The sequence below is a fragment of the Oncorhynchus clarkii genome, chromosome 20 (assembly GCF_045791955.1).
Source record: "Oncorhynchus clarkii lewisi isolate Uvic-CL-2024 chromosome 20, UVic_Ocla_1.0, whole genome shotgun sequence".
Classification (NCBI taxonomy): Eukaryota; Metazoa; Chordata; class Actinopteri; order Salmoniformes; family Salmonidae; genus Oncorhynchus; species Oncorhynchus clarkii.
The window spans coordinates 74,977,340-75,049,428 of NC_092166.1; the positions used below are offsets into that span (position 1 = coordinate 74,977,340).

Here is a 72,089-nt window from a genome sequence, read left to right on the forward strand (position 1 = left end):
TAGGCCGTCATTGTAAATAATAATTTGTTCTTAAACTGACGTGCCTAGTTAAAGAAAGGTTCATCCCACTGGGATTCTCTGCCTCTAACCCTATTACAGGGGCTGAGTCACTGGCTTACTGGTGCTCTTCCATGCCGTCCCTAGGAGGGGTGCGTCACTTGAGTGGCGCCAACCCTTCCTGTCGGGGTTGGCGCCACCCCTTGGGTTGTGCCGTGGCGGAGATCTTTGTGGGCTATACTCTGCCTTGTCTCAGAATGGTAAGTTGGTGGTTGAAGATAGCCTTCTAGTGGTGTGGGGGCTGTGCTTTGGCAAAGTGGGTGGGGTTATATCCTACCTGTTTGGCCCTGTCCGGGGGTATCATCAGATGGGGCCACAGTGTCTCCTGACCCCTCCTGTCTCAGCCTCCAGTATTTATGCTGCAGTAGTTTATGTGTCGGGGGGCTAGGGTCAGTCTGTTATATCTGGAGTACTTCTCCTGTCTTATCCGGTGTCCTGTGTGAATTTAAGTATGCTCTCTCTAATTCTCTCTCTTTCTTTCTTTCTTTCTTTCTTTCTTTCTTTCTTTCTTTCTTTCTTTCTCTCTCTCTCTCTCTCTCTCTGAGAACCTGAGCCATAGGACCGTGCCTCAGGACTACCTGACATGATGACTCCTTGCTTTCCCCAGTCCACCTGGCCGTGCTGCTGCTCCAGTTTCAAGTGTTCTGCCTGCGGCCATGGAACCCTGACCTGTTCACCGGACGTGCTACCTGTCCCAGACCTGCTGTTTTCAACTCCCTAGAGACAGCAGGAGCCGTAGAGATTCTCTTAATGATCGGCTATGAAAAGCCAACTGACATTTACTCCTGAGGTGCTGACTTGTTGCACCCTTGACAACTACTGTGATTATTATTATTTGACCCTGCTGGTCATTTATGAACATTGGAACATCTTGGCCATGTTCTGTTATAATCTCCACCCAGCACAGCCAGAAGAGGACTGGCCACCCCTCATAGCCTGGTCCCTCTCTAGGTTTCTTCCAGGTTTTGGCCTTTCTAGGGAGTTTTTCCTAGTCACTGTGATTCTACACCTGCATTTCTTTCTGTTTGGGGTTTTAGGCTGGGTTTCTTTACAGCACTTTGAGATATCAGTTGATGTAAGAAGGGCTATATAAATACATTTGATTTGCTTTGATTTTAATATATCAATTCCAGTCATACTTTATCAGAAGCCATTCAAAGTCAGCTTTGAATACCAGGCCAGGTTTGACAGATTTTTCATAGTGTCCTATTGTTTCATAGGATGAATAATATCCGACAATACCCTTTAAATTCTAGACGCTAGGCACTTTGCTAGTATTTTGCATCACAACACTGAAGTGTAAGGGGCCTTTTTAATGGACTGGATCTTTATATTTACCACTTGGGTCCTGTTTCAGTAATAATGAAATCAGACCTTCTCGTTGAGTATCTGTTAATCTACCATTTTTATAGGAGTGGTTAAAACATGCTAATAACAGTCCTCTGAGTACATCACAAAAGGTTTGGTATACCTCAACAGGTATACCATCCAGCCCTGGAGTTTTCACGAACTTAAAGTCTTTAATTGCAACAAGAAGTTCCTCCTCTGTAATTTGGCCTTCACATGAGTCTTTCTGTACAGCTGTTAATTTAACAGTATTAATAGGAAACAAATCCTTACAATTAACTTCGGTTAGTGGAGATTGAGGAGACCTAAATTAAATCATATGCTTAAAGTACTTTGCTTCCTCTTTCAAAATATATTTTGGTGAATTATGGGTGACTGGTCATTTGTAACACGTTTCAATACATTTTCTTTGGTAGCATTTCTATGTTTTTTTAATTGTGATTTTTCCCCCATATTCCATCCAGTTTGCTTTATTTTTAAAATCATATATCACTCTTTGTCTTTCTTGAATAAGTTCCTCCATTTATTTTACCTCTGACGTATTCTGTGCCTCTATGGTTCAGTTTTTATTGCTATCTATCAGTAGTGTTAGTTCCTCTATTTTCTTTCTTAAAATGGATTCTCTTGATTTGAATTGCTTCTGCTTTAAAGATGAGGCTTGAATTGCATGGGCTCTAAAGGCACATTTAAGTGTCCCATACAAGAAGGGGATCTGCTGTACCTACTGTATGTTATGTTGGAATAAGTCAGTTATAAATACTTCTGTCCTTGTTAAAAACAAGTTGTCATCTAGTAGGCTTTGATTACGTTTCCAATATCCTCGCCCATGTGGAAATTCCGTAAGAGTAAAGTATATGCCAATTATGTGATGGTCCGATCGCATTCTGTCCCCTATCAACACTTATTCATTTTTTTAAACTTTTGGTGCCAGCGAGAATTACATAAGAAAGTATTCAAGACGACTAGCTTGATTGAGCCTCCACCATGTATATCTCACTAGGTCAGGATATTGAAGCCTCCACCATGTATATCTCACTAGGTCAGGATATTTAAGCCTCCACCATGTATATCTCACTAGGTCAGGATATTTAAGCCTCCACCATGTATATCTCACTAGGTCAGGATATTTAAGCCTCCACCATGTATATCTCACTAGGTCAGGGTATTTAAGCCTCCACCATGTATATCTCACTAGGTCAGAATATTTAAGCCTCCAAATATCCACTAGCTTCATTATATATCCACCATATCCATGATCTTCGTTATTTGCATAATTTTTAGTTTGATTTCGTTTACCATCCATTGAGGTATATAAAACCATATTATAATCTCCCACCATAATAATATCAAATCAAATTTTATTTGTCACATGCACATGGTTAGCAGATGTTAATGCGAGTGTAGCGAAATGCTTGTGTCTGGTATTGCTTGTAGGCTTGATAAATTATTCTATATATTTTCAAAGAAGCGTGGATCATCATTATTTGGACTGTATGGATTAATGATCCTAATATGTTTATGGTCCAATAACATATTTAAAACAGCTCTGGTGTTCCTAGTGCAATCCTCTTATGAACTGAGCTACATACAGGACCGCTTAAACATGTACAGTGCCTTCGAGAAGTATTCAGACCACTTGTCATTTTCCACATTTAGTTATGTTACATCCTTATTCTAAAATCTAAGATTACATTTGAAAAAAGTCCTCATCACATTACACACAATACCCCAAAACGACAAAGCGAAAAATTCTCTGCCAAGCATCATGTCTAGAGGAAATCTGGCACCATCCCTACGGTGAAGCATGGTGGTGGCAGCATCATGCTGTGTTTTTTTTCAGTGGTAGGAACTGGGAGACTAGTCAGGATTGAGGGAAAGATGAACGGAGAAAAGTACAGAGAGATCCTTGATGAAAACCTGCTCCAGAGCGCTCAGGACCTCAGACAGGGGCGAAGGTTTACCTTCCAACAGAACACCGACCATAAGCACACAGCCAAGACAATGCAGGAGTGGCTTCAGGACAAGTCTCTGAATGTCCTTGAGTGGCCCAGCCAGAACCCTGACTTGAACCCGATCTAACATCTCTGGAGAGACCTGAAAATAGCTGTGCAACAACACTACAGTTGTAAGTACAGGTGTGCCAAGTTTGTAGCGTCATACCCAAGAAGACTAGAGGCTGTAATCGCTGCCAAAGGTGCTTCAACCAAGTACTGAGTAAAGGGTCTGAATACTTATGTAAATGGGATATTTCAGTTTTTTATTTGTAATAAATTTAATCAATTTTAGAATAAGGCTGTAACTTGACAAAACGTGGAATAAGTCAAGACCCCTTGTCTGAATACTTTCTGAAGGCAATGTATATTCTACATTGAGAATATATAATTATGTTGTGTTTTGGTGATTAAATCAATGTACTACTTTTATTTCATAGTCACATTTTTGATCAATGATTGTGTGGTGAAAGATGTCTAGAAACAAAATGAATGCACAATGAAAGGTTTTGAAGGTAAGACTGGCTGTGTAACAAGTGTTGCCAGTTTGGATTTTTGTGCTAAGAGCTTTTAAAATTCACCACATAATTGTGAAAATAGTACCAAAGCGATAAAAAAAAACTGTAAGATGAATACAAGTCGCTCTGGATAAGAGGGTCTGCTAAATGACTCAAATGTAAATGTAAAAATGTGTTCATAGGATGTGTGGACAGAGGTTCCCAGTCTTTGGCCTGCTGCTGCTGTGTTTCTGTATCAATAAAACATCTGTCTGGTCTGGACAGCCATGTTGGAACAAAATCGAAAGGTTGACTTGAGTTCATCTGGCCACAGGCATGTAGGACAGTTTATAGCAATGGTTGCACTCAAACATGGTTGTTATGAATCACACACACACACACACACACACACACACACACACACACACACACACACACACACACACACACACACACACACACACACACAGACACATACACACACACACACACACACACACACACACACACAAGGTAAACATCTTGCTGAGAAAATGCTTGTGTTGCTCCATTACTATGACAGCTTATTTACTTTAAGTCATGATGTCCCATTCTTAAGTATTTAACTCTGTAAATAAATACCGGACTGGAAGAGAAGCACGCAGTGCTCTCTCTCTCTCTCTCTGTAAATTTCAAAACAGCAACGATGAGGCATTAACATCATTGTTCATGGTTTAAAATCGATCAGGTTGAATTATGAGCTGTTTGGAGTGAAAGGATGAATTGAAGACCATGGTTAAAGGTCAAATATAATATCATTCATAGAGACGTACAGTCAAAGGATGGATGTAGAAACGCAGTCATGATCCTACCACTTCCTCCTATTGTTACAGCAGTGCATAGCTACACTGATCTCAGGTCTGGTCAGTCAGAGTCAGCTAAACTAAACACTACATCAATCAATTACTGTCTAAGTAAATTTAGTAGGAATCCACGCCTACTACTTTCCCACTTGTGGAGGTCAGGGCTAGTGTGACCGACTGGGTTCAAATCCAGGTTTCCTGCGTTCCACAAGACTATGTTCACTTGGGGACCTGAAGCCTAGGCAATAGTTCAGGTAAAAAAACATTTTTACAAATGGTATTTGTTGGAGAGGGAGAAAAAGAGAGACAGTTATAGAAGTAGTGAGGGAGAGAAAGAGAGGCTTGCAGGCCAACATTACTGTATGCTACATTGAATATCCCTCTCAAAGCCATCCCAACCTTTCAAAAGTATTACAACATACATGTAAACATCCTATGTAAACCATTGTCATCTAATGTGGTTTGAAGCTATTGCAACAATGTGGTAAGTTTGTCAGAGTCACTTCCATATATTCTAATATACAAGCATCCCCTGGTCTATATTTGCATTGCAAATCATGTTAAATGGTGTGTTGTAAATGCGTGAGGTGATGTCTGGGATTTCTCAGGTGTGACGGAATGTGTAGACAACTAGGTTTGCATACCTTTGATCAATGGGCCCTGGAAGGGAAGACATGTCTAGCTACTGCATGGATGCAACATCCGTCACTGAACACACACACACACCCACACACACTGAGGCATGTCTGACTACTGCATGGATGCACCATTATTCAGGATCGCTGCATACAAGGGAGGTCCCCGTGTCTCTGTTGTTGGTGTGTCTGATCCCTTGTTGCAGAATTGATGACACTGTCTCAGGAAAACAAACAGTGCGGGAAGCTGAAAGACAGTCACTCAACACAGATCACTGACCCACAGACACACAGGGCAACACAACATGTGAGCCACGCCAAAAGGTCCCCGCGAGAATTCAGCAGTGTGTGTGTGTGTGTATTCTCGTGGTTGTATTCTATACCTCCCGTGGAATGTGGTTGTGGCTGTGTGTGTTTGGGCACACGTTTGTGTGTGTGAGTGTTTGGTGTCATTGTCTGACATCCGACACAGTCCCTGATAACCTGAAACCCAAATAAAATCACTATGAAACAAACAATATTTTCTTCATAATTCTTTCTCTAAATGTTATTGGACTAAATAGAAACGAAAACTCACTCACTCACTCACTCACTCACTCACTCACTCACACCCACCCACCCACTTCCACACCCACACACCCACCCACCCGCACCCGCCCACACCCGCACCCGCCCATGCCCACAAGCAGACACACACACACACCCAGTGACTGACAAGGGAGGGACTGACAGCCCAGACCTTGGCCCCCCTTGTCTTCTCTGTCGTTTCCAGGCTCTTCTTGGCCCCAGGCCTGAAGCCTGCTCTGCTCAGGGAGCTCAAATCCTATAATTGCTGGCCTGACAGTGACAGGTAACACACACACTGATACCTGGTCTCACCTGGTCGGAAATAATGAAAACATCTATTGTCTCAGGAGGGTGGGGGGGGGGGGGGGGTGGGGGGGGGGGGTGGGGGGGGTTCACCATGGCCTTCAAAAAGCCAGACCCTCTTCTGGCAGGAAGGCCCACTGGGGTTACCCTGCACCTGGCCCGGGAAGTGAGGTGAAAACCATAGAAATCCCCAAACCTAGAAGCCTTTTTGGGTCAGATGTTGCCTTTGACTAGTGGCCCCAACCAAATGTAATCCAGTATGCTAAGTAAGCTACAGTAAATTACCTTATACAGTACCGTGAGTTGGTTAGTATGCCATCAGACCAGCCTTCCAGATACCAATAATAAAAGTACTGTCAATAAAATGTTATTTTAAGTAACCCACTAACAACACAGAGAGAGTATTGAAGCGTTGACACATGACACATGGTGACTCTTCTACTGAGACCTGAGAAATGTTCCGTTCTAGTCCAGGAGACCCGAGGGATGACAGAGCAGAATAAAGTGGCCTTCATTTATCAACCACTTCACCTCAGACGGACAGCTGAGGGAGAGAGTACACACGCACCCACACACACACACACACACACACACAACCACACACACACACACACACACACACACACACACACACACACACACACACACACACACACACTCACACACACACACACACACACACTCACACACACACACACACACACGCACACACGCACACGCACACACACACACACCCACACACGTGCGCGCACACACATGAACAAATACTGCTCTGGAATCAACACGGTTTGGGTTGGATTCAAATCTGCATTGGCATGTTTGCATTCAAACAGAGTTGACACAGGGATTTTAAACCTGTCAATGGAGCCATGCTGGAAATGTGTCATCATTATTAAGGTGTACTACAGTAGTCTACCTGCACCTAAAGCTTATAGTTCAGTGAAGGTGGTACTTGGTGGAATGAGGAAGAAACAACATTTTTTATTATGTTTCTCTGTTGAAGAAGTTGCCATAAACACTGATCTATGGTTAATGTTGTGTTCCTTGACCAAAGTCTGATGTCCCTTGGACAACATATAGTAAGTACAAAGAGAGGCTGATCTGTGGCCCAGGGCAGAAATCATGGTGGATCACGAATAACAAGCTTAGGGTGCTACCTTGTGGATAGATAGAGAAGTGATTTCAAAAGGTTGGGGTGTGTGACGTTACATTTTGACATAGCGTAGCAGAGGTCGTGTTCCCCTGCTCAGATCTCACAACGCCTAGACAGCAATTTTACGTGTGAGTTTACCACATGATATGTTATAGCAATCTGGTGCGCAAAGGCGTCGTCGATTACGTGGCACGCAACCACTGATTGATGCATGCAACGCCTGAGCAGAGGAATACGAGACAAATATTTTTGATTAAAATGCGAATTAACAAGTTCATTCGGATGCCTGTTTGTGAAGTGAACACCTTTATCTACAGTGGATGTTATGAGGCGTTGTATTTCCCTGCAAAAATGTAGAAACCTCTTAGAAATAAATGTTATTACATAACTATGCAATAACATTGTAGTTATTTCCTAGAGCTTTGTACATTGAAGGGAATCGATTAAACTGCGCCGGGTTGAACTAGTTTATGGCCCGTCATGTGACCGGGCGATGCCAGCATCAAGGCATTTTTGTCAGAAAGTAAAGGACTTTTACATATGAAAACACAGAATCCTATTAATTACTTTGCTTTTAATTGGCCAGAACTGGGTACCTTGCTCACGGTTCCAAATCAAACGCAATCAACGCTAACACGGTCACTGGGTCATGCCCGGGGTATTCATCGAATCCCCTCCTTTTTGAAGGAAAAAACCAAAACATCGTTAAACCTGTTTATTCATATTCATATTCAGCGACCGATATTTGCATATGAATGTGTCAATCTCCAATAATGTTTAGTCATTGGCACAAACTGTCAACCACGTCACATTATTTCCGCCTTTTCAATCGTCGCTAAAATTGGCAGATTTTTTTATCTGCTGGTTGCTTTCAATTTCTATTGGTCAAATCTCTCACACCCATTTTCCACTGACCAAATCCATCCAAGTTGAAGGTGAAATTATTTTCCTACTTCGTCCATTAGACTGAACAGCGGTTTGTCCCCTGTTGTTTTTCCGTTTTAGCTAACAATTCCGCCTCGGTAATATTCATCATCATGTCATTATTCGGTGAGGTTCCCCAAGCCACTCCAGTGGCGGTCTTCAAACTGTCGAATGATTTCAAAGAGGACCCGAACCCCATGAAGGTGAACCTCGGTGTTGGAGGTAAGAAATGTGATAATATTCTAAGTCCCCCCTCTTTCTAATTTCCTTAATTTTGTCACTAGAGTCAAATACTTTCTGTTGAAAGAACTTCACGTAGACAACCGAAATTAATAATGAATGTATGTGTGTTATATTAAAACATAGAGTAGGTAGTAAAATGTAGGCAAGCAATACACATTTCAGAACAACTACTAGTCGAATAAGACATGGGAGAGATTACACATTTTGGCAAAGAGTTTTATTTATAGACAAATACACTTCAAACAAATAGCCAAACCGAAAACTGCAGACATTACTATTGCCTACCCCGCGATCAAACCGCCATAATAACATTTCATTTATTTCACCTTTATTTAACCAGGTAGGCTAGTTGAGGACAAGTTCTCATTTACAACTGCGACCTGGCCAAGATAAAGCAAAGCAGTTTGACACATACAACAACACAGTTACACATGGAGTAAAACAAACATACAGTCAATAATACAGTAGAAAAATAAGTCTATATACAATGTGAGCAAATGAGGTGAGATAAGGGGGGTAAAGGCAAAAAAATGGCCATGGTGGCGAAGTAAATACAATATAGCAAGTAAAACACTGGAATGGTAGATTTGCAGTGGAAGAATGTGGAAAGTAGAAATAATGGGGTGCAAAGGAGCTAAATAAATAAATACAGTAGGGGAAGAGGTAGTTGTTTCGGCTAAATTATAGATGGGCTATGTACAGGTGCAGTAATCTGTGAGCTGTTCTGACAGCTGGTGCTTAAAGCTAGTGAGGGAGATAAGTGTTTCCAGTTTCAGAGATTTTTGTAGTTCCTTCCAGTCATTGGCAGCAGAGAACTGGAAGGAGAGGCGGCCAAAGGAGGAATTGGCTTTGGGGGTGACCAGAGAGATATACCTGCTGGAGCGCATGCTACAGGTGGGTGCTGCTATGGTGACCAGTGAGCTACGATAAGGGGGGATTTTACCTAGCAGGGTCTTGTAGATGACCTGGAGCCAGTGGTTTTGGCGACGAGTATGAAGCGAGGGCCAGCCAACGAGAGCGTACAGGTCGCAGTGGTGGGTAGTATATGGGGCTTTGGTGACAAAACGGATGGCACTGTGATAGACTGCATCCAATTTATTGAGTAGGGTATTGGAGGCTATTTTTTTAAATGACATCGCCGAAGTTGCGGATGGGTAGGATGGTCAGTTTTACAAGGGTATGTTTGGCAGCATGAGTGAAGGATGCTTTGTAGCGAAATAGGAAGCCAATTCTAGATTTAACTTTGGATTGGAGATGTTTGATGTGAGTCTGGAAGGAGAGTTTACAGTCTAACCAGACACCTAGGTATTTGTAGTTGTCCACATATTCTAAGTCAGAACCGTCCAGAGTAGTGATGCTGGACGGGCGGGCAGGTGCAGGCAGCGATCGGTTGAAGAGCATGCATTTCATTTTACTTGTATTTAAGAGCAATTGGAGGCCATGGAAGGAGAGTTGTATGGCATTGAAGCTCATCTGGAAGTTAGTTAACACAGTGTCCAAAGAAGGGCCAGAAGTATACAGAATGGTGTCGTCTGCGTAGAGGTGAATCGGAGAATCACCAGCAGCAAGAGCAACATCATTGATGTATACAGAGAAGAGAGTCGGCCCAAGAATTTAACCCCGTGGCACCCCCATAGAGACTGCCAGAGGCCCGGACAACAGGCCCTCCGATTTGACACACTGAACTCTATCAGAGAAGTAGTTGGTGAAGCAATCATTTGAGAAACCAAGGCTAACGTTTTTTTATAAAAAAAATGAAACGGAGCCTAACGTGATCATTGATAGCTGCCTTGAAGGACACAAAAAATGCTCTCTGCTACTAAGATCAGTGAATGTAGGCTAAACTGACAACGGAGTGAAGAGTAGAAATCTCAACTAGCAAGCAACTCATAGCGGTGAAAAATGTAGTGCGTTCACGCGATGGGGGGGGGGGGGCGTATTCTGGCGGGGAAGATTTTCAGCACAACAGTTATCAAGTAAACAGATGCTAAACAGTAACTAGCCATCTAACGCTACTAGTTAACAGTTAGCTAGCTTATCCTGTATGACTAACCATTAACTACAATATCTGCAAGGCCTCCCGAGTTGTCCAGCGGTCTAAGACACTGCATCTCAGTGCTAGAGGCGTCACAACAGACGGGTTCGAAACCAGGCTGTATAACAACCGGCTGTGATTGGGAGTCCCATAGGGCGGCGCGCAATTGGCCCAGTGCCGTCCGGGTTTGGCCGGTGTAGGCCTTCATTGTAAATAAGATTTTTTTCTTAACTGACTTGCCTAGTTAAATGAAAGTGAATAAAATGTTGCTGTGGTGCTGCTCCCTGTTTGAAAAAATGTGACCGACTGCATCATCCCTCATCCCTCCCTGTGACATGACTGGATCTGTTCTATGTGGTAAAACCTTTTCACCTCTCCAATCAATCATGTTATCCAGATCAGTGATTAGGCTAGCATATTTCTTCAAAGTAGGGAGAAGGTAAGGATGGACTCAGGCTGGACATGACATGCATGATGTCCTTGCTTGCTCTTCTGATTGATTGTGCAGAATTTACTGTCAAATTTCAATCACATTTATTTTATAAAGCCCTTTTTACATCAGCAGTAGTCACAAAGTACTTGAAACACCAAATAGCAACCAATGCAGATGTACAAGCACAGTTGCTAGGAAAAACTCTCGAGACAGCTAGGATCCTAGGAAGAAACCTAGAGAAACCAGGCTATTAGAGGTGGCTTGTCCTCATCTGGCTGTGCCAGTTGTAGATTATAAGAGTACATGGCCATTAAGGCCATGTCGTTCTTCAAGAAGTTCAAACGTCCATTGTTGACCAGCAGTGTCAAATAATAGTCCGTGGTTATAGAGGGTGCAACAGGTCAGCACCTCAGGAGTAAATGTCAGTTGACCTTTCATAGCTGAACATTCAGTGGTCGAAATAGCAGGTCCAGGACAAGGTAGCACGTCCGGTGAACAAGTCAGGGTTCCATAGCTGCAGGCAGAACAGCAGAAACTGGATCAGCAGCACGACCAGGTGGACAGGGGATGGGGACAGCCAAAGTTCATCAGGCCAGGTAGTCCTGAGGCAGGGTCCTATCTCTCAGGTCCTCCGAGAAGGGGAGAAAGCGAGAGAGAGATTGGAGAATTAGAGGGAGCATACTTAAGATCACACAGGACACCAGATAAGACAGGAGAATTACACTAGATAGGACAGACTGACCTGAGCCCCCTGGTACATAGACTATTGCAGCATAGATACTGGAGACTGAGACAGGAGGGGTCGGCACAGATAGCATAGCAAGGTCTATAACCTGTAGTTGGCAGTCATCCAAGGAAGTAGCTCTGTCACTGGCGTAGGAACAGACTGGAACAGGCCGGTAGTTGTTGATGTAGATAAATGCGTCATGGTCATATCAGTATTAGTTGTAGCTAGATCAATGGACCGTGGTCATAGAGCAATTCGCTCCCGTTCACGCTCTCTACGCGGATCCTATGAGAACACTAGCCAGAATACACCCCAGTAGTGCACTTTGGGGTGGAACGGAGCCACTTCACACCTTGTGACTGATCTTCTTACTGGATGTTTGTGTGGAGTGCTGTTAATGTATAACACTGCAGCGCAGAGGCCAAAAGGCTGAAGTCCTGGTGTGTGTGCTGCCTGTGACTGCTTGCTTGGCCTCTCAGGACTACAGGGTTAGCATTGTGCTACACTAGAGAAATACCATGACATATTCATCTCATAATTCCACTGTCCCGCAGCTCAGGCAGGAAATTCATAAACTTAATCTCCCTCAGGCCTCAGAACAACCAGGAGTTCCTGGGTTCTCAGACATTATTGCTTAAGTAATCCCTTCCTGTAGTAGGCTAACACTGTGGCTGAAAATAGCCTAGATAACCTAGCTACACCATGTGTTTGCATGCTCGGATATCTTTTTATTTTACTAGGCAAGTCAGTTAAGAACAAATTATTTTTTTAATTGACGGCCTAGGAACAGTGGGTTAAGTACCTTGTTCAGGGGCAGAACGACAGATTGCACCTTGTCAGCTCGGCTTGATCTTACAACCTTTCGGTTACTAGTCCAACGCTCTAACCACTAGGCTACCTGCCGCCCCAATAGAGGAGATGGACCCATGTCCACTTAGGAAAATATCTGTTTTCTCTTGAACTTCAGTCACAACTGATACAGTTAGGCCTCGTGCTCTGTTAGAAAGTGGATGTGAATGGAAGTATGTCTCCAGACTATTGCAGTCAGTAAGTGAACAGATAAAAGCCTGTTAGACAGGAGTGCCCTGTCCTCATTAGCTCAACACTGTTCACTCAGAGTAAGTTACTAGTGTTGCTGTCTTATCAGTGGTGGCTGGCTGGAGTTTAGGACCACAGGGGAAAGTGCAAGGCTGTAGTTTGACATTTGTATCCGGTTGTATCCGGATCTGATAAAACCACTAAAACAAACCTTTGCAAAGTTGGAATTTTATTTCACTTTTATTTATACAGGTAAGTCAATTAGGAAACAAATTGTTATTTACAATGTGGACCTGTCAGGTAGCGAGTGCAGCACGTATAACACACACAGGTTAAACAATATCATACAATTAACAGTCAAAAATACACATGAAGTTGCCCGCCAGAGACCGAAGGTAGGGAGAGACCGAAGGTAGGGAGAGACCGAAGGTAGGGAGAGACCGTAGGTAGGGAGAGACCGTAGGTAGGGAGAGACCGTAGGTAGGGAGAGACCGAAGGTAGGGAGAGACCGAAGGTAGGGAGAGACCGAAGGTAGGGAAGGTAGGCCTAATTACCAATCAGTCTACTTGGATATTGCAGAGCAATAATACTTATAGTGTATTTATGACATCTCCATCTGTGTTCAAACTCAACAGGGCAGTAATTCGCAGTAATTCTCCTCCTGAGTGGGTTTCTCAACAGGGCAGTAATTCTCCTCCTGGGTGGGTTTCTCAACAGGGCAGTAATTCTCCTCCTGGGTGGGTTTCTCAACCGGGCAGTACATTCTCCTGGGTGGGTTTCTCAACAGGGCAGTAATTCTCCTCCTGGGTGGGTTTCTCACCAGGCAGTAATGCTCCTCCTGAGTGGGTTTCTCACCAGGGCAGTAATTCTCCTCCTGAGTGGGTTGCTCACCAGGGCAGTAATTCTCCTCCTGGGTGGGTTGCTCACCAGGGCAGTAATGCTCCTCCTGAGTGTAGGGCGGTAATGCCAGCTGCAGAGAAAGCCAGAGTTGGGCTACTGCAAAATGTACTACATAAAGTAAACACAACTCTAGTAAAAACACTTAGCTTGTAGGCTATATTAGGCCCATGTATGGGAAACACTGTATCCCTCCTCAGCCGCTATAGCTAGCCTGTCTCTCCCCTCCAGCCTACAGGACAGATGAGGGCCAGCCCTGGGTGCTGCCCGTGGTTAAGAAGGTGGAGAAGCTCATCGTAGCAGACAACCGTCTGAACCATGAGTACCTCCCCATCCTGGGTCTGCCTGAGTTTAGGTCCTCTGCATCCAAGATCGCCCTGGGAGAAGACAGCCCTGCCATCCAGGAGAACAGGGTAGGGTAGGGTAGTTTATGAGTTTGTGTTGGTGGGTTGTGTTGTGTGTGTGCTCGATCGTACATATATTGAGTTGAATTTGCATTTAAATTAGTACTGGTGAGCTACATTGCTCTTAAGCAGTTAAGTCACTTATCTAGTGTCTCTCCTCCACCCCCTCGGTCTCTGTCGCTCTTTCTCTCACCTCTCCCTATCGCTCTCTCACTCTTTCCCGCTCTTCTCTCCCTATCCTCCTCTCTCTCTCTCTCGCTCACTTTCATTCTGTATGTCTGTCTGTCTCTCTCTCTCTGTCAGGTGGGAGCGGTGCAATGTCTGGGGGGTACAGGTGCTCTGAAGATGGGGGCTGAGTTTCTCAGACGCTGGTACAACGGGAACGACAACATGAAAACACCCGTCTACGTCTCAGCGCCAACCTGGGGTAGGCACACACTGGAACGACAAAACTTAAACAGCTGTCTACATCTCTGCTCGTACGGTTGATCCGGAGCTGTATAATCAGACAGATATGACGTGGCAGGGCGTGCAAACTATCACAGATTACAAAGGGAAACCCAGCCACCAACTGGAGCCCAGTGACTGGAGCCTACCAAACGAGCTAAATTCCAACACTGAACCATGCATGAGAGCACCAGCTGTTCCGAACAACTGTGTGATCTTTCTCTTCGTAGCTGACGTGAGTAAGACCTTAAAATAGGTTAATATTCACAAGACCGCAGGGCCAGGATGTGTATTCAGAACATGCGCTGACCAACTGGAAAACGTCTTCACTGACATTTTCAACCTCTTTCTGACCCAGCCTGTAATACCTACATGGTTCAAGCAGGCCACCATAGTTCCTGTGTCCAAGAATGCCAAAGTAACCTGTCTAAATGACTATTGTCCCGTAGCACTCACATCTGTAGCCATGAAATGCTTTGAAAGGCTGGTCATGGCTCACATCAACACCATCATCCCAGACATCCTGGCAACAACATATCTGCCACTCTGACCCTTAACCTCTTATGGCTGCATCCCTTTGTTCTCAATTTCCGCCTGAAGACATACCCTAATCTAACTGCCTGTAGCTCAGCCCCAGAGGCAAGGATATGCATATTCTTGGTATCATTTGAATGGAAACATTCTGAAGTTTGTGGAAATGTTCATTGAATGTAGGAGAATATAACACAGTAGATCTGGTGGAAGAAAAGAGAAAGAAAGAGCATATGTTTTCAGTTTTTTATTGTTGTAGCATCATCTTTCACATGTACTAGAATAGCCACACAGTCAGATAGGATGCTGGAGATCATTTTTGATGGATAACACAAGAGGGCAACTGTAGGTGTGCAAAGTTTCAGACTGATAACTTCAGGAATGGGTGAGCTACATGACATTTAGCATGAAGTCCCCCAGGTGTCCCACCCAAATGTACCCAACTGGCCGAATTGGTGATATTACCTAGGGGTGTGTGCTTAGTCCCCTCCTATACTCCGTGTTCACCCTCAACTGTGTGACTCCAACACCATCATTAAGTTTGCTGATGAGACAGCTTACAGGGAGGAGGTCAGTGACTAGCCAAGTTATTGTTACTCATTGTGTATTTATTCTTTGTTTTATTCTATTATTATTTATATTTTTGTCGAGAGCCGTGTGTCCTCTGAAAAACAACCCTGCCAAGCCACACTGCTTATAGACACGCTGCTCACTTAACCTGGAAGAAAAACAACCCCGACAAGCCACACTGCTTATAGACACGCTGCTCACTTAACCTGGAAGAAAAACAACCCCGCCAAGCCACACTGCTTATTGACACGCTGCTCACTTAACCTGGAAGAAAAACAACCCTGCCAAGCCACACTGCTTATAGACACGCTGCTCACTTAACCTGGAAGAAAAACAACCCTGCCAAGCCACACTGCTTATAGACACGCTGCTCACTTAACCTGGAAGAAAAACAACCCCGCCAAGCCACACTGCTTATAGACACGCTGCTCACTTAACCTGGAAGAAAAACAACCCTGACAAGCCACACTGCTTATAGACACGCTGCTCACTTAACCTGGAAGAAAAACAACCCTGCCAAGCCACACTGCTTATAGACACGCTGCTCACTTAACCTGGAAGAAAAACAACCCTGACAAGCCACACTGCTTATAGACACGCTGCTCACTTAACCTGGAAGAAAAACAACCCCGACAAGCCACACTGCTTATAGACACGCTGCTCACTTAACCTGGAAGAAAAACAGCCCCGCCAAGCCACACTGCTTATTGACACGCTGCTCACTTAACCTGGAAGAAAAACAACCCTGCCAAGCCACACTGCTTATTGACACGCTGCTCACTTAACCTGGAAGAAAAACAGTGGACCACTGCTGCACCACTCGAGAAGCCTTGATATGTTATGTTATCTGGAACTTCTACTGCTGAGTTGTCCTCTTAATATTTAATTATTAGGTGATTTACAAATACAGCATGTTACTTTTTATTTTGGTTCATAGCTCTGCAATAGAGCCATCAAATAATTTCAGCTAATGTTACAAAGGAGGACTCAAAAAACATGATTTGGAAAATAATTCTCTATTAGGGAAAAGGCAGAGTGTTGTAAAACCTGCTCTACTGTTTGTTTCTAGAAAACCACAACTCTGTGTTTGCCAACGCTGGGTTCGAGGACGTCCGTCCCTATAAGTACTGGGACGCAGAGAAGCGGGGACTGGATCTGGACGGTTTCCTAGGTGACCTGGAGGTGAGCCGCTGACCTCTGAACAGGTGGTGTTGACATGGAGACCAGACCGGCTCCCGAACTCTGAGTTGACCTCACAATAGTGAATATTTCATATCAGAAATGGTCATGTCTACCTTGAAAGTAAATTAGCTTTTTACACACTGTTAAAAATATATGTTTAGCTTTAACGATACCAACTTCCTGTATCAGCTCCCAGTACTCTGTCATTTGGCTGTCCTGTAGTCTAACACTGACCTTTGACCCCGGTCCCAGACTGCACCAAAGCATTCCATCTTCGTTTTGCACGCTTGTGCCCACAACCCCACCGGCACAGACCCTACACACGTGGAGTGGATGCAGGTGGCTGAGGTCATGAAGGTAAGACTGTGTGTTTGTGTGTACACGTTATTATAAGAAAATGCGATTTTTGTTTTTGGCATGACATCTTTTCTAATTTCTGAAGATGTTTTAATCTTTGTCCTTTTTCTTTTCTCTCTCCCCCTCCAGAGGAGGAAGCTGTTTGTGTTCTTTGACTCTGCATACCAGGGCTTTGCATCAGGCTGTCTGGATAAGGATGCATGGGCAGTGCGCTACTTTGTCACCCAGGGCTTTGAGATGTTCTGTGCCCAGTCCTTCTCCAAGAACTTTGGCCTTTACAGTGAGACAGACAGACCCCCCATTCTACACAATGCAATCTGTAAACTGCAGATACCCGAAATGAAGATTCTGTCTCCTTTCAGATGAACGTGTGGGGAACCTGACCATCGTAGCTCGTGATGCTGACAACGTGAGGAGGGTTCTGTCTCAGATGGAGAAGATTGTCAGGGTAACCTGGTCCAACCCTCCCTCCCAGGGTGCCAGGCTAGTCGCCATCACACTCAACACAGCTGAACTCTTCGCTGAATGGTGGGAACACACACAGGTCCATAGTAGTGTATCCACTCCCAACAGTTCTACAAGAGTGTTCAAAACGTTCCAATCACAGGCGGCCGGTGGAACCTTTTTTGTGGAGGGCGGGCTCAGAGTAATGGCTGGAAGACGATCAATGGATTGGCATCGAACACCTCAAACACATGGTTTCCACCTGTTTGATGCCATTCCAGACATTACTACGAGGCACCCTCCCCTCAGCAACCTCTTGTAATTTGAAATATATCCTCTCTTCATCCCCTTCTCTCTTGTTCGCTCGTTCTCTCATCCCTTCCTCTTTCTCTCTCTCTCTCTCTCTCCCTCTATCTTCCTTCTCTCCTCCTCTATCCCTCCCCCTCTCCCTGTTGTAGGAAGGATAATGTGAAGACCATGGCAGACCGTGTGTTGTTGATGAGGGCTTCACTCCAGGATAAACTACAGGCTCTGGGAACACCAGGAACATGGGACCACATCACACAGCAGATCGGCATGTTCAGCTTCACTGGCCTCAACCGTGAGTACACACACACACACACACACACACACACCTTTGTCTCATCACATACGCTGCTGTTACTGTTTATTATCTGTCCTGTTGCCTGGTGACTCTATCTCTACCTATATGTACAGTACCCGTCAACAGTTTGGACACACCTACTCATTCAATGGTTTTTCTTTATTTGTACTATTTTCTACATTGTAGAATAATAGTGAAGACAAAAACGATGAAATAACATATGGAATCATACAGTTAAGGGCCCTGCTAGTCTACACCTGTTGTTTATGAAGCATTTGATAAATACCATTTGATTTGTTCATACCTTTTTAATATTTTGTCTCTCTCCAGCTAAACAAGTGGAGTACATGATCAAGGAGAGGAGTATCTACCTAATGGCCAGCGGTCGTATCAACATGTGTGGTCTGACCACTAAGAACATCGACTATGTGGCCAAGTCTATCCACGAGACTGTTGTCAACGTCCAGTAGAAGACAACAATACCCTTAGCACTGGCCCCTGTCCACCACCAGCAGTGTGTGTGTATAATGTATTAGACCAAGGGGGAGCCAGGTACGGGCCACATCCGGCCTGCGAGACATTGAAAAAATAAATATATATTTTTTTTATAAATCTTTTTTTTTTCCCCCAATTTCATGGTATCCAATTGTCCCATCGCTGCAACTTCCGTACGGACTCGGGAGAGGTGAAGGTCGAGAGCCGTGCATCCTCCAAAACATGACCCGACCGAGCCAACCGACCATGACCCGACCGACTCAGAAGCCAGCTGCACCAATGTGTCTGAAGAAACACTGAACACCTGGCGACAGTGTCAGTGCGCATGCGCCTGGCCCGCCAAACGAGCCGCTAGAGCGCGATGGGACAAGGAAATCTCGGGCCTGCCAAACCCTCTCCTAACCCGGACGACGCTGGGCCAATGCCTCATGGGTCTCCCAGTCACTGCCAGCTGTGACACAGCCTGGGATCGAACCCAGGTCTGTAGTGGCGCCTCAGGCACTGTGATGCAGTGCCTTAGACCGCTGCATCACTCGGGAGGCCCCCGCAAATTAATTTAACAAACAATTGGTCCCCCAAAAAATGCGGCTCTCTGTTGAATTTCAAAATCCCAATTTGTCACTCGAGACAGTTTGCCCACCCCTGTGTTAGACCAAACACACAGAAGCCCCCTTCCTAACTCCCAGCGCACCACTGTACGTTGAGCTGATAATGTCTACAGATATATTATATTTTTACCCTTAAACTAATGCACAAGGCAGCGTAACAGTTAAAGACAAGTCTTAATCATTTGTCTGTGTGGCTCTGTGTGTTTGTCATCCCTGTGTGTTTGTCATCCCTGTGTGTTTGTCATCCCTGTGTGTTTGTCATCCCTGTGTGTTTGTCATCCCTGTGTGTTTTCATCAATACTGCTCGCAGGGGAGAGGGGTGTCATTTCCTTTTGAGTGTTTGTGTTCAGTGGTGTCACGAATAAGCAGTCTGTGTCAGGACATTGTAGATGCTGTGTGGTTCCACACTAAGGCACTGACTGGGTGTCTCTCGACACTTTGAAATGCGCCCTTTCCTCATCTCCTTCATTGAAACTGATGTTTCTTCCACCTGTCATGTACAGCCAGATCAGTGATCATGGAGGGAAGGACACAAGGAAAGGAGATATGGAAAATAAGCTATAGTGTTTAAAGTATTGAGACACAGGCCAAGTGTATTAGACTAGCTGGTGATGATGATCTTCCATTGCTTAATCATGTTATTAATGTTACAATGTGGTTAGTATTGCAGGAGTCGTTCTTGAATTGCGGTGGCATTGGGGACTGGCGTTTTGGCAAAAAATTCTACTTAATTATTCTAGATTTTGTTTATTTAAATGTGTTTTGGTATATCCTCCCATTCAACATTAACTAAGATGACTGCTTAATGACATTATGATAACATTGTGCCATCGGTAGGAGTAGTAACACCAATGACGGTAACACTAATGAGAATTTTTTTGTTATTTTCTTAAATTGATGCAACATATACTCAAATCTAAAGTCATTAGCTTTTTGAAAATCATTTTTGACATGATTAATAATTTGGCTCACAGTGTAATTTCCCTACATTTTAAATTGAATAACACAGAGGGACACTTTGGATTTCGACATACCAAAGTATCAATGGAATCTATCAAATGCATGACATACTGGGTGTGATTAATTAACAATTCTCTTCAATATAGACCCCTCCCTGATACGTTTACCACTGGAGGGAATGTTCAAGGTTCTTGTTTATATTTGCAATGAGTGATTGTCAAGGCAGGAACACCAAAGACAGACACCTGGGGGACAGACATACTATTTTAAAATAAATAGTTATTTTAATAGCCTCTTTTGTTTTTATTGATGTATATGATACATACATTTTTTTTCTTCTCACTTTCTAGCATTAAAAGTAATACATCTAAATCCCCAAAACATGTCTGTACAACTCTACACATCACTACTGGGACAAGCCAATGTCTAAACAACTCTACACATCACTACTGGGACAATCCAATGTCTAAACAACTCTACACATCACTACTGGGACAATCCAATGCCTAAACAACTCTACACATCACTACTGGGACAAGCCAATGTCTAAACAACTCTACACATCACTACTGGGACAAGCCAATGTCTAAACAACTCTACACATCACTACTGGGACAAGCCAATGTCTAAACAACTCTACACATCACTACTGGGACAATCCAATGTCTAAACAACTCTACACATCACTACTGGGACAATCCAATGTCTAAACAACTCTACACATCACTACTGGGACAAGCCAATGTCTAAACAACTCTACACATCACTACTGGGACAATCCAATGTCTGTACAACTCTACACATCACTACTGGGACAATCCAATGTCTGTACAACTCTACACATCACTACTGGGACAAGCCAATGTCTAAACAACTCTACACATCACTACTGGGACAATCCAATGTCTAAACAACTCTACACATCACTACTGGGACAATCCAATGTCTAAACAACTCTACACATCACTACTGGGACAAGCCAATGTCTAAACAACTCTACACATCACTACTGGGACAATCCAATGTCTAAACAACTCTACACATCACTACTGGGACAATCCAATGTCTAAACAACTATACACATCACTACTGGGACAATCCAATGTCTAAACAACTCTACACATCACTACTGGGACAAGCCAATGTCTAAACAACTCTACACATCACTACTGGGACAATCCGATGTCTAAACAACTCTACACATCACTACTGGGACAATCCAATGTCTAAACAACTCTACACATCACTACTGGGACAATCCAATGTCTAAACAACTCTACACATCACTACTGGGACAATCCAATGTCTAAACAACTATACACATCACTACTGGGACAAGCCAATGTCTAAACAACTCTACACAGCACTACTGGGACAATCCGATGTCTAAACAACTCTACACATCACTACTGGGACAATCCAATGTCTAAACAACTCTACACATCACTACTGGGACAAGCCAATGTCTAAACAACTCTACACATCACTACTGGGACAAGCCAATGTCTAAACAACTCTACACATCACTACTGGGACAATCCAATGTCTAAACAACTCTACACATCACTACTGGGACAATCCAATGTCTAAACAACTCTACACATCACTACTGGGACAATCCAATGTCTAAACAACTCTACACATCACTACTGGGACAAGCCAATGTCTAAACAACTCTACACATCACTACTGGGACAAGCCAATGCCTAAACAACTCTACACATCACTACTGGGACAATCCAATGTCTAAACAACTCTACACATCACTACTGGGACAATCCAATGTCTAAACAACTCTACACATCACTACTGGGACAATCCAATGTCTAAACAACTCTACACATCACTACTGGGACAATCCAATGTCTAAACAACTCTACACATCACTACTGGGACAATCCAATGTCTGTACAACTCTACACATCACTACTGGGACAATCCAATGTCTAAACAACTCTACACATCACTACTGGGACAAGCCAATGTCTAAACAACTCTACACATCACTACTGGGACAAGCCAATGTCTAAACAACTCTACACATCACTACTGGGACAATCCAATGTCTAAACAACTCTACACATCACTACTGGGACAATCCAATGTCTAAACAACTCTACACATCACTACTGGGACAATCCAATGTCTGTACAACTCTACACATCACTACTGGGACAATCCAATGTCTAAACAACTCTACACATCACTACTGGGACAATCCAATGTCTAAACAACTCTACACATCACTACTGGGACAATCCAATGTCTAAACAACTCTACACATCACTACTGGGACAATCCAATGGTACAACTCTACACATCACTACTGGGACAATCCAATGTCTAAACAACTCTACACATCACTACTGGGACAAGCCAATGTCTAAACAACTCTACCAATGTCTAAACAACTCTACACATCACTACTGGGACAAGCCAATGTCTAAACAACTCTACACATCACTACTGGGACAATCCAATGTCTGTACAACTCTACACATCACTACTGGGACAATCCAATGTCTAAACAACTCTACACATCACTACTGGGACAATCCAATGTCTAAACAACTATACACATCACTACTGGGACAAGCCAATGTCTAAACAACTCTACACAGCAACTGGGACAATCCAATGTCTGTACAACTCTACACATCACTACTGGGACAATCCAATGTCTAAACAACTCTACACACAACTCTACACATCACTACTGGGACAATCCAATGTCTGTACAACTCTACACATCACTACTGGGACAATCCAATGGTCTAAACAACTCTACACAGCACTACCAATGTCTAAACAACTCTACACATCACTACTGGGACAATCCAATGTCTAAACAACTCTACACATCACTACTCCAATGTCTAAACAACTCTACACATCACTACTGGGACAATCCAATGTCTAAACAACTCTACACATCACTACTGGGACAATCCAATGTCTAAACAACTCTACACATCACTACTGGGACAATCCAATGTCTAAACAACTCTACACATCACTACTGGGACAATCCAATGTCTAAACAACTCTACACATCACTACTGGGACAATCCAATGTCTAAACAACTCTACACATCACTACTGGGACAATCCAATGTCTAAACAACTCTACACATCACTACTGGGACAATCCAATGTCTAAACAACTCTACACATCACTACTGGGACAATCCAATGTCTGTACAACTCTACACATCACTACTGGGACAATCCAATGTCTAAACAACTCTACACATCACTACTGGGACAAGCCAATGTCTAAACAACTCTACACATCACTACTGGGACAAGCCAATGTCTAAACAACTCTACACATCACTACTGGGACAATCCAATGTCTAAACAACTCTACACATCACTACTGGGACAATCCGATGTCTAAACAACTCTACACATCACTACTGGGACAAGCCGATGTCTAAACAACTCTACACATCACTACTGGGACAATCCAATGCCTAAACAACTCTACACATCACTACTGGGACAATCCAATGTCTAAACAACTCTACACATCACTACTGGGACAATCCAATGTCTAAACAACTCTACACATCACTACTGGGACAATCCAATGTCTAAACAACTCTACACATCACTACTGGGACAATCCAATGTCTAAACAACTCTACACATCACTACTGGGACAATCCAATGTCTAAACAACTCTACACATCACTACTGGGACAAGCCGATGTCTAAACAACTCTACACATCACTACTGGGACAATCCAATGTCTAAACAACTCTACACATCACTACTGGGACAATCCAATGTCTAAACAACTCTACACATCACTACTGGGACAATCCAATGTCTAAACAACTCTACACATCACTACTGGGACAATCCAATGTCTAAACAACTCTACACATCACTACTGGGACAATCCAATGTCTAAACAACTCTACACATCACTACTGGGACAATCCAATGTCTAAACAACTCTACACATCACTACTGGGACAATCCAATGTCTAAACAACTCTACACATCACTACTGGGACAATCCAATGTCTAAACAACTCTACACATCACTACTGGGACAATCCAATGCCTAAACAACTCTACACATCACTACTGGGACAATCCAATGCCTAAACAACTCTACACATCACTACTGGGACAAGCCAATGTCTAAACAACTCTACACATCACTACTGGGACAATCCAATGTCTAAACAACTCTACACATCACTACTGGGACAATCCAATGTCTAAACAACTCTACACATCACTACTGGGACAATCCAATGTCTAAACAACTCTACACATCACTACTGGGACAATCCAATGTCTAAACAACTCTACACATCACTACTGGGACAATCCAATGTCTAAACAACTCTACACATCACTACTGGGACAATCCAATGTCTAAACAACTCTACACATCACTACTGGGACAAGCCAATGTCTAAACAACTCTACACATCACTACTGGGACAATCCAATGTCTAAACAACTCTACACATCACTACTGGGACAAGCCAATGTCTAAACAACTCTACACATCACTACTGGGACAAGCCAATGTCTAAACAACTCTACACATCACTACTGGGACAAGCCAATGTCTAAACAACTCTACACATCACTACTGGGACAAGCCAATGTCTAAACAACTCTACACATCACTACTGGGACAATCCAATGTCTAAACAACTCTACACATCACTACTGGGACAAGCCAATGTCTAAACAACTCTACACATCACTACTGGGACAAGCCAATGTCTAAACAACTCTACACATCACTACTGGGACAAGCCAATGTCTAAACAACTCTACACATCACTACTGGGACAGTCCAATGTCTAAACAACTCTACACAGCACTACTGGGACAATCCGATGTCTAAACAACTCTACACATCACTACTGGGACAATCCAATGTCTAAACAACTCTACACATCACTACTGGGACAATCCAATGTCTAAACAACTCTACACATCACTACTGGGACAATCCAATGTCTAAACAACTCTACACATCACTACTGGGACAAGCCAATGTCTAAACAACTCTACACAGCACTACTGGGACAATCCAATGTCTAAACAACTCTACACATCACTACTGGGACAATCCAATGTCTAAACAACTCTACACAGCACTACTGGGACAAGCCAATTTGCTCACCCTAAGTACTTTAAAAACCATGCATAAACAAAAGTTTGCAGTATAAAGGACAATATATATGTTTTATCATAGATAAACAGTTCAAAACGTTTTTGGTTATATTGATGTGTAACTATTTGTCATTTTAAAGTGATTTTCATGGTTGCAAGAGACGCAAATACCACCACAATTCAAAAACGACCCGGTTAGGATGATTCCATTCCTATTGTGAAATGCACATTCCCTATTCCGTTTGACTTACCACCTGAATACGTTTTATAGGAGGAGTTGTTTGGGTCCACTTGAGAGCGAATGTCGCAAAATATTTACTGTGATCCAAGTAAACAGTATTTGACTTGGAAAAAGTACTAGAGTGAAACAATCAATTGACCAAATCAGTCACGCACTAAATATATGTAGGACGTTACATTTACAATCATGTTTATTTTAGTGCAACGGGACTTGAAGTAAAAATCCTGTATTACCTCGGACCTTAGCTGTATGGAGCGCTCTGTTGGGGAAGCTGTTCTCAAAGTCCCGGGGTGCGTTCAGTAGGGACAAATAGGACTGTTCTCAAAGTCCCGGGGTGCGTTCAGTAGGGACAAATAGGACTGTTCTCAAAGTCCCGGGGTGCGTTCAGTAGGGACAAGTAGGAATGTTCTCAAAGTCCCGGGGTGCGTTCAGTAGGGACAAATAGGAATGTTCTCAAAGTCCCGGGGTGCGTTCAGTAGGGACAAATAGGAATGTTCTCAAAGTCCCGGGGTGCGTTCAGTAGGGACAAATAGGACTGTTCTCAAAGTCCCGGGGTGCGTTCAGTAGGGACAAATAGGACTGTTCTCAAAGTCCCGGGGTGCGTTCAGTAGGGACAAATTTGACTGTTCTCAATCAGAGCTATAATCCTGTTTTTCTTTTTGTTTTCAGCATTTTAATTAAGGGTCTGCTCAATGTGGATGTCCAATCAGTCTGTTCTGATGCTGTCGCTGTCTCTGTCTGTAGCATTGTTATTGCACTATTATCAGTAGCTACCATCTCAATGATATACATGTAATGTTCAAAATTGCAGAAATGAAATGCGCTCACAGCTAGTGTCTGTAAGTGAATACCTATGTATCTCAAGGGGCTTTGACTGAAGCCTTGAATAAACGTCTACACACCACCATGTGTCAGAGTCATGGAATGCTGTTACAACATAGAAACAACCTGGAATCAGAACAGGGTTTTTATGTGGTTATCCGTGTGTGTAGTGTTTTGGCCCAGTCAGTATAGGTCACTGCCCTCCAGTTTCTCACAGTATGTTGTAATTCTTAGGAAAGTTCTTCTGAGAGCCAGGACAGAAATAATATTTTGTTCGTGCAAGTTCTCTTTTTTTGAGTGTTTCTCATGACATTGGGAATGAAAGTGCAGGAAACAAAGAACACTGTCAATACATGAGTCCAGAATAATCTTTTTATTGAGGAGTTTTTAAAACATTCATTGGGAAGTCTGATATCCTGAACCCTGATATTCTGAAGATCTTGTAAACTGTTGAACCATCGCTAAATTCCCACAGAATCTATATAACAGAGAATTGGATATAATGATGAGAACTACAGTAACAGTTAAAAGTTTGGATACACTTATTCGATGGCTGCATCACAACAGGACGTGATTGGAAGTCGCATAGGGCTGCGCACAATTGGCCCAGAGTCGTCTGGCTTAGGGTTTGGCCGGGGTGGGCCGTCATTGTAAATAAGAATTTGTTCTTAACTGACATGCCTAGTTAAATAAAACATTTCAGCGCTACAGGCATCACTACAGACCCTGGTTCGATTCCAGGCGGTATCACAACCGGTCGTGATTGGGAGTCCCATAGGGCGGCACACAATTGGCCCAGCGTCATCTGGCTTAGGGCTGGCTGGGGTAGGCCGTCATTGTAAAATACGAATTTCTTCTTAGTTGACTTGCCTAGTTCAATAAAGGTTAAATAAATAAAATAAAGATGTGTTATTTCATAGTTTTTTGGTGTTCAATATTATTCTACAATGTAGAAAATAGTAAAAATCAAGAATAACCTTTGAATGAGTAGGTGTGTCCAAACTTTTGACTGGTACTGTATGTATACACCCTAACAATGGGATTTGTCCACAGAGTGGAACGACGGCTGAGCGTCTATTCCTCTCTTTGGATTGGTGGATACATCTCGTTACTTTAATACTTTTTAGAATATTTGATGAGGGTTGTTGACGTCAACCGCCTGTATTCAATGGCGAGAGATGCTATGCTGCTAACCTCATGTCATGAATATGCATAGCCATCTCAAGACGACTGATATAAAGTGTTTTTTCTCAAAGTTGACCGGATTTCACGTATCCTACTTATATCAGTACTCTCATAACAACATAAGCAATACAAAACTTTGATTAGATCAAGTAAACCTCAGGTAGAAAATAAGCCATACATTTTTTTGTTAACCAAATTCAACACACTCATTGACCTCTATACAAAAACTCTTTGCTTGGTGACTGAGAGAAACAAAATAGCACCACCTGCTGGAGAACATAGATATTTGTAGATATTTGACCCAGTTATCCCTCTCGCTTCACCTCTTCCTCTCTGATATATATATATATACATACATCTCTATCTGCTGAATCTCTGTCTCCCTCACCAATAAATATCTTCTCTGAGAGCATGAGACTGAGTTGCTTGGTTTCTCTGTTCTCTGATTTCTCCAGCTCAGCTATTTGTCAGGTCATAAGGATGTGTGTGGGAGGGACAAAGCAGTTCAGTGGAGTCCTTACAGGCGAAGTAAATCAATGCCACTGAGTCTCCCCATAGATCACCCCCGTGTTTGTGTGCGTCAAGGAAAGCACTGGCTTGAAGTCAGAGTGCATCACATCTCCACCCACCTTCCCTGCAGTGCAGCGCTGTGACGCAGGATCTCTCTTCATTTGTTTCTCTCTACTTCCCTCTCACTCTCCCTCTGTATATGCTGTCTGTAAATCAGTCATCTGTCAGTATTGCACAATCCAGAGCAGCTCATTCTAAGCTCAGTCTAATAGCAGCTAACCAGTAGTGAATAGTGATGGTCCCAGGCAGGTTTTAGGGAATTATTATTGATACAAATTAATAGGACAGAGCCCATTGTCGCACTACCTATATATTAAAGTAAGGACACTATAAAACCTCTTCCTCTCTCTATACATCTCTAACTCCAAACCCCTGTGTACATTGGCATACATTCCTATCAAACAACATCCATTCCTCTCATCTGAGCCTGTTTGACTGTACAGGGATGTCTGTCTGTCCTTGAAAATGTTACATTGTCCTGATATCCTGACTGTGCTCTTCAGCTGTCAGCTTATATTAGACAGGTCTTTTTCTCTAATGCTTATCAGATTTGTATAGACTATAACTCCTCCACTAAAACTACACATACAATTCAGCCTGGCTTTTCATCAGGTCTGCGTCCTGCTCCTCTCTGAGTCCCAAGTTAGGAGTTGTCCTTAAATACAGTGGCTTGTGATAGTATTCACCCTCCTTGGCATTTTTCCTATTTTGTTGCCTTACAACCTGGAATTAAAATATATTTTGGGGGGGGTTTGTATCATTTGATTTACACAACATGCCTACCACTTTGAAGATGTAAAATATTTTTTATTGTGAAACAAACAAGAAATAAGACAAAAAACAGAACTTGACCATGCATAACTATTCACTCCCCCAAAGTCAATACTTTGTAGAGCCACTTTTTGCAGCAATTACAGCTGCAAGTCTCTTGGGGTATGTCCCTATAAGATTGGCACATCTAGCCACTGGGAGTTTTGCCCATTCTTCAAGGCAAAACTGCTCCAGCTCCTTCAAGTTGGATGGGTTCTGCTGGTGTACTGTAATATTTAAGTCATACCACAGATTTTCAATTGGATTGAGGTCTGGGCTTTGACTAGGCCATTCCAAGGTATGGGCTTTGACTAGGCCATTCCAAGGTATGGGCTTTAACTAGGCCATTCCAAGACATTTAAATGTTTCCCATTAAACCACTCGAGTGTTACTTTAGCAGTATGTTTAGGGTCATTGTCCTGCTGGAAGGTGAACCTCCGTCCCAGTCTCAAATCTCTGGAAGACTAAAACAGGTTTCACCTCAAGAATGTCCCTGTACTTAGCGCCATCCATCATTCCTTCAATTTTGATCAGTTTCCCCAGTCCCTGCTGATGGAAAAACATCCCCACAGCATAATTCTGGAGATGATGTTCTCGGGATGATGAGAGGTGTTGGGTTTGCGCCAGACGTAGCGTTTTCCTTGATCTCATCGGACCAGAGTACCTTCTTCCATATGTTTGGGGGAGTCTCCCACATGCCTGTTGTCGAACACCAAACATGTTTGCTTATTTCTTCTTTGAGCAATGTCTTTTTTTCTGGTCTCTCTTCCGTAAAGCCCAGCTCTGTGGAGTGTACAGCTCCTTCAGGGTTATCTTTGGTCTCCTTGTTGCCTCTCTGATTAATGCCCTCTTTGCCTGGTCCTTGAGTTTTGGTGGGCGGCCCTCTCTTGGCAGATTTGTTGTGGTGCCGTATTCTTTCCATTTTTTTTATAATGGATTTAATGGGATGTTCAAAGTTTATGATATTTTTTTATAACCCAACCAACCCTGATCTGTACATCTCCACAACTTTGTCCCTGACCTGTTTGGAGAGCTCATTGGTCTTCATGGTGCTGCTTACTTGGTGTTTCAGACTCTGGGGTCTTTCAGAACAGGTGTATATATCCTGAGATCATGTGACAGATCATGTGACACTTAGATTGCACACAGGTGGACTTTATTTAACTAATTATGTGACTTCTGAAGGTAATTGGTTGCACCAGATCTTATTTAGGGGCTTCATAGCAAAGGGGGAGAATACATATGCAGGCACCACTTGTCCATTAAAAAACAAAAAAAATTATAGCAAGACATTGTTTTCATTTCACTTCATCAATTTGGACTATTTTGTGTATGTCCATTACATGAAATCCACATAAAATCAATTTAAATTACAAGTTGTAATGCAACACAATAGGAAAATGCCAATGGGGATGAATACCTTTGCAAGGCACTGTAGGCACAGATCTAGCATCAGCTTCCCAATACACAATCCTAACCTTACTATTTGGGGATAAAACGCTAGAAGTGACCTTTGATTAGTGTCTAGGGGAAACATCATTGTACACCAAGCTCTCTGATTCGTGCATGCAGATAGTTATAGCAGAACTAAGGGAATTTGGGCTAATATTCTACAGGGAAAGCAGTAAGCAGTGCATTCCATACACCCAGTCCATGTGCTCCTGTACAAACCCAACCCCCCTAGACCCCAGCCCCCTGTATCCGCATCCTCTCAGCCCAGAAGCTAAACCCTCAGCCCCCTGTGTTCCTATGCCCTTGTGCGACCCTGGATAGGTCACTTGACAGAGAATAGTTCAAGGGAAATTTCAAAAAGATTCAACTTCATCATCTCCAGAATCCCTCCAACATCAACAGTATATAAAATATGGAAAATGTCTGTGTTATGTAGTAAAAAAGATAGAGGAAGATAACTGTTTCCAATGACATCGTCAGTGTGCATTGTGTTATTTTAACCAATTATGAGTTGGCTTTGTTTACTAAATGTCTACTAATTGATTGATGATGTCATTGGAAACACGTATCGTCCTCTATAAAATTGTGAAATTTCCAATGAACCTGTGGTGTTGACATCTGCAGTAGTTCATGCATGTGGGAGTAACACTTCACTTTGGCATGGGGCTCTGCACAGACAGATATGGTTTTACTACTGTAATGCCACAGTTCCATAGGATGGGACATGGCAGTAGTAGGTAACAGTTGTAACTATGGCAAGCCATTTTTAAATGCATTCCCTGGAACTAACTCATGGTGATATGGAGATGACATACTGTAAATGTCTCTGGGTTAAACTATGCAGGAACATAGTGTGTGTGTTATGGAGATGACATACTGTAAATGTCTCTGGGTTAAACCGTGCAGGAACATATTGTGTGTGTCATGGTGATATGGAGATGACATACTGTAAATGTCTCTGGTTTAAACCATGCAGGAACATAGTGTGTGTGTTATGGTGATATGGCAGACGTGAGTTTTTCTCTATCATCCAGAAGCAGGCTGTTAAAACAGCCTATTCATTACACATAAAACCAAAGAATCACCATATTATCAATCAAATCTGCTCATTAATGAATATCAAATCACCATCAATATATCATATTATCTATTCACAATAAAATACCTTTGCAAATGTAGGTAAAACGTATTGCACATCCCTTGTTTCAGGTGGCAGGTTTGTTGGAACTCAGTTACAGTTATTATACATCTGTATTAAAGCTGCAATCTGCAGTTTAACATCTGGTAACAAGTATAGATCCGGTAGGACTGGGAGTACATTGACTTCAATGGAACTGTGTGTGTGTGTGTGTGTGTGTGTGTGTGTGTGTGTGTGTGTGTGTGTGTGTGTGTGTGTGTGTGTGTGTGTGTGTGTGTGTGTGTGTGTGTGTGTATGTGTGTGCGTGTGTGTTGCCTGAGACTTGACTGTTTGTGCATTTCTTCCAGTGGCCACATGTGACAAAGAAAAGACAGACTACTCCTTTGAATCAGTATAAAGTCCCTGTGGTTGTAGACATTGTGCTTGGTCTCATGGCTGGTGTGTGTTTCTTCCCTTTGTGTGGCCAGAACACTGGCAGTGAGGATGGCATTCACATGGCAGGACTCCTACCAGCCATCGGTGATTGACTGATAGAAGTATTCTAGGATAAGTATTCTATGATAAGTATTCTATGATAAGGACAGTTCCCTTAAAAAACTGTCGGATGGTAGAATACAGACATTTTCGTCTTCTCTGTTGACAAAACAAAATATTTCTAATATGGCTCAGGTCTAGACATGCTATTTCCCTCTTTTGTTCCTCTTCATCTACTTTCTTCTTCTTCCCCTGTAGAGATGGGTGGATGAAAGGTAACTCAACAGAAATATACAGCAAAGTACATCAATTCATTCAAGTCATAATGTTTCAATAGTCTGTTACCCAGACAACTCAAAGGAGAGCGCATCCAGGGTTAGGGGGTTGGGTCTGGGGAGTGGACAGAGGTTATACAGGGTTAGGGGTTGGGTCTGGGGAGTGGACAGAGGTTATACAGGGTTAGGGGTTGGGTCTGGGGAGTGGACAGAGGTTATACAGGGTTAGGGTCTGGGGAGTGGACAGAGGTTATACAGGGTCTGGGGAGTGGACAGAGGTTATACAGGGTTAGGGGAGTGGACAGAGGTTATACAGGGTCTGGGGAGTGGGTCTGGGGCGTGGACAGAGGTTATACAGGGTCTGGGAAGTGGACAGAGGTTATACAGGGTTAGGGGAGTGGACAGAGGTTATACAGGGTCTGGGGAGTGGACAGAGGTTATACAGGGTCTGGGGAGTGGACAGAGGTTATCCAGGGTCTGGGGAGTGGACAGAGGTTATACAGGGTTAGGGGTTGGGTCTGGGGAGTGGACAGTTCAGAGAAAGGTCTTGAGCTTCTGGATGTCTAAGTACTACAGTGTGATCCCAACTAAACGTCTACCCCAGTACCCATTGGGTAGAAGACTGGGAGGAAGGGAAAAGAGAGAGAGACAGTTTATTATCTGTGCTAGATCTTACCTGTTGTCTCTTCTCTCTGGCTTTGTGCTGGGTGGTCAACGATGACTGCTCCATGCCTTCCTCCACCTTCTTCTCCCATCAAAGAACTCCTCTTGTTACCTGGAAGGGTAGGACACAGTGTCAATCTCTGCACATGACACATAATATTTTGATATTCTTTTACTAAAAACAAATTTGTCATTCAGAGACCCATGAGCTCTTTCGTCTTTAAACAATACATGCCAGGCCTCCCGGGTGGTGCAGTGGTCTAACGTACTGCGTGCCACCAGAGAGTCTGGGTTCGCGCCCAGGCTCTGTCGTAACCGGCCTCGACCGGGAGGTCCGTGGGGCGACGCACAATTGGCCTAGCGTCGTCCGGGTTGGTGAGGGTTTGGCCGGTAGGGATATCCTTGTCTCATCGCGCACTAGTGACTCCTGTGGCGGGCCGGGCGCAGTGCACGCTGACCAGGTCGCCAGGTGCACGGTGTTTCCTCCGACACATTGGTGTGGCTGGCGTCCGGGTTGGATGCGCGCTGTGTTAAGAAGCAGTGCGGCTTGGTTGGGTTGTGTTTCAGAGGATGCATGGCTCTCGACCTTCGTCTCTCCCGAGCCCGTACGGGAGTTGTAGCGATTAGACAAGATAGTAACTACTAACAATTGGATACCACGAAATTGGGGAGAAAAAGGGGGTAAAAATGTAAATTAAATAAAACAATTACATGCCAGACTCTCTGGAGGAAAGTGTGTGACGCAGCGAAAGATAAAACACAAAGTTCTGTTGCTATGATACGCCTGCTGTCACTATAGTCTGGCACCTAAAACCCTCAAACTTATACAGATGCACAATTGAGAGCATCCTGTCGGGCTGTATCACATCGCCTGGTATGGCAACCCCCGCAACCGCAAGGCTCTCCAGGGGGTGGTGCTGTCTGCCCAACGCATCACCGGGGGCAAACTACCTGCCCTCCAGGACACCTACAGCACTCGATGTGACAGGAAGACCAAAAAGATCATCAAGGATAACAACCACCCGAGCCACTGCCTGTTCACCAAGCTATCATCCAGAAGGCGAGGTCAGTACAGGTGCATCAAAGCTGGGACCGAGAGACTGAAAAACAACTTCTATCTCAAGGCCATCAGACTGTTAAACAACCATGACTATGCAGCTTCCACCTGGTTACATAACCCTGCACCTTAGAGGCTGCTGCCCCATATAAATAGATTTTAAATCACTGGCCACTTAATAATGGAACACTAGTCACTTTAATAATGTTTTCATGTTTTCAGAGTAGAGGAGAGGGAGAGGTGTAGAGTAGAGGACAGAGAGAGAGGTGTAGAGTAAAGAGAGAGAGGTGTAGAGTAAAGAGAGAGGTGTAGAGTAGAGGAGAGAGAGAGAGGTGTAGAGTAGAGGAGAGAGAGAGAAGTGTAGATTAGAGGAGAGAGAGAGAGGTAGAGGAGAGAGAGGTGTAGAGTAGAGGACAGAGAGAGAGGTGTAGAGTAGAGGAGAGAGAGAGGTAGAGGAGAGAGAGAGGTGTAGAGTAGAGGACAGAGAGAGAGGTGTAGAGTAGAGGACAGAGAGAGAGAGAGATGTAGAGGAGAGGAGAGGAGAGAGAGAGAGAGAGAGGTGTAGAGTAGAGGAGAGTGAGAGAGGTGTAGAGGAGAGGAGAGAGAGAGAGGTGTAGAGTAGAGGAGAGAGAGAGAGGTGTAGAGTAGAGGAGAGAGAGAGGTGTAGAGTAGAGGGCAGAGAGAGAGAGAGGTGTAGAGTAGAGAGAGAGAGATAGGTGTAGAGTAGAGGAGAGAGAGAGAGGTGTAGAGTAGAGTAAAGAGAGAGGTGTAGAATAGAGGACAGAGAGAGAGGTGTAGAGGAGAGGAGAGAGAGAAGGGTGTAGAGTAGAGGACAGAGAGAGAGGTGTAGAGTAGAGGAGAGAGAGAGCGGTGTAGAGGAGAGAGAGGTGTAGAGGAGAGTAAATAGAGAGAGAAGTGTAGAGTAGAGGACAGAGAGAGGTGTAGAGTAGAGGAGAGAGAGAGAGAGGTGTAGAGTAGAGGAGAGAGAGAGGTGTAGAGTAGAGGACAGAGAGAGAGGTGTAGAGTAGAGGAGAGAGAGAGAGGTGTACAGTAGAGGACAGAGAGAGAGAGGTGTAGAGTAGAGGGCAGAGAGAGAGAGAGGTGTAGAGTAGAGGACAGAGAGAGAGGTGTAGAGTAGAGGAGAGAGAGAGGTGTAGAGTAGAGGGCAGAGAGAGAGAGGTGTAGAGTAGAGGAGAGAGGTGTAGAGTAAAGAGAGAGAGGTGTAGAGGAGAAGAGAGAGAGAGAAGGGTGTAGAGTAGAGGACAGAGAGAGAGGTGTAGAGTAGAGGAGAGAGAGAGGTGTAGAGTAGAGGACAGAGAGAGAGGTGTAGAGTAGAGGAGAGAGAGAGGTGTAGAGTAGAGGAGAGAGAGAGAGGTGTAGAGTAGAGGAGAGAGAGGTGTAGAGTAGAGGAGAGAGAGAGGTGTAGAGTAGAGGAGAGAGAGAGAGGTGTAGAGTAGAGTAAAGAGAGAGGTGTAGAGTAGAGGACAGAGAGAGAGGTGTAGAGGAGAGGAGAGAGAGAAGGGTGTAGAGTAGAGGACAGTGAGAGAGGTGTAGAGTAGAGGAGAGAGAGGTGTAGAGTAGAGGAGAGAGAGAGGTGTAGAGTAGAGGAGAGAGAGAGAGAGAGGTGTAGAGTAGAGGAGCGAGAGAGGTGTAGAGTAAAGAGAGAGGTGTAGAGTAGAGGAGAGAGAGAGGTGTAGAGTAAAGAGAGAGGTGTAGAGTAGAGGAAAGAGAGAGAGAGGTGTAGAGTAGAGGAGAGAGAGAGAGGTGTAGAGTAGAGGAGAGAGAGAGAGAGGTGTAGAGTAGAGGAGAGAGAGAGGTGTAGAGTAAATAGAGAGGTGTAGAGTAGAGGACAGAGAGAGAGGTGTAGAGTAGAGGAGAGAGAGAGAGGTGTAGAGTAGAGGAGAGAGAGAGGTGTGGAGTAGAGGAGAGAGAGAGGTGTAGAGTAAAGAGAGAGAGGTGTAGAGTAGAGGACAGAGAGAGAAGTGTAGAGTAGAGGAAAGAGAGAGAGGTATAGAGGAGAGAGAGGTGTAGAGGAGAGTAAAGAGAGAGAGAGGTGTAGAGTAGAGGACAGAGAGAGAGGTGTAGAGTAGAGGACAGAGAGAGAGGTGTAGAGTAGAGGACAGAGAGAGAGGTGTAGAGTAGAGGAGAGAGAGGTGTAGAGTAGAGGAGAGAGAGGTGTAGAGTAGAGGAGAGAGGTGTAGAGTAGAGGAGAGAGAGAGAGGTGTAGAGTAGAGGACAGAGAGAGAGGTGTAGAGTAGAGGACAGAGAGAGAGGTGTAGAGTAGAGGACAGAGAGAGAGGTGTAGAGTAGAGGAGAGGAGGGGTGTAGAGTAAAGAGAGAGAGAGGTGTAGAGTAGAGGACAAAGAGAGAGGTGTAGATTAGAGGACAGAGAGAGAGGTGTAGAGGAGAGGAGAGAGAGAGAAGGGTGTAGAGTAGGGGACAGAGAGATAGGTGTAGAGTAGAGGAGAGATAGGTGTAGAGTAGAGGAGAGAGAGAGGTGTAGAGTAGAGGAGAGAGAGAGAGAGAGGTGTAGAGTAGAGGAGAGAGAGAGGTGTAGAGTAAAGAGAGAGATGTAGAGTAAAGAGAGAGGTGTAGAGTAGAGGACAGAGAGAGAATGTCCAAACTCACCAAAAGGACATGTTGTATCTCTGATATGTGTACAGCTTTATGAGCTGGAAAGGCCTGTTTTCACTATTTGTTTTTCATTTGTGTCCTTTATCATTTTAAGCGAACAGCCTCCATTGAAAATGTTGGCATCCCCTTGGGTACTAAGCCAGTAATACCATATATCCTGGTCTGAGAGGAGGACGGTATGACGAAATGAACATCTGCATACGGCCAACTCTACTAGAGGGTGTTAGCACTCATGTACAGTTGAAGTTGGAAGTTGAGTCATTAAAACTCCTTTTTCAACCACTCCACACATTTCTTTTAACAAACTGTAGTTTTGGCAAGTCAGATAGGACATCTACTTTGTGCATGAGTCATTTTTCTAACAATTGTTTACAGACAGATTATTTCACTTATAATTCACTGTATCACAATTCCAGTGGGTCAGAAGTTTACATGCACTAAGTTGACTGTGCCTTTCAACAGCTTGGAAAATAAAATGATGTCATGGCTTTAGAAGCTTCTGATAGGCTAATTGACATAATTTGAGTCAATTGGAAGTGTACCTGTGGATATATTTCAAGGTCTACCTTCAAGCTCAGTGCCTCTTTGCTTGACATCATGGGAATATCAAAAGAAATCAGCCTCAGAAATCAGACCTCAGAAAACTAATTGTAACCACCACAAGTCTGGTTCATCCTTGGGAGCAATTTCCAAACGTCTGAAGGTACCACGTTCATCTGTACAAACAATAGTACAAGTATAAACACCATGGGACCACGCAGCCGCCATGCCGCTCAGGAAAGAGACGCATTCTGTCTCCTAGAGATGAACGCACTTTGGTGCGAAAAGTACAAATCAATCCCAGAACAACAGCAAAGGACCTTGTGAAGATGCTGGAGGAAACGGGTACAAAAGTATCTATATCCACAGTAAAACGAGTCCTATATCGACATAACCTGAAAGGCTGTTCAGCAACATCTCATGACATCAGTCAGGAAGTTAAAGCTTGGTCGCAAATGGGTCTTCCAAATGGACAATGACCCCAAGCATACTTTCAAAGTTGTGGCAAATTGGCTTAAGGACAACAAAGTGAAGGTATTGGAGTGTCCATCATAAGACCCTGACCTCAATCCTGTAGAAAATGTGTGGGCAGAACTGACAAAGCGTGTGTGAGCAAGGAGGCCTACAAACCTGACTCAGTTAAACCAGCTCTGTCAGGAGGAATGGGCCAAAATTCACCCAAATTATTGTGGGAAGCTTGTGGAACGCTACCCGGAATGTTTGACCCAAGTTAAGCAATTTAAAGGCAATGCTACCAAATACTAATTGAGTGTATGTAAACTTCTATCCCACTGGGAATGTGATGACAGAAATAAAAGCTGAAATAAATAATTATCTCGCTATTATTCTGACATTTTACATTCTTAAATTAAAGTGGTGATCCTAACTGTCAGGAATTGTGAAAAACTGAGTTTAAATGTATTTGGCTAAAGTGTATGTAAACTTCCGACTTCAACTGTATATAACAGCTATAGAAGCTTACAACTCACACTCACGGCTTGTAAGCTGTGAGTGTGTAATATAACACAGGTCTCCTCACCATTCCCTTCTTGGCTTTCCAGTTGGTATTTCAGCCGGTCTTCTTGCCTGTCTTCCAGCTGGTCTTCTGGACATTCTACCTGCTGGTCTTCTGGACATTCTACTAGCCATTTTCCCGGATGGCCTTCCAGACAATCTGTCAGACGGTCTTCTGGACGGTCCCCCGGACAGTCTTTTGTTCGATCTTCCGGGAGGACTTCCGGTTCCTTCTCTGGTGGCTCCTCTGGTTGGTCTTCCTGACAGTCTTCCGGTCGGTCCTCTCGGATGTAGGGAATGTCATCCATCTGTAGAAACACTGAGTCACTGGGGCTCCTCTGTCCATCTGACTTACTGCCTGGAGAGGGAGACATAGTGAGAATCAGGACAGAGGCTGCATCTCAGTGAAGTGGTAACCCGTTTTCAGTCTCCAAATCCCCCCCCCCCTTGTCCCCTTGTTCCAACCCCTTCTGTGCATAGAAGTGATCTATCTTCAGATATAAGATTTCTCAAATGACCTATTAGCTGCAAACAGTGAGGTATTGAGCATGAGGGAAGCAGCTAGAGATGGTTATCATGCTGGACACGTCTGCATCATGATCGATTCCCTCCATGGTTTAACTCAATAACAGAGAGGACAGACCACCAATTCAATGAGAGGTCTCTCTCACACACACACACACACAGACACACACACACACACACACACACACACACACGCACACACACACACACACACACACACACACACACACACACACCACACCACTTACGGACTATGCGACTCCTTTCATTGAGCTGTGAGGTGAGCGGTCCAGTGTTGTCCTCTGTGTGCGTGTGTCGTTCCAGGACAGGTTGCAGGTGAGTGTATGTGTGTGTCAGGGGCAGGGCGATGCTGTGGGAGCGGGCCTCAGGGAGGGTGGGTCTCCCCTCAGGATCGGGGGTCTGGGGTACACTGTCCATAAGACTGGCTGTTAGTGCATTCTGGTAGTGGTTCCTCGAGATCTAGGAGACAGGAACACAGTCCACAAATACAATATCAACACATCATCATCACACTCCACAAATACAGTATCAACACATCATCATCACACTCCACAAATACAGTATCAACACATCATCCTCACACAGAGATGGCCGCCTCGCTTCGCGTTCCTAGGAAACTATGCAGTTTTTTGTTTTTTTACGTGTTATTTCTTACATTAGTACCCCAGGTCATCTTAGGTTTCATTACATACAGTCGAGAAGAACTACTGAATATAAGATCAGCATCAACTCACCATCAGTACGACCAAGAATATGTTTTTCGCGACGCGGATCCTGTGTTCTGCCTTACAAACAGGACAACGGAGTGGATCCTATGCAGCGACCCAAAAAAACGACTCCGAAAGAGAGGGAAACGAGGCGGTCTTCTGGTCAGACTCCGGAGACGGGCACAGCGCGCACCACTCCCTAGCATTCTTCTTGCCAATGTCCAGTCTCTTGACAACAAGGTTGATGAAATCCGAGCAAGGGTAGCATTCCAGAGGGACATCAGAGACTGTAACGTTCTTTGCTTCACGGAAACGTGGCTTACTGGAGAGACGCTATCCGAAGCGGTGCAGCCAACAGGTTTCTCCACGCATCGCGCAGACAGGAAAAAACATCTTTCTGGTAAAAAGAGGGGCGGGGGCGTATGCCTTATGACTAACGTGACATGGTGCGATGAAAGAAACATACAGGAACTCAAATCCTTCTGTTCACCTGATTTAGAATTCCTCACAATCAAATGTAGACCGCATTATCTACCAAGAGAATTCTCTTCGATTATAATCACAGCCGTATATATCCCCCCCCAAGCAGACACATCGATGGCTCTGAACGAACTTTATTTAACTCTCTGCAAACTGGAAACAACTTATCCGGAGGCTGCATTCATTGTAGCTGGGGATTTTAACAAGGCTAATCTGAAAACAAGACTCCCCAAATTTTATCAGCATATCGATTGCGCAACCAGGGGAGGAAAGACCTTGGACCATTGTTACTCTAACTTCCGCGACGCATATAAGGCCCTGCCCCGCCCCCCTTTCGGAAAAGCTGACCACGACTCCATTTTGTTGATCCCTGCCTACAGACAGAAACTAAAACAAGAGGCTCCCACGCTGAGGTCTGTCCAACGCTGGTCCGACCAAGCTGACTCCACACTCCAAGACTGCTTCCATCACGTGGACTGGGAGATGTTTCGTATTGCGTCAGATAACAACATTGACGAATACGCTGATTCGGTGTGCGAGTTCATTAGAACGTGCGTTGAAGATGTCGTTCCCATAGCAACGATTAAAACATTCCCTAACCAGAAACCGTGGATTGATGGCAGCATTCGTGTGAAACTGAAAGCGCGAACCACTGCTTTTAATCAGGGCAAGGTGTCTGGTAACATGACCGAATACAAACAGTGCAGCTATTCCCTCCGCAAGGCTATCAAACAAGCTAAGCGCCAGTACAGAGACAAAGTAGAATCTCAATTCAACGGCTCAGACACAAGAGGCATGTGGCAGGGTCTACAGTCAATCACGGACTACAGGAAGAAACCCAGCCCAGTCACGGACCAGGATGTCTTGCTCCCAGGCAGACTAAATAACTTTTTTGCCCGCTTTGAGGACAATACAGTGCCACTGACACGGCCTGCAACGAAAACATGCGGTCTCTCCTTCACTGCAGCCGAGGTGAGTAAGACATTTAAACGTGTTAACCCTCGCAAGGCTGCAGGCCCAGATGGCATCCCCAGCCGCGCCCTCAGAGCATGCGCAGACCAGCTGGCCGGTGTGTTTACGGACATATTCAATCAATCCCTATACCAGTCTGCTGTTCCCACATGCTTCAAGAGGGCCACCATTGTTCCTGTTCCCAAGAAAGCTAAGGTAACTGAGCTAAATGACTACCGCCCCGTAGCACTCACATCCGTCATCATGAAGTGCTTTGAGAGACTAGTCAAGGACCATATCACCTCCACCCTACCTGACACCCTAGACCCACTCCAATTTGCTTACCGCCCAAATAGGTCCACAGACGATGCAATCTCAACCACACTGCACACTGCCCTAACCCATCTGGACAAGAGGAATACCTATGTGAGAATGCTGTTCATCGACTACAGCTCGGCATTCAACACCATAGTACCCTCCAAGCTCGTCATCAAGCTCGAGACCCTGGGTCTCGACCCCGCCCTGTGCAACTGGGTACTGGACTTCCTGACGGGCCGCCCCCAGGTGGTGAGGGTAGGCAACAACATCTCCTCCCCGCTGATCCTCAACACTGGGGCCCCACAAGGTTGCGTTCTGAGCCCTCTCCTGTACTCCCTGTTCACCCACGACTGCGTGGCCACGCACGCCTCCAACTCAATCATCAAGTTTGCGGACGACACAACAGTGGTAGGCTTGATTACCAACAACGATGAGACGGCCTACAGGGAGGAGGTGAGGGCCCTCGGAGTGTGGTGTCAGGAAAACAACCTCACACTCAACGTCAACAAAACTAAGGAGATGATTGTGGACTTCAGGAAACAGCAGAGGGAACACCCCCCTATCCACATCGATGGAACAGTAGTGGAGAGGGTAGCAAGTTTTAAGTTCCTCGGCATACACATCACAGACAAACTGAATTGGTCCACTCACACAGACAGCATCGTGAAGAAGGCGCAGCAGCGCCTCTTCAACCTCAGGAGGCTGAAGAAATTCGGCTTGTCACCAAAAGCACTCACAAACTTCTACAGATGCACAATCGAGAGCATCCTGGCGGGCTGTATCACCGCCTGGTATGGCAACTGCACCGCCCTCAACCGTAAGGCTCTCCAGAGGGTAGTGAGGTCTGCACAACGCATCACCGGGGGCAAACTACCTGCCCTCCAGGACACCTACACCACCCGATGTCACAGGAAGGCCATAAAGATCATCAAGGACATCAACCACCCGAGCCACTGCCTGTTCACCCCGCTATCATCCAGAAGGCGAGGTCAGTACAGGTGCATCAAAGCTGGGACCGAGAGACTGAAAAACAGCTTCTATCTCAAGGCCATCAGACTGTTAAACAGCCACCACTAACACTGAGTGGCTGCTGCCAACACACTGACACTGACTCAACTCCAGCCACTTTAATAATGGGAATTGATGGGAAATGATGTAAATATATCACTAGCCACTTTAAACAATGCTACCTTATATAAATGTTACTTACCCTACATTATTCATCTCATATGCATACGTATATACTGTACTCTATATCATCGACGGTATCCTTATGTAATACATGTATCACTAGCCACTTTATACTATACTATGCCACTTTGTTTACATACTCATCTCATTTGTACATACTGTACCCGATACCATCTACTGTATCTTGCCTATGCTGCTCTGTACCATCACTCATTCATATATCCTTATGTACATATTCTTTATCCCCTTACACTGTGTACAAGACAGTAGTTTTGGAATTGTTAGTTAGATTACTTGTTATTACTGCATTGTCGGAACTAGAAGCACAAGCATTTCGCTACACTCGCATTAACATCTGCTAACCATGTGTATGTGACAAATAAAATTTGATTTGATTTGACACTCCACAAATACAATATCAACACATCATCATCACACTCCACAAATACAGTATCAACACATCATCATCACACTCCACAAATACAGTATCAACACATCATCATCACACTCCACAAATACAATATCAACACATCATCATCACACTCCACAAATACAGTATCAACACATCATCATCACACTCCACAAATACAGTATCAACACATCATCATCACACTCCACAAATACAATATCAACACATCATCATCACACTCCACAAATACAGTATTAACACATCATCATCAACACACTCCACAAATACAGTATCAACACATCATCATCAACACACTCCACAAATACAGTATTAACACATCATCATCAACACATCATCATCATCACACTCCACAAATACAGTATTAACACATCATCATCAACACATCATCATCATCACACTCCACAAATACAGTATCAACACATCATCATCACACTCCACAAATACAATATCAACACATCATCATTACACTCCACAAATACAGTATTAACACATCATCATCAACACACTCCACAAATACAGTATCAACACATCATCATCAACACACTCCACAAATACAGTATTAACACATCATCATCAACACATCATCATCATCACACTCCACAAATACAGTATTAACACATCATCATCAACACATCATCATCATCACACTCCACAAATACAGTATTAACACATCATCATCAACACATCATCATCAACACACTCCACAAATACAGTATCAACACATCATCATCACACTCTACAAATGCAGTATTAACACATCATCATCATCACACTCCACAAATACAGTATTAACACATCATCATCAACACATCATCATCATCACACTCCACAAATACAGTATTAACACATCATCATCAACACACTCCACAAATACAGTATCAACACATCATCATCACACTCCACAAATACAGTATCAACACATCATCATCACACTCCACAAATACAATATCAACACATCATCATCACACTCCACAAATACAGTATCAACACATCATCATCACACTCCACAAATACAGTATCAACACATCATCATCACACTCCACAAATACAATATCAACACATCATCATCACACTCCACAAATACAGTATCAACACATCATCATCACACTCCACAAATACAGTATCAACACATCATCATCACACTCCACAAATACAATATCAACACATCATCATCACACTCCACAAATACAGTATTAACACATCATCATCAACACACTCCACAAATACAGTATCAACACATCATCATCAACACACTCCACAAATACAGTATTAACACATCATCATCAACACATCATCATCATCACACTCCACAAATACAGTATTAACACATCATCATCAACACATCATCATCATCACACTCCACAAATACAGTATCAACACATCATCATCACACTCCACAAATACAATATCAACACATCATCATTACACTCCACAAATACAGTATTAACACATCATCATCAACACACTCCACAAATACAGTATCAACACATCATCATCAACACACTCCACAAATACAGTATTAACACATCATCATCAACACATCATCAAAATCACACTCCACAAATACAGTATTAACACATCATCATCAACACATCATCATCATCACACTCCACAAATACAGTATTAACACATCATCATCAACACATCATCATCAACACACTCCACAAATACAGTATCAACACATCATCATCACACTCCACAAATGCAGTATTAACACATCATCATCATCACACTCCACAAATACAGTATTAACACATCATCATCAACACATCATCATCATCACACTCCACAAATACAGTATTAACACATCATCATCAACACATCATCATCAACACACTCCACAAATACAGTATCAACACATCATCATCACACTCCACAAATACAATATCAACACATCATCATCAACACACTCCACAAATACAGTATTAACACATCATCATCAACACACTCCACAAATACAGTATTAACACATCATCATCAACACACTCCACAAATACAGTATTAATAGATTATCATCAACACATCATCATCAACACACTCCACAAATACAATATCAACACATCATCATCACACTCCACAAATACAGTATGAACACATCATCATCAACACACTCCACAAATACAATATCAACACATCATCATCACACTCCACAAATACAGTATCAACACATCATCATCAACACACTCCACAAATACAGTATCAACACATCATCATCATCACACTCCACAAATACAGTATCAACACATCATCAACACACACCACAAATACAGTATCAACACATCATCAACACACACCACAAATACAGTATCAACACATCATCATCACACTCCACAAATACAGTATCAACACATCATCATCATCACACTCCACAAATGCAGTATTAACACATCATCATCATCACACTCCACAAATACAGTATCAACACATCATCATCAACACATCATCATCAACACACTCCACAAATACAGTATCAACACATCATCATCAACACATCATCATCAACACACTCCACAAATACAGTATTAACACATTATCATCAACACATCATCATCAACACATCATCTTCATCACACTCCACAAATACAGTATTAACACATCATCATCAACACACTCCACAAATACAGTATCAACACATCATCATCAACACACTCCACAAATACAGTATTAACACATCATCATCAACACATCATCATCATCACACTCCACAAATACAGTATTAACACATCATCATCAACACATCATCATCATCACACTCCACAAATACAGTATTAACACATCATCATCAACACATCATCATCAACACACTCCACAAATACAGTATCAACACATCATCATCACACTCCACAAATGCAGTATTAACACATCATCATCATCACACTCCACAAATACAGTATTAACACATCATCATCAACACATCATCATCATCACACTCCACAAATACAGTATTAACACATCATCATCAACACATCATCATCAACACACTCCACAAATACAGTATCAACACATCATCATCACACTCCACAAATACAATATCAACACATCATCATCAACACACTCCACAAATACAGTATTAACACATCATCATCAACACACTCCACAAATACAGTATTAACACATCATCATCAACACACTCCACAAATACAGTATTAATAGATTATCATCAACACATCATCATCAACACACTCCACAAATACAATATCAACACATCATCATCACACTCCACAAATACAGTATGAACACATCATCATCAACACACTCCACAAATACAATATCAACACATCATCATCACACTCCACAAATACAGTATCAACACATCATCATCAACACACTCCACAAATACAGTATCAACACATCATCATCATCACACTCCACAAATACAGTATCAACACATCATCAACACACACCACAAATACAGTATCAACACATCATCAACACACACCACAAATACAGTATCAACACATCATCATCACACTCCACAAATACAGTATCAACACATCATCATCATCACACTCCACAAATGCAGTATTAACACATCATCATCATCACACTCCACAAATACAGTATCAACACATCATCATCAACACATCATCATCAACACACTCCACAAATACAGTATCAACACATCATCATCAACACATCATCATCAACACACTCCACAAATACAGTATTAACACATTATCATCAACACATCATCATCAACACATCATCTTCATCACACTCCACAAATACAGTATTAACACATTATCATCAACACACTCCACAAATACAGTATTAACACATCATCATCAACACACTCCACAAATACAGTATTAACACATCATCATCAACACATCATCATCATCACACTCCACAAATACAGTATTAACACATCATCATCAACACATCATCATCATCACACTCCACAAATACAGTATTAACACATCATCATCAACACATCATCATCAACACACTCCACAAATACAGTATCAACACATCATCATCACACTCCACAAATGCAGTATTAACACATCATCATCATCACACTCCACAAATACAGTATTAACACATCATCATCAACACATCATCATCATCACACTCCACAAATACAGTATTAACACATCATCATCAACACATCATCATCAACACACTCCACAAATACAGTATCAACACATCATCATCACACTCCACAAATACAATATCAACACATCATCATCAACACACTCCACAAATACAGTATTAACACATCATCATCAACACACTCCACAAATACAGTATTAACACATCATCATCAACACACTCCACAAATACAGTATTAATAGATTATCATCAACACATCATCATCAACACACTCCACAAATACAATATCAACACATCATCATCACACTCCACAAATACAGTATGAACACATCATCATCAACACACTCCACAAATACAATATCAACACATCATCATCACACTCCACAAATACAGTATCAACACATCATCATCAACACACTCCACAAATACAGTATCAACACATCATCATCATCACACTCCACAAATACAGTATCAACACATCATCAACACACACCACAAATACAGTATCAACACATCATCAACACACACCACAAATACAGTATCAACACATCATCATCACACTCCACAAATGCAGTATTAACACATCATCATCATCACACTCCACAAATACAGTATCAACACATCATCATCAACACATCATCATCAACACACTCCACAAATACAGTATCAACACATCATCATCAACACATCATCATCAACACACTCCACAAATACAGTATTAACACATTATCATCAACACATCATCATCAACACATCATCTTCATCACACTCCACAAATACAGTATTAACACATTATCATCAACACACTCCACAAATACAGTATTAACATATCATCATCAACACACTCCACAAATACAGTATTAATAGATTATCATCAACACACTCCCACAAATACAGTATCAACACATCATCAACACATCATCATCAACACACTCCACAAATACAGAATTAACACATCATCATCACACTCCACAAATACAGTATCAACACATCATCATCAACACACTCCACAAATACAGAATTAACACATCATCATCAACACACAATATAAACTAATATAAGCAAATGTCTATATATAGACACACACACACCACCAAGCTGTTTCTCTATGTAGATGCTACGTTTGTGTGTGTGTGTGTGTGTGTGTGAGTGTGTGTGTGTGTGTGTGCGTGCTAGTGATCTTTCTTTCTCAAACTATATTTATGACCTGGGGGAGGGGTGAGGGAGTGTGTGTGTTCTCAGGATGTACATCCATCACGTTAAGTCTAAATTATTCATACTGAAAATGGAGGTCATTTATCCCCAATGATTAAAGTTAAACTAAGAGAGATTAAAAGGAAAACGAGGGAAGGAGGGAGAGAGGGAAGGAAGGATAGAGGGAGAGGGAGAGAGGATGTGTCTGTGTTTAGTCAAAATCAGGGATTAAGACATTTTAAAGGGAAATTAAAATGAGAAGCAGTATGGTTCTGGGTAGTTAGAAGTTTAGGTCTATTTTAAGTGTTGTGCGTGCACGTCAGTGGTGGTCTCTAATGGTGGTGGTCTCTACTCTAATTTTCCCTATACCCATCATGAGGTTGCTACAACCTAGCCTACCCATGAAAGTTTACAATGTAGGTACGCACAGGTCGAGAGATAGATTTGAGTAATCAATGTGACAGAGTGACACATTCAATACCGCCTTGCACACTCTTGCCTCTAGCATCTAGCTGATGTAATCATTAGTCGAATGGTTGCAAACGAGAGTTTCTATTGGACAAATTCAGGTATGTTCATCCCCATTTCGTTCCATTTGCTTCTGTTTAGAAATGTTTTTCAACAGAATCGGCGGAATGAATACACCCCTGATCACCCGCAAACACAGATAACTTTCATAGCAGCCACATACAAACAGCATGATCACTTTGCTCATTGTATAATTCCTTCTCGCATTTACTCGCGCTTCTCCTCTCCCCTTTTCCCATTGCTTGTGGACTCCATTGTACAACACCACAGCTGTCTGTGACCTGGCGAAAACCCCTTTCCAAGCCAAACCTTTATACCATAACCGCTAACCACTACACAGCCTACATATTTGTCGAGTAATGTTGAGTAGTCAACATAGCTACTAGAACTAACGCATTAGTAAACCCGCTACAATCATGCAGTACAGTGTAAAGCTAGCAGTTTAGCAGTTACACCCGTAGGCCCTGGTGGCAATACTTTTATAAAACCAAAGGCTTACCTTGCCTTGGAAGGGTTCCAGTGTTGGATAGCCATAGCCAGCTAGCTAACATAGCATCCCTCTGTTATAGCCAGATAGCTAACATAGCATCCCTCTGTTATAGCCAGATAGCTAACATAGCATCCCTCTGTTATAGCCAGCTAGCTAACATAGCATCCCTCTGTTATAGCCAGCTAGCTAACATAGCATCCCTCTGTTATAGCCAGCTAGCTAACATAGCATCCCTCTGTTATAGCAGCTAGCTAACATAGCATCCCTCTGTTATAGCCAGCTAACTAACATAGCATCCCTCTGTTATAGCCAGATAGCTAACATAGCATCCCTCTGTTATAGCCAGATAGCTAACATAGCATCCCTCTGTTATAGCCAGCTAGCTAACATAGCATCCCTCTGTTATAGCCAGCTAGCTAATATAGCATCCCTCTGTTATAGCCAGATAGCTAACATAGCATCCCTCTGTTATAGCCAGCTAGCTAACATAGCATCCCTCTGTTATAGCCAGCTAGCTAACATAGCATCCCTCTGTTATAGCCAGATAGCTAACATAGCATCCCTCTGTTTGAGCCGGGTTTTTGAGTAGGCTAAACTAGCGAGCTTCATTCTCTAACTAAGTAAGTGAAAGCTAAAAAAAAAAATGCTATGAAAAATAGCTAGCACTGTCTCTCTCTTGCTTCTCCTTCATTTTTGAAGAGATTAATTTATTAAAAACTGTTCAACTATTGTCTTTCTCTGAGTCAACTACTCACCACATTTCATGCACTGCAGTGCTAGCTAGCTGTAGCTTATGCTTTCGGAACTAAATTCACTCTCTGATGCTTTGATTTGGTGGACAACATGTCAGTTCATGCTGCAAGAGCTCTGATAGGTTGGAGGACGTCCTCTGGAAGTTGTCATAATTACTATGGAAGTCTATGGAAGGTGGTGAGAAGTCAGTGTACCCGGAGGAGAATGGAAACTAGCTGTCCTCCGGCTACACCATGGTGCTACCCTACAGGGTGCTGTTGAGGCTACTGTAGACCTTCATTACAAAACTGTGTGTTTCAATTATATGGTCACATGAATATATTTAGTGTAGTTTTGTGGATGTTGCAGGTGTGTGTGGGTGTGTGTTACCTTTATAATCTGTAGGTCAGTGAGTTGTCTGACAGAGAAGTCAGGTAGGTAGACTCCTCCCCCTCCTATACTCAGCTGACCCACACTGCCTCCTGATAGGACAGAGTCTGACTGGTTCAACCCACTGCTACCAGAACCAAACCTGTTGACTGGAGATGAGTTGATTAGATTCTGTCCCTTTTTTTTCTCTCACTCACTCTCCTCTTTGTCTTTCTGTATCTCTCTTGCTCTCTATTTGACAAGAACAAACACATGCATGTTCACACACACACACACACACACACACACACACACACACACACACACACACACACACACACACACACACACACACACACACACACACACACACACACACAGACACACACAGACACACACACACACACACACACACACCACACACCACACACTGGGCTGGCCCTTTTGTGTCTGCTTACCAGTGTAAACTGGGTGTTATATAACCCAGGTCAGGACATGTCTTTCTATAGAACCATTTTCTTAAACAGCTTTAATCACTGCAGTTACATAGTTTCCACTGCAGTTACATAGTTTCACTGCAGGTACATATTTTCCACTGCAGCCATCTTACCCCATGGATTCCAGGGAAATGGACAGTGGATTTAAATCCCATTGTGTGTTGTTGGGGCCGGGAGTGTATTTACCTATGGACAATGGTGGTATGAGGGCTGGCATTCCATAATAGGAGAAAGCTCCGTTCTCAAAACGAAGAGCCTCCTTACCAATCTCCACCTCAACTTTACCCTGCAATGACATAACACACAGACAGACTATTAAACAGCAAAGTTGTCATAGATTTCCAAACTTTGGTAAAATTCTGGTTGTTTTGCAACCCTAGGTGTATCTGTAGAACCAAGACAGTGTAGTATCAGTGTGTATGGTGTGTACCTGTAAAATCAGGACAAAGTAGTCGACAGGTTTGTTCCTCATATACAGGAAGTGCTGTGGTGCTCCTTTGTTCTTCCTGTCAAACTTAAGTTCCTGAACGACACTGGGGTGTTTGATTAGACAAAGGAGAATCTTCTCTGAGAGATGACATGGCTTGAAGGGCTCCACTTCTACACACACACACACACACACACACACACACACACACACAGAGAGAGAGACGGAGAGAGAGAGACAGACAGAGACAGAGACAGAAAGAGAGAGAAAAAGAAGAAAGATTGAGAGAGTAGAAAAAGAGAAGTGTAAACACACACACATCCATCCATCCACACACACACACACACACACACACACACACACACACACACACACACACACACACACACACACACACACACACACACACACACACACACACACACACACACACACACACATCCACCCATACATACACACACACACATCCATCCACCCATACACACACACACACACACACACATCCATCCACCCATACACACACACACCACACACACACACACACACACACACACACACACACACACACACACACACACACACACACACACACACACACACACATCCACCCATACATACACACACACACATCCATCCACCCACACACACACACACACACATCCATCCACCCATACACACACACACACACACACACACACACACACACACACACACACACACACACACACACACACACACACACACACACACACACACATCCATCCACCCATACACACACACACACACACACATCCATCCACCCAACCATACACACACACACACATCCATCCACCCATACACACACACACACACACACATCCATCCACCCAACCATACACACACACACACATCCATCCACCCATACACACACACACACACACACATCCATCCACCCATACACACACACACACACACACATCCATCCACCCAACCATACACACACACACACATCCATCCACCCATACACAGAGGTCCTACCTGTGGCCAGGAAACGGTGTGTAGCTAGCAGCAGTTGAGGAGATATCTTCACCTTCATCTCATTCTCTGACATTTTAAAGATAGAGAAGTCGTGTTGCTTCCTCTCATGGTGAGACACACGCCTCTTAGTCCTTTTATCAGCTAGGGAACAATCAATTAATCAATTAACCAATCAATCCATCCATCACCAAAACGTTTGTTTGTCTCTCTCTTTGTCAGACACACACACACACACACACACACACACACACACACACACACACACACACACACACACACACACACGCACACTGCAGAGGGAGCGTTAAGCCCCGATTAAGCCAGTGGTAATTATTTATGGGATAAGTTAATTACTTCTGATTAATTATGCATCAGATCACATTATGGGAGCAGCGGGGGGGGGGGGGGGGGGGGGGGGGGGGTTAAGGGGCGATCAATAGCTTAGAGGGTGATAGGAAGAGAGAGAGCGAGAGAGAGCGAAAAATGCACTATATATACAAAGTATATGGACACTCCTTCAAATGAGGGAATCTGGCTATTTCAGCCACATCAGTTGCTGACAGGTGTATAAAATCTAACACACAGCCATGAAATCTCCATAGACAACAGACATTGGCAGTAGAATGGCCTTAATGAAGAGCTCAGTGACTTTCAACGTGCCACCGTCACAGGATGCCACCTTTCCAACAAGTCAGTCCGTCAACTTTCTACCCTGCAAGAGCTGCCCAGGTCAACTGTAACTGCTGTTATTGGGAAGTGGAAACGTCTAGGAGCAACAACGGCTCAGCCGCGAAGTGGTAGGCCACACAAGCTCACAGAACGGAAGAGCCGAGTGCTGCAACGCGTAGCATGTAAAAATCGTCTGTCCTCGGTTGCAACACTCACTACCTAGTTCCAAACTGCCTCTGGAAGCAACGTCAGCACAATAACTGTTCGTCGGGAGCTTCATGAAATGGGTTTCCATGGCTGAGCAGCAGCACACAAGCCTACGATCACCATGCACAATGCCAAGTGTTGGGTGGAGTGAAGTAAAGATCGCCGCCATTGGACTGGAGCAGTGGAAACACGTTCTCTGGAGTGATGAATCACGCTTCACCATCTGGCAGTCCGACGGGCGAATCTGGTTTTGGCGGATGCCAGGAGAACGCTACCTGCCCGAATGCATAGTGCCAACTGTAATGTTTGGTGGAGGAGGAATAATGGTCTGGGGCTGTTTTTCATGGTCCGGGCCCCTTAGTTCCAGTGAAGGGAAATCTTAACGTTACAGCATATTCTAGACGATTCTGTGCGTCTAACTTTGTGGCAACAGTTTGCGGAACAGTTTGGGGAAGGCTCTTTCCTGTTTCAGCCGACTGCAAGCCAGGCCTAGTGGGAAGTGGAAAGTCTTCCCAGAAGAGTAGAGGCTGTTATAACAGCAAAGGGGGGACCAACTCCATATTAATGCCCATGATTTTGGAATGAGATGTTGGACAAGCAGGTGTCCACATACTTTTGGTCATGCAGTGTATCTATAAAGAGAGAAGGAAGAGTTGTTATACATACTGTAGAGGTCTGTCTCGTCCACAATCTCAGACTTGATGATTTCTTCGATAACGTCCTCCAAAGTAACAATTCCCAGGACCTCATAAAAGGGGTCCCCCTCCCCCTCACTGTTCACCCTGTGGACTATAGCCAGGTGGGATTTACCTGGGAGAGAGATTAGGAGGAGAAAAATAGGGAGGGGGGAAGGGAGGGAGGGAGGGAGGGAGCGGGGAAGGAGGGGGGAGGAGTGAGAGGTTATAGAAATCAGCATTTACTTTCCGTGATTATGCTGTTATCAAAGCAGATTAAAAATCAACACCATCCAGGAGATTCTTACTGAAAGTAGCCGTTAAACCAGTGATTGATTCTCTCCCCAGATGAAATGAGTCATATTTCTGTGTTAGTATTACTGACAACTGGCCAGATCCCAAAGGAAAATACACTCAGTGCCAACTCTGTGTGGTTTCTTTCCATGGCATGTGAAAAATGTCATCATTTTTACAGTTTCATTTGAGTAATTTAGCAGATGCTCTTATCCAGAGTGACTTACAGGAGCAATTAGGTTTAGGTGCCTTGCTCAAGGGCACATCAAAAGATGTTTCACCTAGTCGGCTTGGGGATTCAAACCAGCAGCCTTTCGGTTACTGGCCAAACGCTTAACAGCTAGGCTACCTGCTTACATTTCATGTAAGACTCCTCACCTCCCAACTCCCTCCTAACCCCCTTGCCTTCCTGAATCAGCCTCCATCACAGGGGGGAGAGGGGGAAGGGGAGAGGAGGAGAGGGGGAGAAGGGGAGGAGAAGGGGAGAGGGGGAGAGGGGGAGAAGGGGAGGAGAGGAGAGGGGGAGAGGGGGAGAGGGGGAGGGCAGAGGAGAGGAGAGGAGCAGATGGGGAGAGGGGAGAGGGGGAGAGGAGGAGAGGAGGAGAGGAGGAGAGGGGGAGGACAGGAGAGGAGGAGAGGAGAGCGTGCGATGTGTTGGTTGTCAAGTGTTTCTCTGCGTGTGCTCACTGCTCATTGTCTGTCTGCATTGGATTTGGAATTGTGTTTAATAACCTGCCCAGGGACTGTGGTTGTAAATGAGCTATATGGCTAAAACCGGCACTTTTAATAAAACATTGATTAATGTGCACTGTCCCTGTAAAAATACAAATAATCTGAAACTCAAACGTAATATATAATGAGTGTACAAAAAAATGTGGAACAAATGCTCTTTCCATGACATAGAATGACCAGGTGGACTCAGGTGAAAGCCATGATCCCTTATTGATGTCACTTGTTAAATCCACTTCAATCAGTGTAGATGAAGGAGAGGAGACAGGTTAAAGAAGGATGTTTAAGCCTTGAGACAGTTGAGACATGGATTGTGTGCGTACAGTGGGCCATTCAGAGGGTGTATGGACAAGACAAGAAACGGGGAATGGTAGTAGGTGCCAGGCGCACCGGTTTGAGTAAAGAACTGCAACAGTGCTGGGTTTTTCACACTCAACAGTTTCCTGTTTGCACCAAGAATGGTCTACCACCCAAAGGACATCCAGCCAACTTGACTCAACTTTGTGAAGCATTGGAGTCAACATGGGCCAGCATCCCTGCTCTCCTCAGACGCTCTTACAGACAATAGAACATATCTGCCAGTGAACTGATCCTCTGGCAACCAGCAGCAGGGGCAACCCAGTAATCATGTGTGTGGACCAGCTTAAATGTGACACCGGCCTGGAGGAAGAGGAGAGTGCGTCTGCAGTGGTGGACAGAAAGCTCTGGAAGTTCCACTTCTACTGCCGTCGACCACAGACAACCAGATGATGATGAATGTGATGAACATACATTTCATTGAAACTGTGACTGTTACTTTGAGTCACTCCACAAAAATAATGTTGATTGAATAAGGCCCTCTTATCCAACTAATTTCCATAATTACCATCTCTGAGCCCTCACGGACAAGCCAACCGTGTCAATCTGAATAGCATATGAAAGAAGCCCTAGTCCTTTTAAATAAGCTCTCGTCCTAGTGGACACTGCTGTCTCCATCCCAAAGCCTCCAGTGTGATTCCTGCTAACTGTCAGAGCACATGAAATCTACTTATGTTTACCATGCAACACACAGGAGAGAAACCATGCCTGTTCATGTCATCCACTCAACAATCTACATTATTTTTATATAGCTGCTAAGAATGTACTGAGTATAAACACAAACCCTTCACACACACGCACGCACACACGCACGCACGCACGCACACACACACACACACACACACACACACACACACACACACACACACACACACACACACACACACACACACACACACACACACCTGCGCATTCCCCTGGCTGACGGCTGAACACGATGATTCATACTCTGGTTGTCATGGTAATTAGAAGAGATTATTCCAGCCTCCAGCTTCCTTCAACATTCTTACATGGATGGAGACACTAAGGACCGTTTACAGTCACTTTGTGACGTCTCTTCTGGTAGCCTAGCAGTTAGAACACTAGGGCAAGTAACTGAAAGGTCGCTGGTTTGAATACCCGAGCCGACAAGGTGAAAAATCTGTCAATGTGCCCTTCAGCAAGGCACTTAACCCTAATTTGCTCCAGGGGCGACATTCTTCTATGGCTGACCCTGTAAAACAACATGCACTGCACCTATATTATTATACATTTTTATAGCTTCAAGGAAGTTGTTTAATGGATTATGAATATGGATAATAACTTTCTGTGACATACAGCAGCCTATACCATCACCTCCACTTGGACCTGCTGAGCCTGTGTCATTTTATATGACTGACTTTCCAGAGCATAACTGGATTTATATACACCCTGGATTCTCTGCTTTTCAGGACGAGGGAAGTGCTGTAATGGAACGGGTAAAGGCTAACTTGAACACTGCATTTATCTATAGATCACTTCTGTCAAACCGGCCAGCACCTGCTGAACAATATCATTGTTTTTTCTCATAGACCATGTGATACAGCGTGGAGGTGACTGAATGGCAGTAATCATGTGATTTATAAACGGTGCGCTCATTAGTCTGTGTGCTCTGATTGGTAACATGTATGTATTTTCTTACAAAATGGTGGTGCATTTCCTACATATTCACCTGATTTTGCATTACATTTTTTCTCTCTACAACAGTGTATACTGAGCTCAGGTGTGAGTGGGATCTACCTGGCCCAGGGGCGGACTGGGACCAGAAATCTGCCTTGGAGAAAATGTTTTCCTTGAGGCCCCCACATCGGCCCATTTTTTGTTTTATCCCCATTATTATCCAGATAATGATAATTTTGCACACAAAAAAAACATTTGACAGGCCCACTGGCCCAAAAATGGACCAGCCTGAAATGCCAGATGGTCCGTCCGCCCCTAGCCCGACTTGAAATGCCAGATGGCCTGTCTGCACCTAGCCGGTCTGAAATGCCAGATGGCCTGTCTGCCCCTAGCCGGTCTGAAATGCCAGATGGCCCGTCCGCCCCTGGCCCAACTTGAAATGCCAGATGGCCCGTCCGCCCCTAGCCCGGTCTGAAATGCCAGATGGCCCGTCTGCCCCTAGCCGGTCTGAAATGCCAGAGGGCCCGTCTGCCCCTAGCCGGTCTGAAATGCCAGATGGCCCGTCTGCACCTAGCCGGTCTGAAATTCCAGATGGCCCGTCCGCCCCTAGCCGGTCTGAAATGCCAGATGGCCTGTCTGCCCCTAGCCGGTCTGAAATGCCAGAGGGCCCGTCTGCCCCTAGCCGGTCTGAAATGCCAGATGGCCCGTCTGCACCTAGCCGGTCTGAAATGCCAGATGGCCTGTCTGCCCCTAGCCGGTCTGAAATTCCAGATGGCCCATCTGCCCCTAGCCAGGTCTGAAATGCCAGGTGGCCCATCCGCCCCTAGCCCGGTCTGAAATGCCGGATGGCCCATCCGCCCCTAGCCCGGTCTGAAATGCCAGGTGGCCCGTCCGCCCCTAGCCCGGTCTGAAATGCCAGATGGCCCGTCCGCCCCTAGCCCGGTTCTGAAATGCCAGATGGCCCGTCTGCCCCTAGCCGGTCTGAAATGCCGGATGGCCCGTCCGCCCCTAGCCCGGTCTGAAATGCCAGATGGCCCGTCTGCCCCTAGCCGGTCTGAAATGCCGGATGGCCCGTCCGCCCCTAGCCCGTCCTATTACCTCTCTTGAACTCCTCCAGCATCACATCCAGTTTGGTGTCTCTGAACACACAGTGCATGGGGTGTTTGTAGAACTGGGTGATGGTCTTCAGCGGGGTGCAGTCATCCGGGTCCACAAACGCCAGGTCTTTGACGAACAGGATATCAACGATGTTGGACCTGTCGTTCTCATAGACCGGGATTCGGGTGAACCCACTCTGCATGACGTCAGACATAGTACAGAAGTCTAGAACAGCATCTGAAGAGAGCATATAACAGTCCGCCAGAGGGGTGTGAACTTGTTCTACGGTCTTGGTGCGTAACTCCAGGGCGCCCTGGATGATGTTGAGTTCCTCTTTGACCAGGTCGTGGTAGGGGTCTGTGACGCGCAGCATGGCCACCAGTTTCTCTCTGGTGTAGAAGTTACTGATCTCCTGGTGAAGCATGATGTCTAGGAGCTTGGAGATGGGGTAGGAGATGGGGAAGGAGACCAGCATTAGAAGCCGGGTGGCCCAGATGGTTTTGGAGGCGATGGCTAGGCTGTGTCTGGACGCCACGGAGTGAGGCAGGATCTCTCCTATGAAGAATATCCCGAAAGTGCAGGTAGCAAGGGAGGTGGGAGTCATCCCTATAATCTGGCACATCCACACCACGAAACAGGTGTTGGTCAGCACGTTTCCCAGTACCACAGTACATAGGATGTAGTTGCCATGTTTACGCACGGATTCGATCTTGTGTGCGTATTTTTGTTCCTTCTCGGTGCCGCTGTTTTGGAGAACGCGGAGCTCGACGGGATCCATGGCTAGCATACTGATGTTCAGCCCGCTGCAGAGCGCAGAGAGCCCCAGTAGCATCAACGACACCCCCAACTGGAGCCACACATCCGCATGCGGGGGTCGCTCCACCACGGCTAGCCAGAAGTCTCTGGTGCTGAAATGCTCCCACTTCACCCCGTCAAACGCGCACATGGAGTAGTATTTTATCCGCTCATCTTTGCGCAGGTCTTTGGCGAGCAGCTCCACTATAGAATCAGAATCAAATTCCAAGAAGGTCATCATCAGACAAAAGAAAAACGCACAATAACATGTAAGATTATTATTATTTTTTAAATGTAATCTGAGATTGAACAACGATAAAAACGTAACTATAGACTAAATAAACGGACCTAGAACAGAGTTGTGGCTGGACGCAGACCTGAAGGAACCCAGGAGCTCGATGTCAGAACTCCGAGCATGCTCGTCCACGCACGGGTTCTGTTTGGGAGGGACCTAAATTCAAATTGATATTTTATCACGATATTTAGGTTATTTCATAAAAACTATTTAATACATAGCTTTAATGGTAAATGGTCAATACACTCAATAAACTGACCAGTCTCTCCCCCTCTCCTCGCTTTCGCTCTCCACCTGGTTCTTCTATGAAGGCGATCCATGGTGCGGCAGCGGCAGCTTCTGGTCTCCTACTCCCAGAGTGGTTGTTGGCTCTCTGTGTAACCGAGGATGCTGCGTAGTAAACCCGCAGCATGAAGCGCGTACCCCCTGTCGCCTGGAGCAGCCCGTCCTGCACTGACAGCTCCCCGGATTTAGTGTCCTCTGGGCGGACGCCAAGCAATCCCTTCGCCTGGGCTGGGAGAAAGAAGAGGAGGATGATAAGGGTGAAGAGGTGAAACGACAGCTGGCGGTAGGGATGAGGTGAGATGCGATGAGGTGAGGAGGAAGCTACCGCAGCATCAGCAGCCATCATGCTGAATAAACTACAGAGGGACATTGGCGGAGGTTGGGTCACGTGGTCACGGTTTTTACGCTGGCTCTGCTTGAATCAGCATAACAGCTGGACAGCCACACACCGAGGAAAGAGGGAAGAGAGGGTTGGCCGTGAGAGAGAGAGAGAGAGAGAGAGAGAGAGAGAGAGAGAGAGAGAGAGAGAGAGAGAGAGAGAGAGAGAGAGAGAGAGAGAGATATCGGGCATGTGTGGGCCTTACAAAATCCCATGCAGTACAATGACGTAATGTCATTTTGCGTGCCATTACAATCTAAAAATAGAAGACAGGAAATGCCCCATCATCAGAGCTACTTCCCAGGGTGACTGTCTGTCGCTCCGTGCAGAGACCACAATCATAGAAACACACCAAATAGTCTACTCTACTGTGTGTGTGTGTGTGTCGTTTTTGGGGGGTTATTTACTTTACTTTACTGTTGATATTTTTGACTACTTTTACTTTTACTCCACTACATTCCTAAAAAAAATAGATGTACTTTTTACTCCCAATCATTTCCCCTGAAACCCAAAAGTACTGTAACATTTCGAATGCTCAGGTAGGACAACAACATGGTCAAATTCACGCACCTGTCAATATAACGTTTTTCATCCCTACTGCCTCTGTTCTGGCAGACTCACTTAACACGAATACTGTGTTAGTAAATGATGTCTGCGTGTTGGAGTTCGACCCTGTCTGTCTGTAAATGGTGCTGTCTAGTTTGCTTAACATAAGGAATTTGATGTATAGCATTTACTTGTGCTTTTTACTTTTTCTCAAGTATTAAAGTTGAGTACTTTTTCCACTTGTTTTTCTACTTTTTCCAATATACTGAAGTATATTTAAAACCAGATACTTTTACTCAATTATTATTTTACTGGGTGACTTTTACTTTTACTTGAGTGATTTTCTATTAAGGTATGTTTACTTTTACTAAAGTATGACAATTGAGTACTTTTTCCACCGCTGTATGTATAGTCTCGCTAACACCAGACTGAGGCACAGCATGCTCTGTAGTCACGTGGGTCGTGCGTCAGCCAGGCTAGTGCGTACCTGTGCGTTTGTTCATTTTGTATCCCTGTTTGTCTATAAAGGCTATTTTTTTCACAATCGGCATCCTCCTCATCATCCGAGTCATTACCATCACAATCATCCTCATCATAATTACCAGAATAATTATCATCCTAATCATAATTATCATCATCAGCATCATTATCACATTGGGTCAGGCGATTTGTTCTAGAAACTATTATAGAGTATTCCATGAGATGGCAGTGTAGACTCTCCACCAGCTCTGGAATCAAATTCCGCTGAAGGGGCTCTTCAACTGAAGTAGAGCTGTTCATTTAGCCTCCTGATGTGAGTAATGTCATTTCATTTCACATTATAGGTTATAGACATTAAAGTGATTTAATTAGTATAGTATTAAATGCATAGTTGCATTTTAAAGCCAATAATAGGTTATGGGTCAATGTTTTGGGCCTTATTTCTAATGTTCTAATTATTTATAACCACAATTATTATTTATATATTATTTAGACTTTTCAGGAACCAATCAGATTTAGGCAAACGACATTTTCTTAATTGTAGGCCTGGTGCCAAAGTCCAATTAAAATATATTTTCAGATTTTAGTATAGCCTACATGTTAAACCCATGTAAGCCATAGAACGAGAAATGTGGGCAGATTTAGCAAAGCACGCCATTCATTTGGTTTAATACTATGATAAATCAAAACACAGATAAGAACACGCAGGGACTTGGGCCATGTTCATTTGATTAACAGTGATACAAAAAATGCCATGAATAAAAACCATAGAGACGACAATATTCCTTGTTCCAAAACGTTGTGTCCTGCTGAGCCGGCCCTTGGTTGCTCTTTCGTCCAGTGGTAGGCCAACCTCTCTGCCTCTGCTATTCTCCTCCTAACCCAGCAGATTTCACACAAAAGCACGCTTCCTCTCTTCAGGTCCTCACACTTCGTCAATATTCGTAAGAGCGAGCGTCAACAGTGCCTTTTAAGCCGTGACCCTTTCCTCACCTGTTTGAGACAGTTTGTCTAAAATCCTGCTTGTGGTGTGTCCGTAAAAAGCCTATTGTCACTCCTTCGCCCCCGCTCCCTCTCTGCTACCATGCTCCAAAATCACTTTTATTTTCCAAAATATATTTTCATTTGGAAGCATAATCGAAGTCAGATATGAATAATTTTAAAGAAATAATAAGCCATATAACCACAAAAACGTAAAGGTCTTATTGATCTCTTAAATTCTGTTCAAATCTTAAAGCTACATACATTTCAACAATATACCTTTTCATATAGGCTATAATTGCTTCACAGACGAAATGGCTTTTACATGTCAGCATGTCAGCTAGGCCTATGTGTTCGTTGTTCTACTGTCTGTTGCACTTTCCCCCATGTAAATTACTATTTTTCGTTTATAATATAATATTATTGGGCTATTAGGGCTGTTGTTGTTGTTATTATTATTGTCATAATTATTAGTATGTTATTATTAGGGTATAGGACTATGGTGGTGTTGTTTACAGTTTGAATAGATTTTTTCACCTTGGATACAAGGCCAGGGCTTACTTTTGTTTATTTTTTGTTGAATGGAGTCGAAAAGTTATAGTTTTCCTAAAGTCATAATATTTAGCATTTAGTCATTATTTTGTCAAAACCTTCCGAAAGTAATTACTCAAAGTCAGCGATAGGCTACACACACTTTTGATGTCTTATGCCACTGGCGTAAATAGTTTAAGTTAGTAGGAAAAAAGGTGACGTGAGAAAACATTCGACAAGTGTTAAAAGCAGAAGAATAGTGTTGGTTGGCCTACGTTATTTTCTAAGTCGAAACGAATTTGACACGTCAAATTATCCGTGCAGTGATGAGAAACACGATAAAGTCAAGAAATGCACGTCTGTCTGAAGGTAGCGAGTTCACCAACACACCCACCGCAGATCGATTTTAGCACAACAATCTTCTACGATTTTTCTATCTTAGAAACACAACTTTAATGTTCTTCAATTCTGATAATGTGCTATCACAATTGAACTCCAATTGTTTGAAGTAGTTCAAATATATTTTCACATAGGCAACAACTTGTTTCTATAATGTTATTCAAGTCTTATATGACAAGAACATAAACAATGAAGTAGGCTAGGCCTATAGCGAGCCTTATTGGTCCTTAATGTTTTGCTGTAGGCTACTTATTTAATGTAAGGTACTCTTTATATTATATTATATTTAGTTGTAATTTCGGGAAATCGTACAGACTGTGGCTTTATCCCATATATTTGAGTATCAGAACAATGTGTTTTTTTTTTACAAATTGCATTCACCATAGCCTATCCGTCTCCATGTTGTTCGGGGAGTGGGGCACTAAATACTTGTTATAAATCCCTTTGTGTTCTATTTAACATTTTAATAACAACTAATGGGGAAACAAATCTAACCTTTATGAAAATCACATGCTGTGTATACCTCTCAATCCCAAACACTTTACACAATATGTCTTCGACATCTTAAAACGCACATCAAAAGGCTCAAAATGACGTCTACAGTATATCTGCCATAGACATGCAGTGAAAGACCATAACCTGAAGAGGGATTCTGTTCGGTTGCCATATGACCGATACAGCCGTGGCGGGACATATCAACGACTCATTCCTTATCCTGGTAAAGTGATGGATCAAGCGAAGATCCCACTGCGATATGAAGATATTGATATATAGAGTTAGAGATGTTTGGAGAGGCTGAAAGGGAGGCAGAGGTTTGCTCCCCGTTGTTAGAGGTGCATATTTGGAATAGATGGACCCTGGGGTGCGTGTCTGATCCTGGACCACATACCTATGAACAGTTGATAAAGCTGACACATGATCGATGAACAGCAACTGGCTCGTTGCTCTCCGTTGCCCTAGCTGCTAAAGACGTTGTCGTACATGTCCCTTCGATGTTTGTCTCCACATTACCTTTGTTTTTCTATGGTTCTCTTTCGGTCAGTTTGTAGAGCATGGCGCTTTCAACGCTAGGATAGTGGGTTCGATCTCCGGGGGCACCTATACATGAATGTATGCACGCGTGACTATGCATTTCTTTGGTCAAAAGCGCCTGCTAAATAGCATATAGAGTTGAACCAGGCCTCACGAACTTTCAATAATTAATATCGAGATTTCTAAGAGTTGTTTGAATGTCTTAATGTTGGTTGGTGCGTTCAACATGAAGTTGGTTAAGTAGACAATACAACCTGTTAACTTTAACAGAGGGGATTACGCAAAGTTCTTCCCATATCTTAGTCTTCCAAATCACAGTGCATCAGGCACTTTCTCTCCACGGAAGTAGCCTACAATCAGTGACCTCAGACGACCAGAGCCATTAGGCTGAGACGAGCCAGACCGAGGTGAGGCGAAGTTGTTGGGATAACCACCAGCGACCAAGCTGTGTGTAGGCCCTCTGATCAAAGAACATCTGGAGAGAGACTTTATACAACCTTTTTATATGTATGTTAAATCTGTAGGCTGTAGAGTTCTAAATTCGTTTGAAATATGTTTTTGGAAGCGCACCAAGTACGGCTGAGTTTGGTTGTGTTCTCCAAAGCTCAGGGTTGATCATGGTTAAGCCTGTAAAGCGCGATGGAGTCACGGGTTAAACTGTAAACATATCAGCACAGATCAAACTATGAGAAAACATTAGCCTGGTGATCGAAGCTGCTCTATCGTAATAAAACACAGTTGAATGCAGATTTGGCCATTACACAGCCTTCTTGTGCGTAGAACCAACACAACAACATATGTTATCGCATAGCCAACTAGTAACTTGCCTCGTCTTGTTGGCCTTACTGATCTAGGACCGTACCCCAATGAATTCACCTTTCAATCACAGTGTATAAAAACCGTTCGGTTCAAAAGTTTAACAACATCAATAGGTCTATATTTAATTTATTTACTTTGACGTGTATTTGTTTTACAATGCCTAGGCATTCAACTTTCTTTCATAAGAGATTTGTGATTCACAGATAATTGGAAAATATAAATGATCAGGCTCCTACGTGGCCCTGCAATTGTAATTTCCGTGATTAATTCGATTTTTTTTTTTTTACCCAAATCCTCACTTATTTCCAAGATCCATGGTCCACTAGTTTTTGCCTAAGTAGGCTACGTAGGCCGTTGAATAAACGGTTTTCATAACGCTTGTTTTTAATCATTTAATTTGTTATAAGGATGTGTTGGTATTGTTTTGTCCGAGAGTGACAAAACATTAAAATATATTGTTGCCATTTACAAGAAGGAATGAGGCCTATATTTGACTGGTAAAACGAGGAAATGGTCATTTGGCCTGCATGGTAGGCCAAATAAGGCGTCCCCCTCTCTCCCAGTTTGTTTTGATAAGCACCGTTATTTGACGTGTTCCATTTAGTTTCTTCCTCTATTGACGTTCTGCGTATAAGCCAAGTCCCTCATGGGGAAACCATAAAAATAACTTTGAAATCTAAAATAGGCCTACATTCATAGGAATGTTATGATTTCATTATACATTTTCTTTATACACAATTCAATTTACATTAAAATTGATGTTTTGTGGCAGGCACATCAAGTTCACAAGTCATACAAACAAGAAATAGTCTGTTGTTGCGCACTTAGAATATTGATAAATAGCCCCCCCCCCCCCCCCCGATCACTGTTTTCTCCCCTACACCTCAAGGTTAGTATGAGCCTTCATACAGTACCTTAGAGAAAAAAACACTGCTGAGTCCTGGAGCGGGGCGGTGCTGCTTCCTCTCCGGCTCACGGCCCTCTCTATCGGGAAGGCTGGCCCAGGGCGTGCGCTACCCTTTCCAGATCTCAAAAACACGGAGGGGCGGGGGGCGCAGCGGGAGACGGACAGAAAGAAAGACAGATCTCTTCCCTCAAAGGAAAAGGAGAGTGCATTCGAACTATAAGGTATAACTATAGCTTCTCTCACTTTCCCTCAAATCTCAGAGCACGGCCTTAATTTAAAAAACAGTGTTCCATCCGTGGTACCAAGCCAGGAAGATGCCCAAACCGAAGACATGTCCCTTCCCAGGCTCCCCTCTGTGGCTGGCATGCGTTGCCCTGATGGTGCAGTCGGTGATCTCCACTTCGTCGACCTACCGGAGACCTGCACCGGGCGGCGGGGGGAAGAGAACAGGGTTAATGGAGAGGACGCTGATTCTGCTGGATGTCAACACCCGCAGTCCAGTACAAGTTCTCAACGACAACTTCCTCTCCTTACAGTTGGATCCGTCCATTATAAAGGACGGGTGGCTGGACTTCCTGAGGTAGATTCCCTTATCACTCTGTCTGCTGTATCGGCTTTACCATCTTATTCTCATGTTTGGATCAAATGCATTGTTTTTGGTTTAGATGTCTCCGTTGAGCATGATCGGATTCAGTTGTATTACTATATTATGATTTTGGGGAATCGTTAAACCATTTCAGATAGTTGGTTGATGTCGATTTGTGCATCGGGCCTTTGTTTAGGTGACATTCGATATGGGGTATATGAAAATATGGAGTGGGCTAGAGATTGTAGCAGGCCTAACTGCATAATAACGTCGTCGAGCTTTAGGTCTCGATCACACCGACAGTGTTTCGCCTTTTGGTACATCAGAAGTACATTCCATTCCAATGGAACGCTGCGTTTGAACTGCAGCATTTCGTTGCAGAGGCAGTTGCAGTGTGATCTGTGTGTTGCATATGTTGGATTTATCGAACGTATGTATCAAACTGTATGCGAAGACGGCTTGCCAGAAATGGTAGCCGAAGGTGAATGTTGAACTACTGTTGCACACATATCCAGAAGAAGCTGCGTACCATTTTGCACAAGGACACAGTCGGTGTTATCGAGGCGTCACCAATTTGTTTGTATAGCATAGTCGCCTATTTTCCCATTTCAGTTTAGACACATTTGAACACCTTTTTGACGTCATTCTCCCGTGGCATGCGTGAATCAGCCGACCCACTGGGAACACACTGGTTAAATAAACGTTGTTTCCACGACATTGAAATGAAATCACGTTGAACAAACGTGGAAGAGACGATGAATTCACGTCTGTGCCAAGTGGGTACACAGTATGTAATTTATAAACATCTCTTTATTAACCTGGTGGTGTTAATAATAGGATTAGAAGTAGAATAATACTATATATATAGTATACTCTCTCTCTCTCTCTCTCTCTCTATATATATATATATATATATATATAGTTCACGACTGCATCGCAAAAGGTTGGGTATGGAGGAGAATAGTTTATATTGCGAGTAGCAGGTCTACATGGTGCATATGAGGCTCCCTAAAGACTTTCCGTAAACAGAGGTTTCTTATTTCCAAAGAAAGGTCCACTGTTATTGTCTGGGAGGAGAGAACGAGGTCATGAAATTTTAACATAGCTATATGATTTAAGAATGATTCGTTAGAAATTAAATTGAGTATCAGTTTGTATTACTCTATATCGACATGTTTGTGATCCTGAAAAACAGTTGGAATTGGCTACTCAGATATTATTGGAGCCACAGAATGTGGTGCCCTGGAAGTAAACCACTTCAGCTTCCAATCAGCTTTAGCTATTGCGCAACGTTCCCAGATTGAACTTTCATCAGTCAGTGGGACACTTTAGGGTCAGAATTTTAGCAAAAATTGAATTCTGGGTTAACTAGATGAAAATTGTTATTCCTAGAAGAACGCTTTCAATCATATGGAGCTACAACTTCAGTCGATGCTGTCAATTCAACGTTTGTGTATTGTCTGGTTGATTTGTATGGTATCAACCTTTAGCAAGTAAATGTAGTCTGCATCAATTTAATAATAATAATGGTAATGATCAGCATAATGAACATAATCATAATAATCATAATATCAATAACACCCTCATGTGATTAAACAATTAAAGCCTTCCAGCAAGTTTTTGCTTTACTTTGGTTCATACTTTTCACTATCTTCCTCTGTCTGTATTCACTGACTATTTCAATGCACATTTTTCTATAACATTTCTAACAGATTTCTTTCTTAAAATGTAGTGTTGACGTTTATATGAACCGATATTTGAATTAACAGGCCTAGAGGAAACTTTGGTGATCGTCATATCTGATCATTTCCCGCTCAAGCAAACTGAATCCATGGCGTAAATTCATTTGTTTTGCTCGGTCGGTGGATTTTAGAGACATAAAAAGGCAGTTATTAAAATACAAAGCTAGGTGATTTAACTACTACAATAGTCTACAATTATCATCAAAATTGCACTTTATCAAGTCTGCATGAATTCGGCTAAAATCGCAACATGGAATGTGTCGGGCTATATTCTGTTTACAAAAACAACACAATAAGGTAGGCCTAAATGCTAATCCCATAAAATATTATTGAACACTGCATTAAAGCTACAGTACAATTTCCAGTAATTTAAATTAATGGGAAATATTCCTTTAATTTAGAAGAATGTGACATAAATAATAAATATACGCCTACTATAAAACGTTCATTTTCTCCATGTTTTTGGTCAAATTAGATTTTGCAAACAAATAATGACCCGTTTCAAATGTTATTTTAAAAAGTAAGCCAATGGAATGTCATTCCTTGAATAATACAGAAAACAAGTGCAATCTGCATGTGAAAATGTCTTGCATGGGATTTATTTGCTCCACTGTTTTTTTTGGTGGTCCACTTTTAATGATATGCACAAATTACAATGTGGCTACGGTCGAAAAGTAGAACGTTTCTGTTTTTCATCCCGTATCCAGTTTCCAGTCCTTTACACGATTTCTATTCTAGAGCCGAGAGATATATTATTGATAGACGGTTAACAGCGGCAGGGTGAGAGAGTCATTAATAGTCCTGTTATAATGGAAAAGCTTTCATGTCCTACTTATAAGGCCATTATGTAAATACGAGTAGGGTTCACTCGCTTGATTCTCAGAGAAACCTATAAGTGGGAAGAATAGTCAAATGTGTTTTGGAAGGCCAGTCTGGAAAACTCATGGATAGGGACTTTCCAGAGAGTGTGGAAGAAAGTTGTGTCTTTCTGGGCACCATAATAAATGTTGCCCTGTGACGTCTAAAAACCACTCTAAAGTACTCCCGTGATAAATGAAATGGCCTGCATGTCTAGCTTTCTTTTGCTGAATCTGAATGCACAGGGCTAGCAAGCTACATCATGTAAATAAAACTGTCATTGTTTTATTACGTGAGCTGTTTGTCTAGTGAAAGTAGTTCTCAGCCTCTGTTGGGTATGTCGCTAGTGCTGGATAGTGCAACGAACATATACCCACTACGGAAATTATTTTCAAAATAACATCAAAGTAAAAGTCATTTCTTCTCAGAGTTGTATTTATACGTTGTGTATATGCATAATCTTAAATACATTGTAATCGTGTTGGGTTTTTCCTGCCATTTGTTTTGATAACAACAACATTGCAGATGTATTTGTGAACATATTCTTATCAGTCCTCTGTCTCCCTGTGTAGTTCCAAGCGTTTAGTAACCCTAGCCCGAGGTCTGTCCCCGGCCTATCTGAGGTTTGGAGGAAAGAGAACAGACTTCCTCCACTTCCACAACCTGAAGAACCTTGCCAAGTTCAGAGGCCCCGGCCCAGATTACTACCTAAAGAACTACGAAGATGGTGAGTTAGGCATTATGGATTTGATTATTCATTTACAAAAATGTTAAAACTAATTTGTCATCTTTATTTCTTGTGTTGTTTTTCCAATTTGATTATACAATGTTTTGAGATGTTTAAATATACTTTAGATATAGTTGAAATCTTCTATATCCATGTTTAAGCATAGGCCTATACTGAAATAATGAATATAATGAAATTCAAGCAAGCTTTATTAGCATGATAAACACATTTCAACTAGAATGACTCGTTTCTGGTCTCTGTGTCCACCCTCAGACATAGTACGTAGTGACATCGCCCTGGACAAACAGAGGGGCTGTAAGCTGGCCAACCACCCTGTCATGATGCTGGAACTGCAGAGAGAGAAGGCAGCTCAGATGCAGCTCGTCCTCCTCAAGGAACAGGTCTCCAACATCTACAGTAACATCACAATAACAGGTAGGAGATCACACACACTCTCTCTCTCTCTCTCTCTCTCTCTCTCTCTCTCTCTCTCTCTCTCTCTCTCTCTCTCTCTCTCTCTCTCTCTCACACACACACTGTTTAGTAAGTCAATCTTACCAGAGCACAGCGATGTAAACCATCGCCCCTCAGAATGACTAATGAAGGGATGGAGAGGAAGCAGGGAGGCGGAGACTACTGGCATTACTGAATGGAAGGTCTAGTGCGTGTGCGTGTGAGAGCGAGTGTGTCTGGCTGTGTGTAAGACTGTTGCTGAGTCCCAGTTTCCTTGGCTTCCCAGGGTGGTAAATGAGAACAGTTCGGGTCTGGCTGACAGTAGGCTGGGTATACCGTATTATTTTGGAAACACTGCAAAATAGAAATGAAATTGATACAGCTGCATGTTAAGTTTAATTGCGTCATTTTATTCCAGTGTGTGTGTGTGTGTGTGTTTATGCGTGCTTGCATGTGTACGTGTGTGTACATGTGTGTGTGTTACTGTTCCGTTGGTGGTTATTATAAATTGTGTGTTGCAATGCTTTGCGGTACTTACAGTACCAGTTGTGGTTCCACATGTAATGATGGGTATTTCAAACCAAACCATGTACTGCAGTTATAGTTTGATCACTGTTATGAAATGACCATTTTACTGCTAGAAGGTACAGTAAAATACCAAGTAAACGACAGTCTAGCAAAACGAAACGTAACCCCAGACGCCGTCTGCATTTCTAACTGATCAACTGTAATGTAGAATATTACAGAGAGGAGAGATGAGGAAACTACAGCTGTTTGTGATTTATTAGAATAAAAAAAATGACTGTGTGTGTGTAACCCCCCCCCCCCCCCCCCCATGCTACAACTGCCTGCCCTAAATCTGTCTTGAGAAACACATACTGCAACTAAGGAGATATTCATATGATGAAATATCAGGAATATTGAGTGATTATTCAGACATTTTACCATTAGAGAACTGATGCCATGACAGATAATTCTACTATTTTCACTGGAGACTTCAGAAATACTTATGTGTACATTAATACATATTCATATTTCATACATCTTTATATTATCCCATGTGAATCCTCTCGCATCTGCATGTTCATCATAAATGCTCCACAAAGGGGTTTTGAATTTTTAATATACTGTAGTTTATAAGGTATGTTCTTACACACTTATACATTGATATGCCTAGATATCCTTGAAGTCTATGCAGATCATCCATCATTGTAGAAGATCTTCATACCATACATACCATACATACACAGGAGAGGTAAAGGGTTTAAATGAGCGGCTTTTTAATGCATCTCCACTATTTCACGTCCTGTATTATCAGACCCTGCTGATTCCCTTTGGTGAAGAGGTAGACATTGATGGGGATGTGTGTGTGTGTGTGTGTGTGTGTGTGTGTGTGTGTGTGTGTGTGTGTGTGTGTATGTATGTTTGTGTGTGTGTTTGTGCATGTGTGTGTTTGTGTGCGTGTGAACTGTATATATGTCTGTGTCTGTGTGTGTGTGTGTGTGTGTGTGTGGGTGTCAACTGTATGTAAGTCTGTGAGTCTGTGTTTGTTTGTGTGTGTGTGTGTGTGTGTGTGAACTGTATGTAAGTCTGTGAGTCTGTGTTTGTGAGTGTGTGTGTGTGTGTGTGTGTGTGTGTGTGTGTGTGTGAAGTAAGTCTGTGTATCATCAACTGTGTGATTTCAAAGGGGCTCTAGCACACTAGTGAAAACATGGCCTGACTGCTCCTATCTTCTAGCGCTGAAGAGATGCATGGAGGAGAACCATTTGTTCATGTTAGAGTTTCTTTTCCACTGTCGCCCTACACTTGGTTTGGGGATGGATTTAGGTCCCAGGGTTTTCTTTAACCTTCTGTGCCATGTCAGTTTGAAAAAAGCGCTGCTCAAATACTATTTGATCGATTGATTTATGATCAGTCATATTGATAAAGAAATCAAGAGACACATTCTGCTCCGGTTATGTACTACATTAACAAAGCAGTGAATTCATGAGAAGTAAGGACATAGAGATCCTACAATGTATAGTCATTTATAGGGAATTATAGTGACATTGTCACGATCGTCGTTGTAAGGATGGTCGGACCAAGGTGCAGTGTGGTAGCTGTACATTTGACTTTTATTAAAATGACACCGAAAAACAACAAAATACAAAAACGATCGTAAGTCAACATGCAGTGCAGAAAGCAACTACACACAAACAAGATCCCACAATCTAAGGTGGGAAAAAGGGCTGCCTAAGTATGATCCCCAATCAGAGACAACGATAGACAGCTGCCTCTGATGGGGAACCATACTAGGCCAACAAAGAAATAGAAACATAGATTTGCCCACCCAAGTCACACCCTGACCTCACCAAATA

At 43.3% G+C, this 72,089-nt stretch overlaps 3 protein-coding genes across 3 annotated transcripts in view; 2 read left to right on the plus strand and 1 right to left on the minus strand.

The window, feature by feature from the left end:
* Window positions 1-8,295: 8,295 nt before the first annotated feature.
* On the plus strand, window positions 8,296-20,579 carry LOC139376905 (aspartate aminotransferase, cytoplasmic-like). The gene is made up of 9 exons (XM_071119896.1): window positions 8,296-8,538; window positions 13,921-14,102; window positions 14,397-14,520; window positions 16,711-16,823; window positions 17,076-17,180; window positions 17,310-17,460; window positions 17,543-17,708; window positions 18,083-18,225; window positions 18,559-20,579. The coding sequence occupies exons 1-9, from the start codon at window positions 8,430-8,432 to the stop codon at window positions 18,696-18,698; spliced, it is 1,233 nt and encodes a 410-aa protein (XP_070975997.1). The 5' UTR covers window positions 8,296-8,429; the 3' UTR covers window positions 18,699-20,579.
* An 11,630-nt stretch (window positions 20,580-32,209) lies between these two features.
* LOC139375687 (metal transporter CNNM4-like) lies at window positions 32,210-59,677 on the minus strand. The gene is made up of 12 exons (XM_071117495.1): window positions 59,267-59,677; window positions 59,061-59,163; window positions 57,918-58,916; window positions 53,794-53,937; window positions 52,252-52,392; window positions 51,238-51,407; window positions 50,994-51,093; window positions 50,332-50,480; window positions 39,092-39,323; window positions 38,344-38,676; window positions 33,087-33,185; window positions 32,210-32,387 (listed from the first exon to the last, which is right to left on the minus strand). Exons 1-12 carry the CDS (start codon window positions 59,660-59,662, stop codon window positions 32,365-32,367), a joined length of 2,889 nt encoding a protein of 962 aa, XP_070973596.1. The 5' UTR covers window positions 59,663-59,677; the 3' UTR covers window positions 32,210-32,364.
* Window positions 59,678-65,680: 6,003 nt separating this feature from the next.
* Window positions 65,681-72,089, plus strand: part of LOC139375688 (inactive heparanase-2-like) — a 261,838-nt gene continuing 255,429 nt past the window's right edge. Inside the window, exons 1-3 of the mRNA XM_071117496.1 lie at window positions 65,681-65,946; window positions 69,125-69,279; window positions 69,553-69,714. Of these exons, the coding sequence (XP_070973597.1) occupies window positions 65,681-65,946; window positions 69,125-69,279; window positions 69,553-69,714 (583 nt within the window). The remainder of the gene's footprint in view (window positions 65,947-69,124; window positions 69,280-69,552; window positions 69,715-72,089) is intronic.

Coding starts and splice junctions, on each gene's coding strand:
- LOC139376905 (XM_071119896.1), top strand. CDS start 8,430: ATGTCATTATTCGGTGAGGTTCCCCAAGCCACTCCAGTGGCGGTCTTC. Junction 14,103..14,396: donor CTGCCATCCAGGAGAACAGG/GTAGGGTAGGGT, acceptor TCTCTCTGTCAG/GTGGGAGCGGTGCAATGTCT. Junction 17,709..18,082: donor GCTGAACTCTTCGCTGAATG/GTGGGAACACAC, acceptor TCCCTGTTGTAG/GAAGGATAATGTGAAGACCA.
- LOC139375687 (XM_071117495.1), bottom strand. CDS start 59,662: ATGTCCCTCTGTAGTTTATTCAGCATGATGGCTGCTGATGCTGCGGTA. Junction 38,677..39,091: donor TGAAAGGAGTCGCATAGTCC/GTAAGTGGTGTG, acceptor CTCCCTCTCCAG/GCAGTAAGTCAGATGGACAG. Junction 32,388..33,086: donor CCAGAGAGAAGAGACAACAG/GTAAGATCTAGC, acceptor CCATCTCTACAG/GGGAAGAAGAAGAAAGTAGA.